This window comes from Brachyhypopomus gauderio, chromosome 15 (assembly GCF_052324685.1).
Source record: "Brachyhypopomus gauderio isolate BG-103 chromosome 15, BGAUD_0.2, whole genome shotgun sequence".
NCBI lineage: Eukaryota > Metazoa > Chordata > Actinopteri > Gymnotiformes > Hypopomidae > Brachyhypopomus > Brachyhypopomus gauderio.
In genome coordinates this window covers 2279373-2351461 of record NC_135225.1, presented here as the reverse complement: position 1 = coordinate 2351461, position 72089 = coordinate 2279373, and the positions used below count along the sequence as shown (strand labels likewise).

At 40.5% G+C, this 72089-nt stretch overlaps 2 protein-coding genes across 2 annotated transcripts; both read right to left on the bottom strand.

Annotated features, from left to right (window-relative positions):
- Positions 1 to 30688: 30688 nt before the first annotated feature.
- LOC143476965 (hydroxycarboxylic acid receptor 2-like) lies at positions 30689 to 40829 on the bottom strand. The gene is made up of 2 exons (XM_076975388.1): positions 40762 to 40829; positions 30689 to 32225 (listed from the first exon to the last, which is right to left on the bottom strand). The coding sequence occupies exon 2, from the start codon at positions 32144 to 32146 to the stop codon at positions 31133 to 31135; it is 1014 nt and encodes a 337-aa protein (XP_076831503.1). The 5' UTR covers positions 32147 to 32225; positions 40762 to 40829; the 3' UTR covers positions 30689 to 31132.
- A 686-nt stretch (positions 40830 to 41515) lies between these two features.
- On the bottom strand, positions 41516 to 52706 carry LOC143476516 (hydroxycarboxylic acid receptor 2-like). Its single transcript, XM_076974739.1, has 2 exons — positions 52495 to 52706; positions 41516 to 52045 (listed from the first exon to the last, which is right to left on the bottom strand). The coding sequence occupies exon 2, from the start codon at positions 51987 to 51989 to the stop codon at positions 50934 to 50936; it is 1056 nt and encodes a 351-aa protein (XP_076830854.1). The 5' UTR covers positions 51990 to 52045; positions 52495 to 52706; the 3' UTR covers positions 41516 to 50933.
- Positions 52707 to 72089: the final 19383 nt, after the last annotated feature.

The following is a 72089-nucleotide window of genomic DNA, read 5'->3' as shown; positions in this document are numbered from 1 at the left end:
GGAACTAGGAGAACCAGGCCATACCCTGAAAAGATTATACATCGCCACCAAACGTCACTGTTGGAACTACATATTCTGGTAGGTAGCAATTTTTCGGTATCCACCGAACACAGATTCATCCACGAGCCTGCCAGATAGTGAGGTGTGAATTTCCACTTCTCCAGAGTCCCGTCTTTATAGCACCTCAGCACACCACTCTACATGATCTTAGACTTGTGTGGAGCAACTTAGACATGGTGATTTCTTGATGCTCCCGACACATGGCTCTTGTGCTGATGATGCTTCTTGAGTCATTTTGGAGCTCTGGAGTGAGTGATGTCTCAGACAACAGGGCATTTATCTGAAATTGCGTGACCTACTGCTGGTCTAGTGTTGGTCTAGTGTTGGTCTACTGTTGGTCTAGTGCTGGTCTACTATTGTTCTAGTGCTGGTCTCCTGCTGGTCTCCTGGTTTGTGGCTGTGGTGTTGTGGCTTTCACTTCTATTCTTTCATTTCACAATAACAACAGTTCCAAATCTCACAGGCTGATTTGTTGCACACGTGTCCTCCTAGGACAGCGCTAGTCACTAAGCTAGTTCTACTGCCAGTGTTGGTCTATGGAGATTGTGTGCTTGATTTTATATCTAGCAATATAAATCTTCTAGCAATGATACTCTTGAACTCAATAATTAGATGTGTTGTGTGTTTTGTGTGCCCACATAATATTAGCCATGCATTATGTTTAAGGGCATTACCGATCTGTGCAGATTTATTAAAAGATCAAAACGATTTTTTCATAACCATCAAGAAAAATGTGTAACCCGTAACTTCACTGTTGGCTGAGGCCTGTTCAGAGTTCACCTGCATGTTTCGCCCCAGCCTACGCTGAGAGCATAGCTTATAAATAAAATGAATAAAAGATTCAGAAGGTACTCTGCATTGTGCTAGCCAAGGCCACCCAACACACAAACACATGCTAAAAATGTCACCACCAATGCATCTTTTAGCACACAGAGTTCTATCAAATTATCATGTGTATACAGTTGAATAACAAATCTTGTTCTCATCCATAAGTCACTTCTCTGATTAGAACATCTAAAGGTAAGGAAAAACTGAAATATAAATAAATAAATAAAAATACAAATATTTACTTAGAGTGATCAGTGTCACTCAAATCAGTGTGTCAGTCTGAGTTGCTTCACAGCGTAATGGTGATTCCTGTGTGTTCCTCCTGTCTGTTTGTGTGCGTGTCATTATCTTGGCTACATGTTCTCACCGTGGCCATATTTACATGTGCTTTTCTGGGAGGACTCAGATCATAAGTAGTCCCACAGACCAAAACCCACACAGTCCACACAGTGACTCATTTTGTTTCTCCTCATATTTAGCCCTGTGAGCAATAGTATTTCAGATACATTTTCTCCCATTTCCACAAACATTCCCCCTCTCCATGGCTTCCAGACTCTAGCTTCTGCATTTGTTTTGGTTTTTCTGCCTCAAGATAATTTCAGGTTCTTACAGAAGCAGCAACACCAGTACTATATCTCTATAGTTCTCTACAACTCTGTAAAAACCCATGATAAATAGATCCTTGATTTTGAACAGCCGTGGTTCAGGAAATGTAGAGACATCCCACACTGAAAAAATAGTTGAAAATGGGTTGAAAATTAGACAATATATCTGGCATATCCTAGCATGCTGCCATGTTGTTCTGTGCTGAAAGAAGTCTCTTTACACTGCTCATTGCTGCAATGTGCCAAAACAGACAGTTGTTTATGTAAACCGGGTGTGGTTTCAAAAGCATCCTCGAAACTGTCAGTGTACACTCACCCATCTCCGCAGAATTCCTCCACAAGTGTACTTCCGTGTCCCCAGAATCCTTTATCAGAGGTCCTGGGCGGAGCTGCAAAAATGCCTGAATCAATAATGAAGAAACGTTTTGAGAGTAGATTCGAGCTCTTCCACTTTCAGCGTCCAACCCCAGCTGCCTGGAGCGGTGCATGCCATTAGCAGAGAGAGAGATGAGTACCAGCTAACAGTGCCTACATTAGTCACACTCTAATGGGATAGCAAAATGCATAGCATAGTTTTTACCCACTTCACCCTCCGCAATGCTCCATTTAGAGAACGAAACATGAAGTGGTTCTGACTGACGTGTGCTTATGGGTTTTCCATGTTTGTGTTGTATTTTAGGCTAATAAAAAAAACCCATGTAAGTCCCTCTTCCTCTCATCAGACTTTATTGTATAAAGGTAATCGTTTAATTAATCATGTCACCTGCTTAATTCTTCTTGGCTCTCTTCACTGCCTCTTTTGCTCATGACGTATTGTATATACACAACATAATTTGAGTTTGTGCATTTCTAGGCATTTGTGCAGCATTTTCATAACGGCTGCGTGGAATGTTTTATTTATCAGTAAGGAACTGTAGCCTTGAACCAGAGCAGATGTCAGTATGCCCACTGTCTGTGTCATCTCACACTCTCCAGATCTCTCCAGGAGGGGATGATGTGTGTGCTCCTGGTCATTATCTGGGCTTCACAATGCTGTTCTTGTCAGGAGCCATCACTTAAGTTCTGCTCAAAGCTCTTTTCTGCACTTTAGCTGAGGACAGAGTAGCTGATAGCATCCTGAAGAGAAGGAATGAGAAGAATTAGCTGGTCGCCGTCTGCCTTACAAACCCACAACGTGCTCATTCAAAGCTGTGCTAAAACTGTTGAAATCGTATTGATATGGTGGTGTTTCTGATGTTACATGAGGAACACCTCAAGGCCCCTGCTCCTGTCAATGTGGAAAGCATATGTGTGACTATAGATGCCTTTTCCTCTCAGTCAAAGTGTTTCACTCAGAGAAGACCGAGGGATAAATATGGTTTTTGGTGGTCTGAGTTGTGTTCTGTGGAGCCAGGGTGAGGTGTTCATGCTTCAGTAATTCTGGCTGTGTGCTCAGTCATGGTGTCATTTGCTCTAATCAAGTGAAACTGTGCTGACCGCGTCTTTGGCTGTGTGAGTGGAACACCTCACATCCCTCATCTCATAATTATTTTTATTTTTACCCCTCAGTGCCCATGAGAGGGAGGATGGTGGTAATTGGTTACAGCACATCTGATTAGTACAGTGAGTCTAGAGCAGTGGATGAATGACATCACAGGGCCTGAACATGAGATGTATCTTAACATCCCAAAGCACAAACACACACACACACACACACACACACACACACACACACACACACACACACACACACACATGACAGACACACATCTCCCTAGTTATCACATCTGATTCTACATATCTATGAGCTTGTGAGCAATTAAGCAAAATCGAAGACACGTTTATCATTAACAGGCTGATGCAGCAGCTGATGTGACGATGGGAAACAGCACCTCCAGGAACATGAACCTGTTCTCTCTCTCTCTCTCTTCTAACCTTTATCAGCCTTCAGAGTTTGATCCCTGAAAAAAAGACAACTTCACCCTTTTAGTTGCCTGGCTAATCTAGGCCACATTGTTCTAGCAGTCAGATCTGTGTCAGAAATTGGCCGTATACTGGTATTCATTAGCCTGGCCTCTCCCGAGCTCGGCTGTTACATTAGCCACATATTCAGACTTCTAGGTGACTGCAAAAGCTCAGGGACACTGATTTAATGAGGCACTTCATCTTACGTTCACAACAAAGTCGATGAAATAGTAGCAGTGGTCTTGGGATTCAGTTTTTGGCCAAATGTGGTATGGGCAAGATCTTGGTAAGCCAAAATATCAAATATAATCGCCATATAAAATGTTTTGGTTAAAGATCTGCTCAGGATATTTTTATTGTAGTAAAAGGTATTATGGAGTATGAGTTGTTCTGTATCGATACACTAACGGCAAGTTTCTCTTCTTCCACACCATGGATCTGGTTTCCTCTTTAATCGCGTAGAATGCTTTTTAAAAATCTATTTTAAATTCTATTTTTATGACTATGTTATTGTGAAGTATTATGCTGACAATATTAAGAAAATAAATGCTACAATAACTTTATTGCTCAATGCGTCTGGGATGTATCAATGACTAATATGGCAGATTGTTGTAACATCTGAGCCTATTGTCAGATGCTAGATGCAGTGTGATATGGAAGAAAAAATTTTGTGAAAACAATTGTTTTACAAAATGACTGACTAGTGCTGTATAATTCCTACACTAATCCTCGACTTTATTACATACACAGCAGTGCTGTTGTGTGAAGACATCTTTGATGTACTGTGACGTTTCCTGCCAAACCACTCATTCTGTTTCTATAATCCTGTCCCCAACACCACTCACTCTGTCCCTGTGTCTCTATCATCCTGTCCCCAACACCACTCACTCTGTCCCTGCGTCTCTATCATCCTGTCCCCAAAACCACTCACTCTGTCCCTGTGTCTCTATCATCCTGTCCCCAACACCACTCACTCTGTCCCTGTGTCTCTATAATCCTGTCCCCAACACCACTCACTCTGTCCCTGCGTCTCTATAATCCTGTCCCCAACACCACTCACTCTGTCCCTGTGTCTCTATCATCCTGTCCCCAACACCACTCACTCTGTCCCTGTGTCTCTATCATCCTGTCCCCAACACCACTCACTCTGTCCCTGCGTCTCTATCATCCTGTCCCCAACACCACTCACTCTGTCCCTGCGTCTCTATCATCCTGTCCCCAACACCACTCACTCTGTCCCTGTGTCTCTATCATCCTGTCCCCAACACCACTCACTCTGTCCCTGCGTCTCTATAATCCTGTCCCCAATACCACTCACTCTGTCCCTGCGTCTCTATAATCCTGTCCCCAACACCACTCACTCTGTCCCTGTGTCTCTATCATCCTGTCCCCAACACCACTCACTCTGTCCCTGCGTCTCTATAATCCTGTCCCCAACACCACTCACTCTGTCCCTGTGTCTCTATCATCCTGTCCCCAACACCACTCACTCTGTCCCTGCGTCTCTATCATCCTGTCCCCAACACCACTCACTCTGTCCCTGCGTCTCTATCATCCTGTCCCCAACACCACTCACTCTGTCCCTGCGTCTCTATCATCCTGTCCCCAACACCACTCACTCTGTCCCTGCGTCTCTATCATCCTGTCCCCAACACCACTCACTCTGTCCCTGCGTCTCTATAATCCTGTCCCCAACACCACTCACTCTGTCCCCGTGTACTCATGTACTTCATTCATGCATCTCAGCTACATTCACCAGCATTTGGGGCAGTTTTGAATGGACTCGCTGTTTTGTTTGTGTGCTTTCAAGATGTAATGAACCGAAAGCTGTGAAATCCTAATTAAATCTTAACAGTAGACATCAGTTTCAAGATCAGTCTGTGTCGGGTAGCCGGACATAAAATAATATCATTAGCGTGCTTGGATGGATCCTTAGCTTTCTGTAATCTTATACTAATTGATGGTGTGTATTTTGAAAATTGCAATATGTAGGAATTGTATGTAAAAAAAATGAGTTAAGAGGAAGAATTATCTGCAAAAACACAGTGTCCTTGTTTTGCTGCTAGTCAACCCTGTAAAGCATGAAATTTTAATTCAAAAGTCCAAGCAATCGGGTTTGGATTTTCAGAAGGCAACGTGAATCCACTCAGGGAAAATGGAACGTGACCCACTTCACAAAGGTTTTCTTCTGCAATTGTCTTGCAAATTTTCACCAGAGAGGTCACCGATTCCTCACACGTACATAGTGCAGCTTTATATCTAGATCAGGAGTTTCAAATACAGCTCAGACACGCCTGCTAAATAATAAGTAATACAATTTTGTTAATGTAGCACTGTGGTGTCAAACCCTGGACTGGGAGGGCCCGAGTTCAAGATTTGTGTTGGACCTGTTTAAATGCAGACCTGATTGAAAGCATTGACTGATTTTCAGGTTTAGTAGGTGTGTCTGAAACAGAACAATCATCAAACTTTGCTGGACTCCCTCCAGGATCCAGGACCAGACTTTCACAGTTGACATGTAGATTCTGAAAAAATGCAAATTTTGTCAGGTTAAAGTAGAAGTTTGACTCAAATACTATCTGAGAATTTCTAAGGCCAAATTTGATCATATCCATGTTACATACACCCATGTTTTGGGTATTCTACATTGGGTTGTTCCAGTTATTGTCTATCTAATGAACCTGCTTTTTTGTTTATTGATTTATTATTGTGTAAATATTACACACGTGCATTGTTTTGTGACTACACTCCTTGAATCCTGCCTCAGCTTGTCCTCACTGAACTTCCGAAAACACAGTGATGAAGAGGAAGAGGAATCTAAGGCATGATTTGGTTATGTGCTTGTTTCAGTGTGATGATTCCCTGCTCTGACCCTGCAGTGCAGTACAGATCTCCAGCCTGCTGTGACATCACGGGACTTACTGATTAAGCATTTACATTACTCTTTCCTGGTATAGTGTAATCTTAGGAGTAACTAAATCTTGGCTAGAGACAGAGGAAATATGGGATATAGAAGAAATGTCTGTACGAATGCAGGCCTACCACAGGAGAGGAGAAAGGAGCCATTATGGACACCCCTAAAGCTGAGCTGATTCGGAACAATCATTCTACTGATCCTTAGGTCAGAGCTGAACTCCCCTACGGCAGCTAGCACAATCACAGTCTCACAGAGGTTCTGAGAGCCCCGGGTAGCTCCAGTCACTGTGTCTGGGGCGTCTCAGAGCCCCTGATCTCAGCTCCAGCCACTACCCAAACCTTCTGCCTTTTCACAATATGCCAACATAGGAGAGAAGTGAACAACTACAACTTTAAACACATTCAACTAATCAACTGGGAAATACAGCACTGCATTTGTAGACATGCAGACCAGTACCGTGACCCTGGGAACAGGTTGTTGGTGTTCACCTTAAATGCCATCTATAAAATGTTATTTAATTAGCAGCAATTAAAACATTATTGAAAGGGACAAAATGTTTATGAAAAGTCATTTAGGAGGCAAGCTTAGACATAGTTACACACCACTTCCCCTTCTTTTATTAAAAGAAAATAGCCTAAATTGAAATATAATGTATACTGACCAAAATATTCTAAAACTATTGAACCCTATTGAACACATTCAAAACAATGAATGGCGTTAGGCAGATCTGTGTGGATACTTAAAAGCTGCATGGCACATGTGCTTAATTAATGAGATAAAGAATTAACAAGAAAGATAATATAATTTAGTTATGAGGCCATATTTTGCCATATTTTATAGTTATTTGTTTTTTATTCACTTTAATGGCAGGTCTCCCTCTGCACTTTGATACTCTTCACTAGGGGTGCCCACACCTGTTCAGCTTGTGAGCTACTTATAAGATGACCAAGTCAAAATGATCTACCTACAATAAAAATGCAATTTTATTCTATATTATGAATATTTAAGTTGTTATTATTATTACTATTTAATATTGTGTATTCTTTAATTCCTTTTACTTTTTGTCCTTTTAGGATAAATAAAGTATTTTATTTATTTATATTTATAAAGTATTTTAAAGTATCACTAATTGTAGCGAGAAACACTCCCAGCCCGCAATATCCTTCCAAAATCTCAAATCCTCGGCCATGGTTTCAGAGTGCCGTGTGACTGTATTCCTCGATACCTGGAGAGCTTTGATTGAATATAATATTTCAGATTTGTTTTTAAAGTCTCCAAACAATGAATTTGTAGCTTCAACAAATGCCTCTTTTATCATTTCTCCGTCTTGGAAGGACTTCTTGTGCTTAACAATTAAGTGACTCACCCGAAATGATGCTTCTGTGACTGCCTTCGCTTTTGTGGTCAGATGTGAGAAAATGGGATTTTAGTTCTTTCACTTTTCTCCTTCTCAGCTCGCTTTTTTCGGAGGAAAGTCAATGTCGTAGTTTTTATGAACAGTCCGAAAATACCGCTCCACGTTTCCCTTGTTTGGAATAACAACGGCACACTGACAGATGAGGCAAACGCACTTATGACATAGTGAAATATAGTGAATATGACATAGTGAAATATAGTGAATATGACATAGTGAAATATAGTGAATACGACATAGTGAAATATAGTGAATACGACATAGTGAAATATAGTGAATACGACATAGTGAAATATAGTGAATACGACATAGTGAAATATAGTGAATACGACATAGTGAAATATAGTGAATACGACATAGTGAAATATAGTGAATACGACAGTGAAATATAGTGAATATGACATAGTGAAATATAGTGAATACGACATAGTGAAATATAGTGAATATGACATAGTGAAACACAAATCCTCCTCCCATTCTGTATGAAGTGGTTTTAGGCTTCTTACTCGGACCAGCTAGTAACACGGCACTCATTTTTATACCCTTTGTTGTATTTAGTTAAAATAAATTGGAAGCTAGCTACACAGCAAGGTAACTGAACAAGTTAGCGCAGTTTAACGCACACTGTCTGTTGTCAAAAGTTCAGACATCAGATTGGCTACCCTGTATGTCAATCAAAAGACAACCGTCAGTGCAGATGGACGATAGCCTGTCATTCATCTCCTACTTTTTAATGTCATGCGATCTACCCTCACTTCCTTCGCGATCGACCAGAAGATCGCGATCGACATATTGGGCACCCCTGCTCTTTACAGTTTGCCAAAGTATAACTGTACCATGTGTACCATTTGTACCATGTGTACCATTTGTACCATGTGTACCATGCTGTCTGTGTTCCGAGAGATGTGTGGGAGAAAATCACCTGCTCTCTGTTAATGCACTATTAATAAACAATAATAATAAACCTTATTTATACAGCACTTGCTTAAACACAATTTACAAAGTGCTTTACAGTGAAGTCAAGGTTAAAAGTTAAAGATCAATGAAAAGAGGACAGATATGACCCTCAAAAGCAGAGCTGTCCAGTCTAAGTGTGTGATCCCAGCCTGATTCATGAACATCAGTATTTTCCACATATACATTCTGATGGAAAGAAGCAGTGATATTTTGTGATCAGTTTGCTCGTTGCTCAAACGCTCCCTCAGCAAAGCAGGAGGGGGTTACAGCAGAAGAGCTAGAAGCCTGAGAGTGTGTGGGAGCATTTGAAGTGCAATCATCCCCAGTGGCAGGAGAAACCTTCTCCACTCTCCTGCTCTCCTGCTTTCTGCTCTTGCAGCCAGGACAGCGTGATTGGAGTCCAATTGTCTAGAGTCTCGGCTCATAACAGCTAGTGTGAAACCAAGAGTGTGTGTGTGAAGTGCGAGTCAAGCTGTGTACAGAACACCACGCTGCACAGGACATAAATATGTGTCAGTCTTCAAAATCAGATTATAAACTCCATTTCCATTACTAGATGCTGTGGTTCAGTTTTTTTTGTAAACTGTGCCTGGTTTCTGAGATCTCAGCTGTCATGTCTATTTCAATGGGTTTGTTTGAATCAAGACAGCATTTTTCTTCAGCAAATCAGTTATCATTTATCCTAAGTGATAAACATGTGCTCAAGATTTGGTCTGTTCAATGCACAGCTGCACAGCATAGCTATAATGTCACATGAGTATTTAAATTGTATCATATAATGAATTGCATTGTGTACCCCACCACAAATGTCCCCTTTGTTATATATATATATATATATATATATATATATATATATATATATATATATATATATATATATATATATTTACATAATTTGGCAGGCACTCATTCAGAAGGACAGAAGTGCTTTCTTAACACATAACTTTCTTGTAATTATTTATTCCCCTGAGAAGAAATATTTCTCAAGAAGAATAAAAGGCATCACTCTTGTTTTATTCATGTACATGGGTGCCAACCAAAAGACTCACTCATGTGAGTCGTGTAGGCAGATTGACATTAGAGGAACCATCCAAAGCTAAAGGGATGAACCTCAAATATCTATGTCTTCTGAGATTGCAATGGGTGTTTTGATGTTTGGTTCCTGCCAAATTACTGGCACGGGCTTAAAAACGATGTGTTAGTTATCCAGCCTCCCTGGACAGGGACCAGCTTTAGTCTGATGAGAGTCTTGGAGCATTTATTTTACCATTACCATACTTGTCTGTTTATTCTAACTCCTCATATTCCCTTTCAAGGGCCTCAAGATTGGCCAGCATAAGAATGTGTGAACTGATTGACTGGCAGGCTGGTAGAATATTATTTGGAGCAAATGGAGTAACTCTGTACAGAACTTTGTGATGGTCTTCAACTGCAGGTATGATACACGACCTTAACTTTTGTCACAGCACATGATGTTTTGATGGTACCAAGGACTTCTGGGAACTGCTGGTGTGTCAAACTGGAGTTCTTCATATTCTACACTGGAACCTAATTTCTCAGGAAACTTCACCCACATGTAGATGTAGAGCTTTAGTGCTGAAGCCCAACAACTTCAGTTGTTGTAGTAATTTTAGGAGTACCTTGCAATTCCATTGTTGAAAGAAGATGAAGATGCCACCATGATCTGGCTGGTACGGGACTTCTCATTAGAAGATCTATGGTATTACATGTGTCTCTAGCACCTGACCGACCTGGCCTTCATGTGCTTGGTCTGGCCAAGCCATCAGAGTGTCTGATATGCCATTGTCATACACTTAGTTATGGAGTCAGGTCCTGCCTATCTGTATGAGCCCTTTCATCAGTTGAATATGGTAGTTTTCTTGCACTTTCTACATTTGTACTTTATGTGGCTGACAGCTGCTCAGTGATGTAATTCATATGTGCCTGGAAATACTTCTCCAGAAGATCTTTCTTTGAAACTGGACCTTCTCCTAATGCTCATGACACTGTATTGTGGAGCAATCACGAGGCGGACGCGTTCACTGAGAAGAGAGACGTGTATCAGGGGTAAATCCATCCAGTGATGTCAGTAACGCGTTACTCTAATCTTACCACTTTTTTCGGTAACGAGTAATATAACGCGCTACTATTTCCAGTCCAGTAATCAGATTAAAGTTACTTACCCAAATAACTGTGCGTTACTATTTATATTTCCCTAGTAAAATATATATTTTGCTTTCTTCTTGGCTCAGTTCTACTTTTGCGTCTGACCGTAGCGCTCGACTCCGCACGCTGCGCGCGACCCTGTGAGAGCGCGAGCGCGTTTTACAAGTCATTTTTTGCAGTGTCCTCCCGTAACGATGTGTAGTAGTATAAAGAAACACCCCTCAAAAACAGGGGAAGGAACATTTACCTGAAGAATTTTAATGTTGCACTGTGTTCCACGTTTGAAAAGTGCTGGAATTTTGACTAACGTCGCCTACTTTAAAATGCTTGAAGTTGTAATGGTATTTCGTTTCACAAGCTGTCTGACTGAACAGGGGAGGGTTTCCCGAAACGTTTCTACGAACGTTTCGGGAAACCCACCCCAGTTCGCTTGTATTACGTTTACAAATAAATTTACAAATAATACCGCGCAGCTACACAAACGTAATGTCAGGAGATACTGTAGCGACACGGCGAGTCTCGCCCTTTACACGGGGGGGGGGGGGGGGGGGGGGGGGGGGGGGGGGTTGACTGCGCGCGCCAGGGTTGCGTTATCAATAAAGTTTCCCTCCTCGGGATTTTTGGATTAAGCAGTTTCTGCCTCGGTTACCGAACCTGCTTCAATACATTGTTACTGTTAATAATGCACTTCCAATAAAGTGAGTATTGGAAAAAAATTATTTTGCTGCTGAATGTAACTACTAAAGTAACTTGTAATCTAACGTAGTTACTTTTAAAATCAAGTAATATGTAACATAACTAAGTTACTTTTAAAAGGAAGTAATCAGTAATCAGTAATCGGATTACTTTCTCAAGGTAACTTAGCCATCACTGAATCCATCACAGTGATAAGAACGATCCAAGATAAAGTTACTGATACGTGGAGTCCAAGACAACATGATACAAGCAAACACAATGAAACCCAGGCTAGATAAAAACCAAAGAACACAAGCTACATAAACAAACCGAGCACGGGTAACAGGTGAATGCTAACACCAAAGCGAAGCTGAGAAACACACACGAGGATAGAAAATAACGACCAGCAAGGAAGAACTGAAAATGAGGGGTGTGCACACACAGGATGATGACAAAGTAACTAGAGACAGGTGCATCCATCAGGGTGGAGAACTAAACCAGGGGGAGTGAGGAACAAAACCAAAAACACATGGTGACCAAAACCAGGAAGCAAAACACAGTTATGCGTTTTCAGTGTTCTCAGTTCACCCTGCATATCTGAAGAATCTCTTCTATCTCCAAATCCGATCAGACTTCTACAGTCACAGAAATAAAGATTTGCTCTCAGTGACCTGTTTCCTCAATAAGCCCATTCAATCATTGCTTATCTTTAGCACACATACTTAAACTAAAACTGTTTTTATAGTACCATAATAAACATTACAATAAAAATTTTATAATTCTAACGTATAATAACTTATACTTGTTGTTAAGCCAAAAAGAGCTGAAGGTGACCCCTGAATAAATCAGTACAATGCGTATGTGTACATAGTGAGAGACAGTGTATTGCATCATGCTTCATTGCACCCCTAGTTCCTGCAACCTTTCCATCCTGATAGATGCCACTTTCACTAGCACCTTTGATTTGCTTTTAATAAACAGGAAAAAGTTATCATGAAATGTTTCCTGCAAGGAGGCCACCGTGTCCTGCTCACTTGTGGGTTGATAACACCTCTACCCCCCTGCAACACCCTAACAACATACAGTTGGGGCAGACATATGCTAGTTGCCATGGTAGCTACCCCCGACTCTTTCCTTGGGCTCGTATGTGTGTGTGTGTGTGTGTGTGTGTGTGTGCATTAGTCATTTCACTTATTCTATTTCTCATCTCGTTAGCATTATGCACTCGTTGGCTCTTGTTCCTCGTTAACATCTGTGTATTTATGCCGATTTTGCTCTTTATATTTTTGTTGTTACGTGTTTCTTTGTTTTGCTATTAAATAAAATACCATTAAACCTGCAGTTTGTGCTTCGCGTCCTGCGTCCTGCACGTGACCCTGGTCGCCGTATCCGCCAGGGGGAAGGAACGTCGTAAAGATAAAATGCTTAAGTGCGTTACCCTAGCCAAGGTAATCACCAAGCCAAGGTATATTGCAATCACTGTGCAAGAAACACCACATGTTGCAAACTTGTTTATCAAGTCCTATGACTGTTTTTTAGTCATTTATCTAAATTAAATCATTATATCCATTTTACAGATGACGACAATCTCATTAACTTGCCCAACTCTATTCCATGTTTACAGTTTGGCATTTATTGGCTTTCCTGTGCAGGAGAAGCAAAAAACTTAAATTTGTTTTGCAGACTCCTACTACATTCTATATATATATATATATATAATATATATATATATATATATATATATATATATATATATATATATATATATATATATATATATATATATATATCACAACACATTCAAATATTACACATACTACCACTATTTAGCATTTGAGCTAAAAAAAGTAATTTTCACAATTACAGCACAACACCCATAGTTACTGCACAGTGTTGCAACTACAACACTGTTGATCATTATTACACAGCCCCACAATTACTGCAATCATTTCACATTGCATTATTTTCCAAATGTCATGCCTATATTTACTTCAGCTTTTTATATCTCCAAAAGAAGATATACATGTATTGCCCGATACAATATACATAGGCTGGTAAAGCTACGATCCCTTCAGAACTTATATTGGTGTGACGCGCGGGTCGTGGCGAGGAACGAGACACGGAATCCCTCTTGCAACTGACGTCACTTTTATTTTCACACTTGTTTGCGCAATAGCGCACGATAAACATTCAAAACATACAACGCGACGTGCAGACTTTGGACAACGACGAGCACAGGACACTGCGCGAGCGCACATTAAATAGACGAACCACATCAGCCCCACGTGATGACGAGACGATTCACAGGTGAGACACATTATTCACTCAACATAGCCATCCCCACCCCACTGACGCAGACAAAGCACGTGGACTACGTATACACACGCCCAAAGGGGAGGGGCCGGGGTCCTCAACGTGACAATTGGTTTGGCTTTATATGGCTATTTATATGACATTATAGCTATATATTGTATTGAACAGGGCAAGTATACACTATATACACTACAGTATATACTATATATGTATACTACATAGATATATAGAGTAAATGATAAACAAATTTCACCGTTCAATCAAATCACCCTAGCAAAAAACTGAACCATAGCAGCACTGTATCCTCTGTCAGCATTTTTTTTTTTATGCTAAATGAACGACATCGTTAGCAACCTTGGAGCTCATGGGTGCCTTTTAGATTAAAGGTGTCAGAGATGAACGTGTCAGGCGAAGCCTATTTCATGCTTCTTTCCTTTTAGTAATGGAAAACCAATCACAGAGTAGTTGGGATGCACAAAAAGTCAATATAAACTATCCATATAATTACTGTAGCTACAATGTCTTCGATGTCTATGTCTTTGTCCAATAAACAAAACAAAAAACATTGATCCATCTTTAACACAAGGAATAAATGGAATGATGCCAAAGTGAGCAGAGCAACGTTAATCGTTTTGTTTTAATGTTTACTAAAGCACACAATATTAGACAACAAGGAATGAGGTACGTAGATACACTTAAATATACGAATATTAACAAGACACAAGTGCAAACGTAGACACATAGCCACGCCCAGAGGGAGGGGTCAGGAACTCTACCATGACGTAGACACATAGCCACGCCCAGAGGGAGGGGTCAGGGACTCTACCATGACGTAGACACATAGCCACGCCCAGAGGGAGGGGTCAGGGACTCTACCATGACGTAGACACACAGCCACGCCCAGAGGGAGGGGTCAGGGACTCTACCATGATGTAGACACAAAGCCACGCCCAGAGGGAGGGGGTCAGGGACTCTACCATGACGTAGACACATAGCCACACCCAGAGGGAGGGGTCAGGGACTCTACCATGACGTAGACACACAGCCACGCCCAGAGGGAGGGGCCAGGGACTCTACCATGATGTAGACACATAGTCACGCCCAGAGGGAGGGGCCAGGGGGGATAGAGGTGGAGGATGATTCATTCTTGCACTAATATCTCCCAAAATCTCTGTTAAGAACTACATTAACTGTTTTGAGTGAGTTCACCACCAGTGGTAGAAACATTGGGCCTTGGAGTACTGAAGCGTTCACCTCCAGCATTTAGAGCAAATAAAGAGCAATAGTTCAGGCATGCGGTACGTGGATACTGGAGACTGATTAGATGGAGGGCTTGTGTGCATTCAGCAGTGCACAAGGCACAAACACTCACCACCAAAAAGACAATTCAAGGCCTGGAGGAAAGAGAGTGTGTAGAATAGTAAGGTAGGAAAGTTATGATGTCAGGGGTGGCGATGATGGTGCTGGTTATACAGTGAAATGTCATTTTTGGGGACATTATGGCAGAAGTTATGGATGGGGGATGTATGAAAACATACAGTATATGAGAACATCTCAATACCTATGAAAACATCTCAATACCTATGACAGTGGTTCCCAAAGTGGGGGGCGCGCCCCCTAGGTGGGGCGCGGAGCTATTGCAGGGGGGGCGCGGAGCTTGAAAGTAAAACGTGCACATGTTTAGGGATGCACCGATTCCGATATTAATATCTGAAAAAATTCTAGATCGGGTATCGGGGACAATGTGACCGATCCATAAAAACAGATCTATTCACTCTAATTCTATGCTTGTATTGCTTGCTTTTCGGAGTTAGTTCAACCCTAATACTCGCGCTGGTGGTATTCCACTTAGTCCGTGTATTTGCTGGTTGACCAAAATAAACCTGGGCTCCAGCAATACTTCACTGTTCATACATGAACTGGTGAGTTGTCCAAAGCTCATTTAATGCGTTACTTACAGAAATAAATTAAAGAGTAGTGGTCTGACTCGGTCTACGGCGGAAAGCTAAAAAAACAATATTCCATACGCACGCTCAACTCGCTCCCTTAAAGAGACAGTACACATATTTCTGGCCGTTACATGCTTTGTGCTCTGCGTGAAAGTTTGGGAACCACTGACCTATGAGAACATCTCAGTAGCCGGGTTTCCATCCAAACCTTTCGAAAAAATAATGCGCAATTTCCAAGTTTCGGAAAAAAATGCGAATTAAGCCTTGTTTCCATTCATTACAGTTATGCGAATAAACTTTAGATCACGTGAGAGGGACGCCAAACAATAGTGGTTTTACGTCCATCTGGCAGTTACGCATGTTTGCACTTTGAGGTTTTGAAACATTTTTTCTTTTTCTTTTCTATACATGGAGAAGTTAAATTAAATTTTTGCTCTCTCCAGAACTGTTTTTGTATGCATTTGCCATCTTTACATCGTGATCATGTTTGCTCTTCGGCATGATACGTCATCGTTTATGCGAAAAACCCTTTTCCATCCAGTTTTTCCGAATTTTGGCGATGCGATAGTCTAACTTTTCCACCTCTTCCTAGCGTAAAAATCTTTTTGCGATATTTGGGGCTTTTTTTCGAATTTTGGACTTTTTCCATCCAGCTTTTTTCATGCGCATTTTCAAAATGCGCAAAAACTCGGTGGATGGAAAACCCTCTAATGTCTATGAGAACATCTCAATGCCTATGTCTCAATGACCTCTGTCTCACTCTTGGCTCTTTTATGGCTTGCCTGACGAGCTGCCAGTTATGACAATACTGTCAAGGCATAGCGCTTACATTTTTTAGAAACTATTTTAGAAACTAAACTCATTTTTGCAGAGATGTATGTATGTAACCTTTCTTTTCGGGCATAGATTTATAGATGGAGTTGGCCATTCTCAATGATTTATTGAGAGCTTTTCACTGAAGGGAATCATTGAAAAAACTTTTGGTCAGGTACACCAAATATCCATATCAATTGTACTTGATGTTTTCTGGTTAAGGTAGCCTGACCTTAGACTATGACATCTTACTAATGTTACCATAGCCCCTTCTTCTTCTTCTTCTTCTTCTTCTTTCTTCTTCAGAACACTGACAAGGCCAGACTTTTATATGCCTGACTCTGTACTGAAAATTGTAAATTTTATTATATTGGCCGGCTTCCTGTAATTTCATAAAAATAAAAAAAAACTTACAAAGCAAAAAAAATGACAAAGCAATATAATCAAAATATCACCAGAAGGCATGTAGGCATTTACAAAGCAGTGAGCATCTCCTTTGTGGTTCTGAGGCTTAGAAGGTCCTGACTGCACACCACTGCTAAATGGAACCTCACAGCAATGCTGGGACAATATCTAGGTGACGCTCCCATTCCCAAGAGCCTCGCTGTCACAGGTACACCTCCGCAAACACCATGCACACCCCCCCCCCCCCCCCCAAACCACCTTGACTCTATTCGCCTTTCCACAACATGCTACACCTGTAACCACTTACTTACACGCATGCCTGTAGATTAGTGTTGCGTTAGTCAGTATGTTAACTCTGCCACTCTTGCCTTCTCTCTATACGTTGTTTGTGTATTTTGAATGCAGCTAGAACATGCCAGATGGTGCAAGTGTGGCATTTATCATCAGCCATTTGACCGGTGGGACATATCCTTGGGAAACAGCTCTCATTACCACACTGTTACAAGCCAGAGGAGCAAGCAGGCCCTGGTGACGGTATTCATGGAGTGACTCCATGAACTTGGACCATCTGATCCATACTGTGCAACCAACTCTCGGATGAGAAGCAACAGGTCTTATGTTCTCCACCAGCTGTGAAGATCAGTGCGCAAGATTGGTGGTCTAGGTGCCGTCAGACCCAAGCAGCAGGCTGGGCTTGAACACATCTTTCAGTGAATAAATGTAAGCACAATCTCAAATATAACGTCAATCTGTATTGTGGTTTTGCAGACCACAGTCATCCCACCTGCCATCTGCATGAACCGTTAGCCTGGTCAACAGTGCACACATCATTCTATAGAGGTGCTGAATCTTGAGCAATGACACACACACTTCTCACCTTCTCACCTAAACGCAGATGTTGTACATTTGGAGAACTGATTTATTCTGGAGCAGCAGTCAACTCGATAAACCACATCCTGGATTGAGCTCTCTGGATCACGTGACCACACCTTCCATATCTGTGACATGCACACACCCCACAACCACACAGACACCATGCACCTTCCACTAATGCACTGCACCTGTGACCACTTTATAGATTTAAACCTCCCCAGCCCACAGATTCAGTGCTGTTTTAGGCTTGTGTCAGACATATAAATGCACCACTTTAATCTTCTCCTTCTACTCAGCATTCTTCTTAATATATATGCTTTTCAGGACATACCTGAAGCTTCTGTTAAGTTTGTGTGTTTGTGCCACTTGGTTGTAAATACTACACTGCAGAGTTCACGAAAACAACAAAATGAAAAGCAAGAATAAGATCTTAAACTCCAAACACACATTTATGTACAAAAAGAGCAGGAGGTGAAGTTAACCCTCGGTGAGTGACTTAGAGATCAGCCAGGCAATGCTCGTTGGAAGAGAAAGTTCATAAACATTTTTGAAAATAACAAAAAAAAAAAAAAGACTAACGTATGAGTTATAGTTGATTCATATTAATGCGGGACCACTGGGTTTATTTGCTAGTTCAAATCGGATAGCTCCACCACTGCTATGACGTAACCTATGTTTACACATAGTGCACATAGTGTTTGGTATGAAGATGAGGCTGTCTTACTAGTGAACTTGTACACAAATAAGGTGATGAACAGGAGAGCATGTGATTATTCTTTTATTTTCAGGTTTTAAACAGGCCACAGAACATGCACAGGCTGTGTTCTCACTTAAACGAGAAATATTATTTTTGCCATTTAAAGTAGCCAACAAATGCATGCTGCACAGAGTGAGTCCCCCACATGGAGGCAGCCATGTTTAAAATAGATTTAGCACATCACCTCTAAAACATCCAGGTCACTCTGTGTCAGTATAATGGATGTTTCATAATGTAATGAAGAATCATTGGAACTGTATCATTCCTTTAAAGGACGTGTGTCTCAGTTTGACTATAACTCTGGCCACACGTTAAAATAAAAAAAATCAGATTATCTATTTTTGATGTGAGCAATTCTCTGATTCTGACTGAACTCTCAATCTGAAAAATATCTTAAAAATCTACATCCCAGGCTGAAAAGGCAATTTGAATGTCTACTCTGGGTGTGTCCTTTTTAGAGATGTCCTGTTTAGGGGTGGAGATCTAGTTAATCAAGGAATTCGGTAGGTTCTGAATATTATATCCAAGTGTGTGAGATTAGGTTGTAATTAAAATGTGGAGTTTTTTTATGCTAATACTAAATTAGAGTCAGGGTGAAATCAGATTTGAATGAGATTTAATGTAATGTGTTCCACCTTATAAAACATGCAAAGTAGGATTACTGAGAGAAGCTGCTGTTTAAACAGAGGATGTCTACGCAAAAATCAATCACCTCCAATCACCAAAAGTTCTAGAACCATTTGTGAGTTCTAGAACCATTTGTGAGTTCTAGAGCATTTGGCAGCTCCAATAACACCAAATAAAGTAAATTCAGTGCGGGTGCTGCTCTAGGAATGGAGCTCGACTTCCTGTGAAGATGGAAACTCCAGCATGGAAACCATCACAGAGGAAAGTCCCACTGTCAGGATTACAATGCTTCACATTTCAAGACTGCAAACCTGCCTCAGGGTCTGGATAGCGCGCTATCACAGAAATCTTACAAGAAAATGTCAGAATAGCAATCCATCACCTAAACCCATTTTCAACAAGACAACATCTAAAACACAGAAATGAACAATAGAAGGAAATAAAAAAGCTCTATATTATAAGAACTAAAACTAAAACTAAAAGTGATTTGCAGGAATTAATGGTTTAATATTTCTTTTATTTCTTTTTTTATTTTGTGCAAATGCAGTGATGATTGAAGGTTTCTGAATATACTTGATCTAAAACTTCATCAGCTTATCACATAAGTCCTATATGTAGATCTATGGTGTCAAACTCAAGGACCGCGGGCCAAATGTGGCCCGCTGCATCATTTTATGTGGCCTACGAGAGCTTAAAAAGCCTAATTGTCCAAAAAAAAAAAAAAAAGTCAAGTACGTGCAGTGACCAAAAACTACATTTCCCACAATTATGTTACCGGCGAAGTGACAGCATCTCGACACTGCAGTGTTTCCACATCAATGCAATTTTCCCAATAGGCTAAGTGTAATTGATAATAATGATGATAATGATCCCAAAACATCCAGGAAGATAAAAATCTATGCAGATGGAAGGATGTTTCAAGATGGGACAGCGAATACATGTTTGTGCTTCAAGGAGAAAAACCGGTGTGTCTTTTGTGTTATGAAGCGGTGGCGGTTGTCAAAGAGTACAATCAGTGTTGGCATTTTGAGACCACAAACGGAGTTAACTATGCCAAAATTAGGCGTCTAAAAAACAACAAATTGCCAAAAGGATCAAAAGGCAAAGTGCGATAGCAACAGAAAGTGTTCGTGAAAGCCACAACCACATGTGACAGTAAAAGCTAGCTTTGTTGTGGCTGAAGAAATCGCCCGCGCTTCTAAGTCTTTTTCAGAGGGAGCTTTTTGAAGCAAAGACTCACATACTTTGACATTATCAGACGTCATATTGCATCATTTCCCTCATATTAATATTCTTGTCTCATTTGATTTGGTTCCCTTTAACTACTTTTATGACTTATGCAGAAACTTCTAAAGGGCTCACAAACTTTTAAGCACCATTATAGGTGATCAAACTTGTGAGAACTTCTTATCTTAGGCTATCGATCTTCTCTTATTGAAGAAGAGGTGCTGAAATCTTGAAATAAGTGAGCTGCCATTATGCTGAACTGAACATGTAGTCCAGGCTTCAGTAAGGATCACATTCTGATCTTAATCCTGCAGCAACTTGGAAATGAATGTTCTCAGACCTGGTTTGGACCAGTCCTTAACCACTTTACCAGCAAGGAAAGAAATCCACCTTGAGAACTGTCTCTCTAAAAATGATCTTCACCCGTTTTGAGTGAAATAAGATTGAGATTAAAATTGTTTTTTTGGGGGAGGTACTGCCTTATCAGTGTAACTTTAGATTCTATTTTTAAAATCCTCTGTAAGTGTGCAGTCGTAATTCTGGAAGAAGTCCATCTCACCCTTTTTACATCTCTTTGTCTTAATTGCTATCAATATGTTTTAGGTTGATGCTTATTAAGATAAATATAACAGTTCCTTCAAATATGGATCTAAAATCATCCTTGAATATTATTTCAAAGTTGTGTTCTGTGTTCATTTCTGAGATGATAATTTAGTTCAGGGTAGAGAGAGCAAAATTTGGCATTTGGACATTTTTAGTTATTAATGATAACAAGAACATTGTTTAAAAAAAGGCATAAGTTGAAGTTTAAGTATAATTACACACACTGACGGAGCAACCGACAGAGTTAGGCATACATCTCTGTCAACCTGGCGATCCTCTGACATTTGTCACTATTAACGACAGCGTCTAAAACGGGCCTTCTGAAGCGAGTCCCAGTTTGGCTATAGTGCCACCAGATCTGGGTGAAGCCCTGAGCCCTTTGTGCCGTCTTCCCCACTTTGAGAAACAGACCAAGTGGATGTGAAGGTGGTCGCTATAGCAACCGTGTTCACAGACTGCCGTGAGGGAAGAACACTATCGGAGGTGGGAGCTTTGAAGACCTCATGCTCAGGGGGGGACGGAGGCAGAGTGATCAGCGTCCTCAGCTCCGTCCCTCACACATTCCTCCAGTTCTTGTGTGAATAGCTGTTGCTGTTGTTGTTGTTTTGGCATTTTTTCTTTACAGTCCAGTATGGCTCACTTGTTGGAAAATGTACTAAAGTGTTACCAAAGGTGTGCAGGTGTACAGGTGTGCTGATGTGCAGGTGTGCTGATGTAGTTTCTATGGCTTGGATATTATTAAATGTTAAAGCCAATTTGCATTGTGATGGTTGTAGTGTTTTTGCGATCACTGAATCCCTCCACTAACATTTCACAACATCACTCTGACAGTTTAGAGGTTCATAAATATAAAGAATTCATTATAATAGATATTCAGAATCTTCTGTGAGTTCTTTGAGACTCTGCTGGAGTCTGGTTCACACGAACATCATAACTTGGGACTGACGTAACCTCCTGTATTTAGCATACAACAACTGCAGTTCAGAGCAGAGTATCTAGTTCAGTATGGTTTAATTGGTTCAGTGCAGTATGTAGTGTACCACAATTGCAGTTCAGAGTGGGATAACTAGTTCAGTATGGTCTGATTGGTTCTGTGCAGTACATTTGCTTTTTCATGTTGTATGTCAGAGAAATATAATTGCATATCTGTACCAGTTTATATTTTGGTTGAACTGGCACTTATGATATTTCCCTTTTTTATTGGACACCAAACCTTTCACCTAAATGTTGCATCATCAGACAGGTCTACTTGTAATAAAATAAATAATGGCTTTATTACAACTCATTTCTCCAATGTAAATTTAAGAAAAGCAGACAGAATATCAACTAAATGCATTTGAAATCTGAATGAAATAATTTTGACCTAACCCCAACACTTACCCTAACATTAACCCAAAGCCTAAACCTAATTCTAAACTTAACTCTAACCTTTTCCTTATTGCGACAGAGCTCAGACAGCCTCTAGAGAATGATCATAGCAGCCAAATGTGAGAGTACAGGAATAAAGTCGAGCTGCAATTCAACGTCAACACTCATGGCATGTGTCAGGGAATGAACGTCACAGCAGACTGTAAGAGGTGTGTTAGCACAGCTCACACCATGGTCTCTCTGCTGGAGCAACTCAACACATTTTGTGCTCATTTCATGACGGGCAACCACGAGACAACATGCACAGGACATGCTGACATCACCCTTCTCTTTGTCCAAATTGGAAGAAAATATGAGTTTTACGAAAGTGAACCCCCACAAAGCTTCTGGGCAACATGGCGTTCTGAGATGAGTTTCAGAAGCATGTGCCGATCAGCTGTCTGCAGCGCTCACTGGCATATTTAATCTGCCTCTCCTCCTGTTTGTAGACCCAACAGGCATCAAAAACTCAATTCATCCTGTATCCAAGTCCTCCACATTGTCACGCCTAAATTATTGGTGCCCTGTAGCCCTGACACCCATGGTGAGAAAATGCTTTGAAAGGATGGTAAAGTGTCTCATGTTGCACTTTCGTCTACTGTCAGAGTCGTTGTACAAAGCTTGTACACTGCACATTGCCCTCACACACCAGGACAAGAGGGAATTATACATGAGAATGTTCGTTACAGCTTACAGCTTTGCATTCACCTCTATAGATCCTTCCACACTGGACAGGAAACTATGCCAACTGGGTCTAAATTATTGTACGTGCAGCTGGGTACTGGGCTTCCGACGGGACTGGTGGTCAGTGTTGCCTTATCCTCTCACACTTAACACAAGGCTCCTTGGGAATATGTTCAGAGTCTCTCCCGCACTCCCTCTATATGCATGACTGTGTAGACAGTAGCAGCTCCAGCACTGTTGTGAAATATGCTGGTGAAACAACAGTGGTTGGTCTCTCCTCCAATGGCAAGAAGACAGCAGGTTGGGATGAAGTCAGTGCCCTGACACTCTGGTGCAAGGTGAGCTGCTTTTTCAACATAACCAAGACTTCGGGAGGCAGAAGGGAAATCACACACCCATCATTTTCAATAGAACTCCTGTGGAGGTGGTCAACTCCTACGTTTCTCCGAGATATTCATGTAGACAGTGTAGTCAGATAAAATAGTGAGGAAAAACACTCCTCTATTTCCTCAGACAGATAAAGATTTTCTCAGGATGCAGGGGCTCATTCTATACCCATGAAAGCATGCTGTCTGGATGCATCACAGCCAGGATCTGACCTGCCCTTGACCACAAAGCACTGTAGAGGCTACTATATAGTGCCCAGATAATCTCTGCTCCCATTGGGTAGACGGTATTACAGTGTCAAGGCTTTGACAGCTCAAAGACATGCCATCAGGCTGCTGAACTTTATCACATATACGTATCTCATACAATATCGCTGATCTATTCATGCACCTTTTCCCATACTGCCTATTAGAGGTGTGCCAAAAAATTGATTCATATATCAAAAATCGATTCTCATTTACTACGATTCAGAATCGATTTTAAATGTCCCAAAATGGATTCTAATTCGTGGTGAAGTCTAGCGTTACGTAATTACAAAATTCCGCGAGACTTTACACTGCATGTTCTGGGACACACTCATGCGCGGAAAAGGTTCAAAACACATGGAGGAAAGAGATATTCAACCTGTCCGGTCTTCATTTAAGGCAAAAATATGGGTTCATTTTGGTTTTTACCGAATAACGGGGAAGACCGAACTGGACTCAATGTAGCTCGTGTGCAAGGCGTGTGTAACGCGGTGAGCACGGGAGCGTTAATATAGAGAAGGGTGAGAAATAATATAGAGAAGGATGGACCCAAGTGCCGGCTCGCAAGAGCAAGACGTTTGACACTCGTCAAATGTATTAGCGAGAGGGAAACGCGCACAGCGACCCAGAACGAACAAACAAAACAACACGGAAGACTCAACGCACAAGAGAATAGAAAGCAGAACCGTGAGGGCACGGAGTAAATAGAAACAAAAAAACAACGCGGAAAATACAACGCGTGAAAAATAACACTCAACCGTAGTGAGACGGGAGGAAGAAACAAAACAACAACAGTAACTAAAAAACAGCGCGGATAAATGCAACGCGAAAACGAAACCAAGGACACCAGCAGAAGTAACTGGCAAAAAACGCTGCAGCAAAATAAAACCCTTCCCAAAAATAAAGGCAAAACGGATAGGAAGACATACAGGATTGGGAAAACTTGAGATGGGTCAGGAAGCGACGCATGAGATACTCGAATAAGTAAAGAGAAAGCATAACAGAGAGAGGTGGCGAGACACCATTAAACGATAAGCAATCACAGACTGGCTGAGAACGTACGTTAATCTGAGACTGACTCTGGTGCCCCTAGCGACGGCTGGGGGAACTGCATCCGAGCCAGCCCTGACAGCTCGCAAAATGAAGCTCAAGAATTTTGGTAACAACAAAAACCATTTTATTTTACCAAAGCACTTAATATTTGTTAATTAAATGTGAAAGACACTTAATTTTCTGTATTTGTCGTTCTGTCTTGCAAAGCAGACTGTAGTAGATCATGCAGATTTTATAGACTGAAGCAGACATTTTTATAAATCAAATCATTTTTTGAATCGAAAATCGATTTTTGAATTGAATTGTGGCCCCCAAAATCGGAATCGAATCGAATCGTGAGATAGTAAACAATTCCCACCCCTACTGCCTATGTACAGTCTAGATGACTTATTGCTATGACCATTACACTTTCATATACAGGGTGAATATTGAAGCAATAATACACAAGAGGGAGTGCTATAGCGTGTAATTTTGGCACTGCTGTGCTGCGGTCGTAGGCACGAGGCCGCAGGCTGAGTGCCGTAGATTCAATGGCTCGCTGCTAAACTTACACAACACTGGAACAGCCTTACCCAATAAATATTATAGCGGTAAATATACACAAAAACAACTGTTGATAAAGTTGTATTTATTAAAAATAAAGTACAACAATTATTGACCATCCACGACTGATTGGAGGTTTGTTCAGGTATCTGTTCAGTCCAGCTCTTAAACCAACGAACCTGCTGATGCCATATAACTCTCCCTTCACGTTTCTGAAATCGACTGCAATGTCGTTGCTCTTTAACCAGGATGTAAATACATTAAGAGCCCAGGACATTTGATTTATGGTATTAACTTTGTTCCTCTGCATTTCCAGCTCATCCAAATCATTGTTTGTAAGCGTGACAAACCTTGGCTCATTGGAGGAATCAGGCTGGTCATTTTAGCTTCATCCTCCAGTTTCAGATCGAAACAAATGTTTTTGAAGCCAATAGATTTAACGAACTCTCCGTAATTCATTTTGATGTTGCTGCTTGTTTGTAGTTGCGCTGTTTGGCTTGTAAACGCTGCTTCGTTGCTAGGTTACCTGTATGTGGCGGAGTAATACATGGAGAGCTTCGGTTACAGTGCTATAACGTAATATTGGCACTCCTAGATCGCCTCTCAGCCAATCACATTGTAGGATTGGAACTAACTGTGGTATAATGCACAGTACATTTACATTTACATTTATGGCATTTGGCAGACGCCCTTATCCAGAGCGACTTACATTTTTAGCAACTAACAAACGCAACTAACGCGTATCCCGTCAGGAGCTGCTAGTGGTAGTCGCAGGCAGGGCCGGAGTGGGCCCCTTTTTCAGGCCGGGAGTTTCATGCCCAAATCCGACCCAAATTTTTTTTCTCTCCCAACCGGCCCAAACTAGAGACTGACATGAGCCGGCCCATCGGGAATACTCCCGAATCTCCCGATTAGCCACTCCGGCTCTGGTCGCAGGGGTGAGGAACTTCAGGCTCAGTCGCCTTCGTACTACGTACAGATCTCGTCTCCCTTGCCTGGCTCATGACTTTAAGGAGCTGGAAGGCCAAGTGACCCGCTGGATTTCTGCCCTACAGGAGTACCAGTGCATAATAAATAAAAATAATGTAAAAGCAGTAAGATACCCGAGACATCTTATTTCATGGCTTTCCCCAGGGTTCATATTTTCCAGTATATAGCAGATATAAAGTATTTGTAATGCCGAAGGTGCAGAGTGATTTGAGGGTGGTGTAGCAGATACATGTGTGTAAGATCGATTTGTACGGCATTTTGTACATGTGGCCAAAGGATGTCTTACCCGCCAAAGCAATGCAGTGAGCTGGGGAATAGTTATGGATTATGAAAGGGGCACCATCCTGATTGCTCAGGAACCAATATTGTGATAACTGAGATAGGACTCATTACCAAAGGGTTAAGTTCTGGTTCCGTGCAGTGACCTAATACCATCGACCAAAATATGTATTTACCACTGTGACCAGATTAATGAATAAATGTCCAAATTTATTAAATAGTTAATATTACAGTTGATATAAAGAATAGCATATGGAATGATTTGGCTCAAAATAAAACTAAACCTATATGTAAATCTACTAATCTAACCAGAGGTATAACAGTAACAACAAAGAATAGAAAATTTAACAACAACAGCGAATGATAAACAACTGTCGGTGATCATGAGATTTAAATTGATTATATGACTACCCTAAGACATTCCTAACTAGCGTAGGACCCAGGGACGGACACGAGGTCTTTAGAAAGAAAATAGAAAAGGAGAAAGAGAAGGTTTGGGCAGGCTAATGATAACAGTATTTACTAGATCGGACTCTGGGAGAGATAGAAGTTGGGAGGCAAGTTGGCAACCCCAAAGCAGAATATAATCTCTGTGTCTGTGTGACGGCTAAAGTCTTGTGAGACGGCTCAAATCGCGAAGACTTAGCGGTGACGTCACAGTCGCAGCTGGAGGGCGCAGACAAATTGTGGAGAACTTAACTGAGAAAGAAAATGAGCTTGACTTGAAAGACTAGACGAAATAAAAGTAAGTCTGACGACGACACGTAAAATAAAGAAAATATAATATAATAAAGAAGAATCGTCTGTTGGACTCCGTGAGAGCTTTAGTTGCAGTCTTTTGGCATCGCTCCAGTGAACTCTGTGGTGTTCCTCTTGAGTCCAGCAACAGGGTTGCCAACTCTCACGCAATGAGCGTGAGTCACACGCATTTGATTGTCTTCACACACTCACACGCCACACTTCCGATATCTCACGTTGAAAAAAAATCGAGTTTATTTATCTCTGATCTACAGGGCCGGAGTGGGCCAATTTTTCAGCACCGGGAAGTTTCATACCCAAATCCAGCCCAAAATTATTTTTCCCTCCCAATCGGCCCAAACTAGAGATTGACATGAGCCGGCCCATCAGGAATCCTCCCGAATCTCCTGATTAGCCACTCCGGCTCTGCTGATCTACATCTATGATTCAATGAGTTAGTATTTCGCCAACCACTGGCGATAGATCGATCGCAATATAATACTTTGTCCATTTTACACCCCCCCCCCCCAACAATGTACTCTCACCACCCCATCAACAATATACACTCGCCACCCCCCCCTCCTCAACAATATACACTCGCCACCCCCCCCCCCCCCACCCCCTCAACAATATACACTTGCCACCCCTCCCCCCGTCAACAATTTACATTCGCAACCCCCCCCCCCCCCCCCCCCCCCACAACCCCCAAAGATCAAATCTTACTCCAAGTGATCTTGGATAGTTGGCGACCCTGCAGCAAACTGTTGATCGCGATGGTTTGGCGTGTTTCCAACGAGTTCGAGTCTCTGAGCCTCGGCGAGTCTGGAGAAAGTTTCAAGTCCTTCCAAGTCTGCCAGGCTGCTCTCCTTGAGCAAAGGATTTAAACCAACTTTTAGGGGCGTCATCGTAAGGCACTTTCTTGGTCATCATGTCATTGACCATTGGGCCTGAATTACTGAATATTCATTACCTCTGCCCGGACAGGGGAGAGATAGAGAAAGAGAGAGAGAGAGAGAGAGAGAGAGAGAGAGAGAGAGAGAGAGAGAGAGAGAGAGAGAGAGAGAGCGAGGGGGGCCTGTCTTTCCAGGTCCAATTAATGACTTAACCGAAGAAGGCAAATTAGCACAATTTGAGGACAAAGGGAATTCCCTATTCCTAAATAAATTGACTTACATACTCTGCCTAACTAAGTATTAGTTTGGTTCTATTAGTCTACACATTGAGCAATTCTTAATTTTCCACTTTTGGACAATAAATGACACATAATGCACAGACAGGCATGAATGTGAGGTCACATAAGCGCACATGAAAATGATTACATTTGATGAGTAACATACAAACTAATACATAAATATACATATGCCTAATATAGCGCATTACGTGGATACTTGGTGGATACTTGGTTATATATAAATCTAACAAGTGGATACTTGGTTATATATAAATCTAAATTATTATTACACCAGAATACAAGTGTATTGATATGTCTAAAATAATGCAGCACAGGAATATGTGAGTATGCAGGTCTCTGTGACTCTAACACACAGAATTAATGAGCATGCATGTCTAAACAGCAGAACACACAGTAATATATATATGCATGCCTGCAATCATTATACAGTTTAAGACTACAAGAACAGGTATATCTAACTACTGAAACACAAAGTAATACATGGATATGCATCAATGTGGTGTGTTTATACAATAACAGTTATTCTGATAAGATCACTTAATATTGATGTACATGAAAGATCACAAGTTGTATCTTTATATCAGCCACATATCACAATGTTCAAATTCACATGATCCTTTGTTCCTGTGGTCATTTGTCCTTAAGGGCTGGAAAACTGAATAATGGTTTCAAGAATAATTACCCTTTCATTGGTTGAAATGTTGTCAAGATTGGTGTCTCTAGACTGAGTTCGCCGAGCTGGTTCCAGTAGGCTAGGTCCCAATTCCATGTACAGTTCGAATTTGGAGTTACAAGGATCTCTGAAATATTTGCATCTTCTATTCTGGATTTTAACACAGGACTCCCAAGGTGTTGTAAATTGGGTTTAAACTTTGGTCAATCAGATAAGATTGGAATTTAGAGTTTTATGAGTTCCTTCCTACCTGTGGTCCCAGTGTCCTACAAAGAAGGTTGATTTTGACCCGAACTCTAAGCCTGGTTTATACTTGACGTGTCGTGAGCGGCGCGAGGGTCCGCGCGGCGAAAATAACATAATCGCAGTGGCTCTGCCCGTGCGCGAGGGCCTCGCGAGCTGTTGATTTACGAGCTCGTGCACCTCTCGAATTTTGTAACTTCGTGCACACCGTGCTTCAGCGCAATGAACAAAGTCATGTTTGCAGGGTTCATACACCTTTACAAGGTGGAATTCAAGCACTTCTACATCACTTTAAAGGTCCATTTCAATATTTCCCAGCACGTTAAATTTAATAAAGTTTAATATTTATACATATACTCAAAATGATTCGAAATAATTCGCTTTTTTATCACATTATTTAATGGTTGTTTATTTTCAAAACGCCCAATCTTAACGTCTTCATGTTCTCTCATGTTTCGCCCTGGAATAACAAGAGGCTCGTATTTGTTAACGTAATACAAGAGAACTGTTCAGTCAGACAGCTATTTGTTGTGAAAGTAGTTACAATTTCAAGCTCAGGTACTTTAGCCTAAATTCCAGCACTTTTCAAACCTGAAACCACACTAAAACACAAAGCAACATTAAAATTCGTCAGGTAAATGTTAATTCCCCTGTTTTTGAGGAGTGTTTCTTTATACTACCACATATCATTTCGAACAACACTGCAAAGAATGTGACGCGGAAAGTATAAACGCCTCCACCATTCACGGAGGTTCGTGCGAGGTGGGCGGAGTCGAGCGCTATGGTCACTCGCGAAAGTATAAATAAGGCTTCAGATGGCCTCTCTCCCAAGCTCAGGAGATCAGATAAGGTCAGAATTCTAAGCTTTGGGAGAAAAACACCATTGTGAATGTGGATCCTTTGGAGCCTGTTGCTGGGTAAAGAATCAGTGTTTATCTTTACATACAATCAAAGAGATTTGGGTGAGTCAGTCTCTCACGTTCAGTGGGGAAAGGAATCCATTCTGGGTGTCATACAAAAGAAATGCTTTTGGGCTGTCTCGACTACAGTGGACACAAACGTGAAGAGGAGCGAGATTTCTAGATTTATTAGATGCAAATCCAGAATCATAGTCAGTCGAACAGTCCAAAGTAAAGCCACGTATTCCAGACAAATAATTATCACGAACAGGTTTAGACATGATAAACACCAGAAGATAAATAACTAGAGAATAGAGGATAACCACACTTACTACAGGGCAGTGCATATAAAACATTCTGAAAACAGTATACACACAGATTAAAAAGGGCAATAAACCAGACACACATGAAACAAATAACGAGGTGTGGGGTTACAAATGATGAGGTGACACCTGTTAGGGTAACAAAAGCTCATGGACATGACTGACAGGTAGGGGAGTGGCGCCAGACATGACAATCTTAGAAAAGTGTCATTGTTAAGTATGCCAAAGATGATTTAACAAAATTTGAGAAAATTCTCAATTACTCAAGTATTTGAGAAGTAATAATTATTAGTAAAAATAATTATTAGTTATCAGAAAGAATTCTAATTCAGTATTACTAGATTCAGCTCTCAATTTGTCTTGATGTTTTACAGATACTCAGAGAATGCCTGACAAGTTCAAGCCGATGCTTTAATGCATCGCGGAATTTGGAACTGGAAAAACAATAGATTACAGGGTCCAACACACTGTTCAAATACGTGAAGCTAACAAAGAAAACAAAAACCTCACCATTTAGTTTAAAAGCTTCACAGTACTCTTTCCCCAGAGACTTCAGATAGAGTGCAGACAGTCCTGTTACAGCACCAGGGCAAAAACATATGATGAAGACCACAACAATGACCAACACAATCCTCATTGCCTGTGTGTTACTCTTCTTGTTGTTCTGACGGTGATATAAGGTACAGTAGATTTGGACAGAGCAATAGAGCAGGACTATTAGAGGGAAGAAGAACTCGGAGATGTACACAATGTAGTGAAGCTGGATGCCCAGTGGTGGATCCTTATAGGGGTGGAAACTCCGACACAAATAAATATTCTCAACAGTCGTATTTGTTGAGGAGGCATTTTCACGAAAATTATTTTCCAGTTTTATCATTACATCATTATTTATTAACAGTGGGAGGCGCAGAAGGATCACCACAATCCAGATGGAGCAAGCAATCCCAGCAGCTTGGCATGAGCTGATGAAGTTCACTTTATAAAGCGGATGGACAACCTTAAAGTACCGATCCACAGCCACAGCGGTCATGAAGCCAATGCTGGCTGATCGGTTCACTGCAATCATGAAGAGGTTGATCCGACACCAAGCGTCACCAAACATCCAGTTCTCACCACGACGCAGGTTGTCAATGCGGAAAGGCAAGCTCACCAGCAGCAAGAAATCAGCCACGACCAGGTTGAAGAGAAAGAGGATTGTGGGTTTCCAGTGCACAGTGCGGTGGCAGAAGACGTACAGGGCCATCAGATTTCCTGGCAGACCCAACAGGAGCTCGATGATGAGGATAGGAGGAAGAACTGTGTCTACAAACATCTGAATCCCTGTTCCACAGTGAATTTCATGATGACTGGATGACATGGCACCTTTGTCCAACAATTGCGCTGTTTCGTATTTTGCATTTGAGAGTGGTGATACTATTCCTTTGCTTTTCTTTGTTCTGTCAAAAGACAAATGGGACAAATATTGATTCTTTCATTTTATTGTGAAAAACATTTACTGAAATATATAAAGCAAAATAAACACGACAAGTAGACATGTCAACATCAACATTCCATATGTTAGATTATACAGCTGTCACGACCCTGAGTGGTCATTTGGGGTTTGTGTGTGTGGTGTTTTGCAGGTTTGGCTCCGCCCCTTGGTCATCCTTCAAGTCGATCCACCTGTGTCGTACAGATAGGCTGCACATTGTTTCCGATTGGCTATTGACGTGTATAAAGGCACCGGAGCCCTGGATGGTGGTTGCGCTTATACAGCCCCCTTGCTAGATCTTTGGTGCATTTCCTAAAACGTCCGTTACTCCAAGTACTTCTTAACCTAGTACTTACGAATATTCTTAAATTTACATGTGTTTCCCTAAACTCTTCGTAACTTACGTCATACTTATAGTTCGTAACTTAAGAATATCCGGACCCATTCGTAATTCACTAAGTACTTAACTTTTAAGCACGGCATTACATTCGCGTTTATGTGTATAATTAGCCTAGTATTTTCTTTTGAAGTAATTACATCACATCACATATACCACATTAAGTGTCAACAAAAATCAACTCTACTACTGTAACTCGGTGAGTTATACAGGAGTACACACCGCTTATAGAAACAGAGAGAAGCGTGGACCCAAGTGCCAGTTTGCTACAGAAATGCGTAAGGCAGAGCCGAGCGCAAGAGCAAGGAGTAAACACACAAACAGCCCACAAACAAACAACGCGGAAAACACGACACGCAAAATGAAAAGAAAACCAAACCATGAGAGCACGGTAAAACTATAAACAGAAAACAACGTGGAAACCTCAACACATAAAAAACAAAAGAAGACTCAACCGAACAAGAAAACAACTAATAAAAATATAAGGGGAGAAAAAAATAAAAGCAACACAAAGAAACTTAACAAAATTAAGGACGCCAGGGTAAGTGACTGGCAGCAGGTGAACGCCGCAACAAAATAAAACCTTTCCCAAAAACAAAATGAGTAACGGATAGGAAGAGAAAAAGCTTGGGGAAAACTTGAGAGGCCAGATAGCGGCGCAGGAGATAGATACTCGAATAAGTGAAAGTACAAGGCAGAGAAGAGGGAGAGAACAAGACGAGACACCTTTAAGAAGCCAAGATAACAGCTGAGACGAATCATTGCTGATTATGCCAATTAAGTCTAGGACTGACTCGGATGCCTCAAGTGGCAGCTGGAGAAACGACATCCGAGCCAGTCCTGACAACTACTTTGAATTATTTAGCATTAGTTGATATGTTCTTAATATTTAATTCAATCTCTCCGTTCATCATCGTGCAGTTAATAGTGTTTCAGACTTTCACAATTAATGTATTCTTTGCAAAGAAATGGCTACAAGTTGGCCTATTAAGCTTGTTTTAACTTAACCAATAAAATTGATTGATTAATCGGTAGCACATATAAGTAACTTGGATGAAGACTAGCAAGTGTGATTGTGTAATGAACATGGCAGCTCTTCAAAGAGTATTGGCTTTGAATAGAAGACATAATTTAAGAAGACGATGTAATCCACGAAGCCATGTAGTTCGCCTGAATGCAGAATTTTGCCCTTAGCCCCATGATGCAGTTACTGGCTGCCCTCCGATTTTATGCCACAGGTGGGTTTCTGCAGACTGTTGGTGATGCCCACGGACTGAGCAAAGCTCACGTATTTAAAGTGTGCATGCTGTTACTAAAGCATTGCTTCGCCATGCAGCAATATACAGTGGGGAAAATAAGTATTTAGTCACCAATTGTGCAAGTTCTCCCACTTAAAAAGACGAGAGAGGCCGGTAATTGACATCATAGGCAGACCTCAACTATGAGAGACAAAATGTGAAAAAAATTGAGAAAATCATTTTGTCTGACTTTTAAAGAATTTATTTGCAAATAATGGTGGAAAATAAGTATTTGGTCAATAACAAAAGTTCATCTCAATACTTTGTTGTATATCCTCTTTTGGCAATGACAGAGGTCAAACGTTTTCTGTAAGTCTTCACAATGTTGGCAAACACTGTTGCTGGTATGTTGGCCCATTCCTCCATGCAGATCTCCTCACGTTTCATCTTCATTGCCCTTGCTGATGGAAGGAGGTTTGCACCCAAAATCTCACAATACATGGGCCCATTCATTCTTTCATGTACACGGACCAGTCATCCTGGTCCCTTTGCAGAGAAACAGCCCCAAAGCATGATGTTGCCACCCCCATGCTTGACAGTTGGTATGATGTTCTTTGGATGCAACTCAGCATTCACTGTCCTCCAAACACGATGAGTTGTGTTTTTACCAAATAGTTCTACTTTGGTTTCATCTGACCATATGACATTCTCCCAATACTCTTCTGGAACATCCAAATGCTCTCTAGCAAACTTCAGACGTGCCTGGCTTAAGCAGGGGGACACGTCTGGCACTGCAAGATCCGAGTCCCTGGCGTCGTAGTGTGTTGCTGATGGTAGCCTTTGTAATGTTGGTCCCAGCTTTCTGCAGGTCATTCACTAGATCCCCCCTTGTGGTTCTGAGATTTTTCCTCACTGTTCTTGTGATCATTTTGACCCCACAGGCTGAGATCTTGCGTGGAGCCCCAGATCGAGGGAGATTAGTAGTGGTCTTGTAGGTCTTCCATTTTCTGATTGTTGCTCCCACAGTAGATTTCTTCACACCAAGCTGCTTGCCTATTGCAGATTCAGTCTTCCCAGCCTACAATTCGGTTTCTGGTGTCCTCCGACAGCTCTTTCGTCTTCACTATAGTGGAGTTTGGAGTGTGACTGTTTGAGGTTGTGGGCAGGTGTCTTTTATACTGTTAACGAATTCAAATAGGTGCCATTAATACAGGTAATGAGTGGGGGAAAGAGGAGCCTACAGGTCTGTGACAGCCAGAAATCTTGCTTGTTTGTAGGTGACCAAATACTTATTTTCCACTATTATTTGCAAATAAATTCTTTAAAAGTCAGACAAAATGATTTTCTCAATTTTTTTTCACATTTTGTCTCTCATAGTTGAGGTCTACCTATGATGTCAATTACAGGGCTCTCATCTTTTTAAGTGGGAGAACTTGCACAATTGGTGACTGACTAAATACTTATTTTCCCCACTGTATATAACATTTCCAAGGACTAGGGATGCATTACATGAAACCAAAGTTGGTTTTCATGCAATTGTAAACAATTGGAGTTGTTGGTGCAGTGGACGGCACTCTGATCCCCATACACACTCCCAGCCTCTTGAGCCCAATTTACATCTGCCGTAAATGCTTATCTGCATTGTATATTTGAATATACAAGTAATATACAACCACCAAGGCCTCTTTACGGACATTGTGGCCAAGTGGCCTGGGAGTATTCATGACTCCTTCATCTGGGCCAATTCTGGAGTGTGTCAGATGGCTAGGGACAGTGCATTAAATGGTGGACATGTACTAGCTGACAGTGGGTATCCACGCTGAAGCTATATACTCCTGTATCAAATCCCCGTGTGTCCCTTCAGCTGTGGGGCCCAGTATCCCCGGTGCCTTCTCCAGAGGTGGGTAGAGTATTCAACAATTTTACTCAAGTAAAAGTACAGTTACTTGAACCAAATGTTACTCAAGTAAAAGTAAAAGTATGCATTCCAAAAATGTACTTGAGTAAAAGTAAAAAAGTACTTTGATTAAAAGTTACTCAAGTAGTGAGTAAATGCATGAGTACCGTCTCGTGTCAGTAAATTACATCATGGGAAATTGAATTACGGGAAACAATGACTTTTAATGATAAAAATAATTTATTATAAATAAATATTATATATATAAATTATTTATTATAAATAATATGTATTTTTGTTTGTTCCTAATTATTAGGCCTGTGTAACTTTAATGTGTTCCACAAAGGCACTAACTGATGAGACTGTCAGCCAATATGTGTAGCTACAACCTGACACCAACTGAATCAATTTGTAGCAGACTTAATCATCCTATATTGCTAGTGTGTACAATCAGTGTGAGAACTGGTTTTTAGTATTGCACTGCGTTACGTTTAATAATTACATCATACAAACGTTATGCCTCAGTGATATAGCATTACACAAAATTATACATACAGCAAACTTATCGCATCGTGTTTCCTCATATTTGATGTTGAGTTCTTGTAGGCTGAAATGTCCACACATTTGCAGACACAATTGGCAGTGCCAAGGTTGCAAACTCTCACACATTGAGCGTGAGACACACGCATTTGACTGTCTTCATACGCTTACACGCCACACATCCAATTTCTCACGCCGAAAAAAAACTAGTTTATTTACCTCTGATCCACATCTATGATTCAATGACTTACTAGTTTGCTCTGGCGCTAACCACCTGCGATCGATCGATCGCGATATAACACTTAATTTGTGTCCATTTTACACCCCCTCCCCGTCAACAATTTACGTTCACCCAAACCCCCATCCCCCACCCGGTTTAAATCTCACTAAAAGTGATCTTGAAAACTTGGCAACCCTGCAGCGCATTAGCTGTCCTTTTACACGTTTGTAATGTAAACATTGGCTGTATGAGGTCAGGGATGCTCTGTAGGTTTTTCTGTCACTTTCTTGCTACGGTGGAGAAAGTTTGCGTATGTGATCACATGATTGACCGACTTCATTTGATTGGTCACTCATACTCGGGTGACGAAACGTTGGTCAGTCTTCTCATTGAAAAGACTAATTATTTACAAAACGAAAGTAACGGTAGCGCACGGCGCAAATCCGATTGTAACGGAGTAAAAGTCGCGTTTTTTCTCACCACATATTTACTCAAGTAAAAGTAGAAGTCTTTCATATTAAAACTACTCCTACAAGTACATTTTTGTCCAAAAAGCTACTTGAGTAAATGTAACGGAGTAAATGTAACGCGTTCCTACCCACCTCTGGCCTTCTCCTCTTCAACAGTAAGGGAACTTGTGGACATTTGACCTCCATCAGTCTTAACTCTTTTCCTTTGTGAGTTCCCCTTATTTTTGGCTTGACTACAGAAGTCATGCCACATGCCATGCCTGATCTCGTAATTTCACTACATGCACTGATATTCTTGGCAATATCGATCTGTTTTTGTTTTTTATTAGAGGAACTTCTTCAAGCTTTTGAAAACAGTATACTTCTGTTTTTGGCTCAGTTCACTCGACAGAAAGTTTCATGTAATCTCGAACGTAATTTGCTGATGGGGGTGGGGTTGGTGTCGACTGTAATTTGTTCGGTACAAATTCATTAAAGGGCCGAATCTAGCCCTGGTTCACACTGTTTCGCATACATTTTAAACATCTGGGGCTTATGAAAACCGAACAGGCATTAAAACGACAGGCTTAAAAAGGTTCATTTCTTCCAATTGCTTGCGCCCCACCTGCAATACCCATGTGCCCCACTAGTGCGCCCATATGGCGTTATTTCTCTGCCAATAGTCGAGAGCACATTTTTTAAGTGCGAGAGCGTGATTCACGCAGCTCGCACGGATTTTCTTTGTTCTCGCGCAAAATATTAATGTGCTCTCTCATATTTACTCTGCTCTCGCTCAGATTCGCTTTGCTCCACTACAGAACCGCTCGCGCGTGCTCAGATTTATCCTGCGTACGCTCAGATTTATCCTGCTCTCGCACGAACATACTCTTCTGTTTACTGGAGCGTGCGTACGCACTCAAACCCCTCCCGCGCGCTCGCGAATCTTTTTATGCTCTCGTGCTCGGAATTCACAGAAAACAGCCAATCAGAAAGCAGTAACGGATTTTGACCAATGACATTGTTCCTGCTGCTCCGGTACTGCGATTAATTGCTTAAATATACATTATATTTACATTATATCCTGTGTTAGATGACTATAGAAAGGATATGGATTTCTGGTCAATATCCTGTGTAAACAATGTTCTGTGTTTTTTTTACTTGTACAGGTAATAATTATACTCCTTTAACCCTACAGGTCTTGCTTAGACAGCAAGTTTTGGAGGGGTTGTTGAATAAACTGCAGAATGTTGTCAGCAATTCTGCATCTGGTCTTGACCTTGACTATCACAACTTTATTTGTACACACGAGCTGATTATTCTACTGATTATACTACTGTATACTACTGTATCTAGCTCCTGGTCACTCATTGTGCTGAATGACTCTAACACAGAGAAACTAAAATCCTTCATCTTGCGAAAAACTGTTCTCTCACTAACTCCTAGTAATTTTGCTATGCATGAGACAGGCAGCTGGATGTCCCAGCAAGGACTTAAGCCTTTGCCTTGTGATGTTAAATTTAGGACGCCCCATTACTCCTTGAACTGCCTCCAACTCAACCGAAGGTACTTCGTTTTGTACCTGCCCTCTTACCAAGGTTCACAGCTCTCGGAGAGCATTCACTATCACTTCAGGTATATCAATTTGTTCTGCCAGGGCATCAATAATAATCAGCTCGTGTGTACAAATAAAGTTGTGATAGTCAAGGTCAAGACCAGATGCAGAATTGCTGACAACATTCTGCAGTTTATTCAACAACCCCTCCAAAACTTGCTGTCTAAGCAAGACCTGTAGGGTTAAAGGAGTATAATTATTACCTGTACAAGTAAAAAAAACACAGAACATTGTTTACACAGGATATTGACCAGAAATCCATATCCTTTCTATAGTCATCTAACACAGGATATAATGTAAATATAATGTATATTTAAGCAATTAATCGCAGTACCGGAGCAGCAGGAACAATGTCATTGGTCAAAATCCGTTACTGCTTTCTGATTGGCTGTTTTTTGTGAATTCCGAGCGCGAGAGCATAAAAAGATTCGCGAGCGCGCGGCAGGGGTTTGAGTGCGCACGCACGCTCCAGTAAACGGAAGAAGAGTATGTTCGTGCGAGAGCAGGATAAATCTGAGCGCGCGCAGGATAAATCTGAGCACGCGCGAGCGGTTCTGTAGTGGAGCAAAGCGAATCTGAGCGAGAGCAGAGTAAATATGAGAGAGCACATTAATATTTTGCGCGAGAACAAAGAAAATCCGTGCGAGCTGCGTGAATCACGCTCTCGCACTTAAAAAAATGTGCTCTCGACTATTGGCAGAGAAATAACGCCATACGCCCACACTTTGAGAAACGCTGGTGTAGGGAAAAGTAGTTTGCGTTGACGGGGAATGTTTTGTTCTTTTGGAGCTGTTGATCTCCAACGTCACAACCCCAGTTGCTGTATGTGTTGCAAATAAATCTCACTCTTTTTATTCATTTCGCTATCCTCTTTCTTTTACTGTTTTATGATTTATTATCATGTTTCTCCCTCATTGTCTAGACTGAGGGACGTAACAACAGCATTTAGACTATCTCAACTGAATGTGTCCAACATGTGTTAAACCATGGAATCAGGTTCATCATTGTATGTGTAACTATATTACAACCCTATATTCTAATTCTTACATGCCAAAACCTGACATGCTCTAATGGCATGTGACTACAATATCAAGTCAGCAGTTTGTAATGCTGATATTAATAGTTGTTGAAGTAATATCCTCCTTCAATAGACACCAGGAAGCACTTTCCAAGAAACGCTGCATTGCACAACGTGTACAACAGTACAAAGCCATGATCAAAAGTGCAATAGTCTAAACTAATTGTTTAGTTTAGCTACATTTCTGAAAAACCTAAAAAGCACATGTACAGAGACTATGTCGTATCCCCCCTCTTTAAATTCATGATTTATGGAAAGACATATAGACATATTTATAGACATATATATATATATTAGTGCTGTCAATTCCAGGTGCCGCGATTAAAAGTCCTCACCAGGATTTTGCTCAGGCTTCCTGGATTGTGTTGATTCCACTAATTTTACCTGGATTGCTAATTAGAAAATATAGCAAGCTTGAGCAAAATCCTGGTGAGGATATAATATATATAATAATAATAATATATAATTACCATCTGTAATATGCAATATATATTATATGAAGTATATATGTTATGTTGTTGTGAATGCTTTTATGTGAATTAAGTATATGAATGTTTCTAAGAGTACTCATTTGTATGAAACAAATATAAATGCTGAGATATTGGCATGCAGTAAGGAATGCAACACAAAGACACATTGTTCTTGAACTTTCCAGAAACTTTGAAGTTTTCAAAGAAGCTCAGATTTTGACTGTTCCAAACCAGTACACAACCAGTCATTGTGAATATGTATTCCTTAAATGTTTGGCTATTTAGCTTATGCAACTGACCTGAAACCAGCTCTCTAATCCATAGTCTTCATCTCAATTGTTATGTACCACCACTAGCCAATACCAGCTTAATATGCATCTTTCTACAATTCTGGAATCCACAAAAGATGGATTTTTTGTCATAGGGCGTATGAAAATATTTGCTTTGTAATTATTTGCTTTATAATATATTTGGATATTTGCTTTATAAAACATAAATGAAAAAACACAGTAAAAAAAATGTATACACCATTATTGCTTTGCTCGAAATATTCACATGAAGTGAAAAAGATTCTCTTAAGTGGAATATGCAAAGTCTTACCTGAGATGAACAGTTGATTGATGTTGACAGCTGGCAGACTTGATGTAAGAGTCTCAATTGCAAGAGACTGTCAGCATATTTGTGTGAACAGCAGCTAAAAGCTCTAATGACTTGATGACATCACGTCAGAGCAAAGTGACCACTTCCACAGCAACAGTGGGTCGTTAGTTTGAGTTTGCATGATGGTCTGATGGAAAAACCTCCCAATGGAACAATATAGATTTCCTGTAAAGACCTTCACTACACTTTCTTTATTTCTCTTTGAATCAGAGTCAGCTTTCTTGACTCTGAATAAAAAATGGTGTCATACATACGTCCTCATTTTAATTATTTCTTAAATAGACGGTGAGTAGTGAAGACAGCGATAATCAAACATGGGAGCTTGGCACGAGCAGGTGAAGGGTTTAGAGAGGAGCAAAGCTTCTCCACTGCTGTGTATATTGTGTTCCCGAAGGCAAGCTGAAGGTAAAGAATTCAGGACTATTCTCATGCCTTATCAAAAATATTGAAAAGTCACCAGATATAATTTCCGACGCCAAGACCATGCTTTGATGGATGTTGTCCTTATACCTTATAATAATTAAAAAAAATAAACAGGTATGTCCCCTCGGTAATAAAATAAATCTATATAAATAAACAGGTAATAAAATAAATCTGTGAGGTTCTTTTCAATGACTGACTTAGCAAGTGCATTACAAAGATTACCATAAGACAACATTTTCAACACAGTTTAGTTTATTTGAATATTGATAGATCCTCTTTTGTCTACAAGCAACCAGAGCAATCTGATTTTATACATTATCACCACATCTAGGTTTACGTGGATGGCATTTTGATCTTCCTCTTAGTTCTGAGACTGTACTTTAGCCAGACTTGAGTGTACTAAGGCAACTTACACATAATAATTATAATGTGTAAATATACACATAATATGTTAATTTTATACACATAACCATAAATGTCCTGTGGCAACCATTAGATATTCATAAAAGGCCCATCCCACTCACTTCACAATACACACCACAAACTTACAAGAACTTTTTTAATCTTTTCGAAAATGTTTTACACTTGAAAATCAAACTAAAGAAGTGTCATTTCTTGCAGCAGGAGTTTCAGTTCCTCGGTCATCAGATATTAGTGCATACCATAGGAACAGAGTCAAGTAAAATTAACTGTAACTGTCCAGCAATGTAAAGTGCCAAATTCAGTCAAAGATCTGAGGTTAGTTCTGGCTCAGGTTTATAAAGGGGTTTTCACAGATTGCTAGACCCCATGATCTTGTGCATTAAAGTCTCTATGAGAGAAGACCTGCACGATATATTCTCTGGAATGCTCTGTGAACCCACATGACTCCTTTCAACTGTTGCGGGGAAAGTTGACCTCTGCTCTAATCTTGAGGTTTTCACATGCACACTGTTCAGTGTAAAACCATTGCCAGCATTCAAAATTTTGGTTCTATTCTGTCCTTAGAGGAAGGCCAAACATTTAGAAATGTAATGAATTATTGCACCATGTCATTGATGTTGCCAAACAAAAGTCATGTCATCAACTCCTCTGACTCAAAGTGCTTCAAAGTGTTCATGACATAAGGCACAGAGTAGTAGAGCACTCTATGAATTAGTTAAGGCAGACATGTTTTTTGGTTATGACATATTAGAAAGTGGTAAACTGTGTCAAGAGTTGCCACAGATGTATTATGATCAAGATGACACAAAGTAAGTAAGTAAAACTTTTATTTATATAGCACAAACCAAAATGCACCTGCTAATGAAAGCTTTTATTGCTTCATGACTTATTTAAGAGGTTTCAGTGGACTTTGCCATCCTGGAACCAGCATCAGATAGTGATGTCCAAGGTGCTTGCCAAGTCCACCCACACATTTCCTCTACTCAAGAACCGAAGGCCAACACCACTGCCAAAATCCCGCTGAATGAACAGTCCCTGAAGTACGAAGGCCTAAAGAGATTGTACGCTGATCAAAGGACACAGGGAGGTGATGGCACTGTGGAACTGTGAGGTGAAGAGAACAGACACCCTAACTGACAGAGAGAAACGCTCTGTGTGAGCAATTTAATAGAAAACATGTTGGGTGTAAATGGGCAAATGGGGCTAAGCCCTCCATGATTTTCAACTAATAAAGCCATCAAAATATCACAATTATATTTCTGCCATCACACTTTTAATTGCTGTTAAGTAATGCCTTGAAGCAGATTACTTTGAACTTCTGTGGACATATAAACAATTTCACCAACTAAAGGTAATAAGAAAAATCTAAACTGCATAGACATTTCACCCATTTTATTTCACCCATAGAAACACGGGAGTGATTTTATTGTCATGGACGTGGACATATAATCATACGCCTTACGCTCAAGAAAAAGAACACACACGTTGCGCAAGTACTACCAAGAAGGTCCAATTCTCCTCTCCAAGTTCTAGTGTTGATGGTGTTGAATCTGTGTTTCAGCCATTTATTTTTGAAGGGTCTTTATCAGAGGGGGAAATACAGCCAGTTCGGGGGATATGTGACACTGGGGAGACTGTTTCCCTGATGCTGTAGTCTGTGTGGCCTTTTTCAGAAAGCACATATTGTAGCAGTGATGTATTGGTTGAGGGGGTCTAACAGCAATGGCTGCTGCTAAACACTGATAAGTGTAACATATGAACTCTTCCTGAGATAGATAGTAAGGACAGCACACACGTTGACTTCACAAGGAGAGGATTGTTCTTCCTAACATGACTTCACACTTTCAATGTCTAGTGATTATCTAAATGTCCATTATAACTAGATGGCTTCAGTTCATTTCAATAAAATCATGACCACAGCTCCTATAAGCTATGAGTCATTGCACTCACAATAACCCAAAACGAAACAAATTACTTCTCTAATCATTCACTTCTTCTAATCATACTATCATCTAATCTGTTCACTCTCTGACTCGTGTTGAATTTCCCATGTTTTAGTTTGATTTATGTTTAACATTTTTAAGATTAAATCAATTACAGTACTTATAACATTTCTCTTGTTCTTAACCTACAAAACATTTAGGCTATATTTTCTAAACCCCAAAATACGTCTGTTTAGTGATGAACAACCAGTGAATGTTATGTTGAATGAAAACACTTCACATATTCATAGTTTAATACTCAGAAGGTTCCTGATCCATTAGCTGGTTCAGACTAACTCGTCTCACATGGTATTGTGCACTGCTGCCAACATTAACAGATTAGCTCAATCGCTCGTTCCCTAAATACGCCAATTTCGCTTACATCGTTTCACATTTACCACTTTCATAATCAGCAACATCTTGTAGTTGGACTATGTACACTTGATTATTGTTTTAACTAATGTGAGATAAAGAAGACGACCACAGGCGTTGAGCTGATGCAAATTTAAGGATTCCTCGTGGTGACCCTCCTTCACTTATGCATTGTGTGCCCCCTTTGGCTGACATAGGTAATAGATTTTACTCATTTTGAGTTAAATGAAACCAACTGAGAAGTTACAATGAAAAGAAGGCTATGTCCCTCAGATCTCAGAATTAAAAAAAAGCACAATTAAAGCATTGCTGAATTTTTGCACATTTGGGATATTGAAGTTCATTCAGTCCAAGCAGAGCAGGTGCTGTACTCAGTCAGGAGGACGCCCAGGGTCTGGACCACCTCCAGGGTCTGGACCACCTCCAGGGTCTGGACCACCCTGTTTATTATTATTCTAGGAAATGTATTTTCATCAACTTGCATATAGTACTCTGGACAAGGAAGTGCTAGGCCTTTTTCTCACCCAACAACACTGCATATTCTGGCAGATGGCCTGTCCTGGTGTTAATTGTCTATGTGTGTTCCATGTGGGTCCCCATTTTAAGGGGGGGGGGGGGGTTAGTGTTATGTCCCTAAGCCATACATTTTTGTGTATGCAATCTCAGTCCTTACTCGCAGCCTGAAAAGCAAGGGTGGTCAAACTAAACACAGATAGAAAGGCAACAGGAAAAACCCAAACTAGGAAGAACCAGCAACAGTGTAAGCATAAAATAAAGTTAACAGAACAAACTGGTGAACTAATGAACAGGAGGAAAACCTGAGAAACCAGTAAAACCAGTCAGCACCATAAGCAAACAGAACACAAGGCAAACTAAGAACATACAGAATAATAACAAACCAGCCAATCAGGAGCAAACAGAAGACAAAAGAAACCAGCCAGAACAGGTCCAGCGGAGCACAGAGTGAGAGGAAACACACGCTTAACATCAACACATGAACACGGGCTAAACAAGAGACAGGTGGTAGACATCAGACATGAGAAAGGAAACCATGGAAACAAAATAAGGACAGGACAGAAGAAATTGAATAGAGACAGGTAGTCAGGGAGACAAGGACACTAGTGGGGCAGAGGTGTGACAAACACCCAACCAAAATAAAACACCTGAAATATAATCAAACCAAAACAAAACACCTGAAATACAATCAACCCTTTCTGAGACCAACAGATACTCAGTCTCTAGGCCTACTAATGACCCACTAGGCCTGCTAAAAACAGAAAATCACACAAATGCACAAATAATTTACACACAGAATCCTAAAACAGCAAAATACACTATTTTACATAGCATAGATAGCTGCACAGACACTATATTCAGCAAACTGTAGGAGTCTACGCCTGGTGTCATACTACAAAGCTCAGTCATTTCTCACGCTCTAGAAATTGCGACGTGCTTGGAGGTTCACAAAATGGAAAGTTGTTTTGATCTGTCTGAGACGTCTTTGTATTCGCTGTCTGTGATGTCACCTCGACTTGTTAGGGTGGCTCCAGTGTCAGAGGCAATGCCACCACTTCCGGTGTCACAGTGAAACGCTGAAACACAGAGGAAACAAAACAGCTCCACACTACAAGTGCTTCCTGTCCTATGCGATTCCCTCCTATTTCAAGTTAATGCAATAATTGTTCTCCATTAAATAAATTCCACGCCTGTCATCCAGCACACACACACACACACAGCTCTCTAGAGGGACAAAACATCTCCTTAATGTATGCAAGCAGCCTTGTGTCACTTTCAGTTCTGAGCAGTGTGGTGGCTTGATGGTTAGCACGTTTGCCTCTCATCTCTGGGGTCTTAAGATTTGTGTCCCAATTGGCTGGAGTTTCTGTGTTCTTCCTCTGACTGTGTTGGTGTCCTCGGCAGTCTTCAGTATTCTCCCACAGCCCAAAAACATGGAGGCTGGCTCAACTGTACTTTGTCCTGGTATGAGTGAATATGTGTCAGTATGGCCAGTGATAGATGGAGCTCTGTCTTGGGTGTTCTCGTTCCCCCATTGCACCCAATGCGATCCCCCTAGGGCCAGTGGCCTTGGCTGACAGGACGCTGGGTCTGACTGGCTGCTGCTTCTCAACAGTGTGTTTGGCTTGGATGTAAACACAGTGTTGATTGTAAAGTGTCTTTATGTATCAGTTGTATTGTAAAGGTTCTCACTTTGGTTGTGCACTTGGTCTATAATAAAGCATGAACCTTGCACTAATCACAATATTTGTGTGTTACATTTGCTAACTGGTAACTTTACAGGATAACATTAACTTGAAAAAAAACTTTTACTGTGTCTGTCTTTTTCCATTCTAGCCAGGCAGGACTTTAGCCTGATACTTTTCTGAACACTGATATATCTGTTCTCACATGAGGATTTCTATTTGATGGACAAGGGCATCTCTCAAACACTGTAAATGATCATATGAGAGATTAGTGGGTATTGGCCAGTGAGGCTGGTGAAATTGTTCTCAGATAGTTTGTCTGAGAACATTGTCAAGGGGAGCATGGTAGTCAGTATGGTGGAATCTTTGTTTTAAAAAATGAAATAAATTTTTTATTTCTAGGGAAAAGGAGTTCCTTTCCAGAGTTTTTCAAAACATTCATCCAACAAGAAGAATTTTTCTATAATCACTGAAACGTATTTCAGTCAAAAGATTAATAAAAATATATATAAAACATCTGTTTTTAAAGGACGTGCAATACATTTGTCTCTGTATCATCTCCGCTAATAATATGTTTTCAGTATGCTACCTCCCAAAAGAAATGTAAACATGAAAGCTGAAGTCTAAACAAGAGTTTGAGCATGATAACACCTCATGTTTTCCTCATGATAACACCTCACGTTTTCTTCATGATAATTTAACACCTCGTCTTCCACATGATAATAAAACACCTCACACACTTAATCGTGTTAAGCTAACTTCTTTTCTCAAGTTGTAACAGCTAATCGTGCTTCTGCATGGTATTAAGTAGAGGTACAGATGTCAGACTTGTTTACAAAATGATACAATGTAATATTTTAAATACAATTATTCAGTGATATTACTGAACCTACTATGCTGTCATATTAAACTGCATTGTCAGTGACCAATTTTGAGCATTTATCTTGTATCTTCTACCTAATGGATGCTTAAGCCAAAATGGTCATATCATCTTTTTTCCAGGATATGTTTAATTAGAAATGTGAATCTTAAGAACTTTTCATATTGAGGTCAATATTGTGCCTAGTTACCATGACCTCAAAATAGTCTGTATTCTGTGCAATTAATCATACCTTAATCATACATTAATACCTTAATTTTCTATTACAGAAAAGCCCATTATTTGCATTGGAATTCAATTTTGAACTCGTATGAAATGACACTGCATTTTGTCCTCATTTGCATTTGATGTTGGTGATTCATAATACAACACTGCTCTAAAAATACACCACCAGAACATCTACAGGAGTTAATATCTTTTGCCTTAAGAAATGTAAATGTATGTGTTTCAGAGAAAGAGAACCTGAGCTATACACAGTAGAGATGTGATACTGCTGTTCTGTTATGATGTGGAGTAACTTAAGTCACATGGCTTGGGACTTTAATATGTATAGGATTTGTGACGGGTAGGACCCGTCTAATTGCGTGCAGTTCCCCTCCAGAACGTTTAGTGGTAACACAAGAGTGTCGGGGGTTGATGTTCGTCATGCGCAGTACTGCAGTAGTGATGTAATTCCCTGTTTGGTCGTGCCTTTAAATTCTACCGGCCCTGTTACAGGTAACGGATACATTTTATTATTAATAAAAATGTATAAATATTTATATTATTGGTTTATCTTTTATACATTTCCAGTGACTTTATTTAATTGTTTGTTAGCAAAACACACTAAAATCCAGTATGAGTTTACTTTTCCCAAAGAATTTTTCCATTTACTCAGGACTGATTGTGACAGGCAGGGAGTGCGAAATAAAATGGAAGCGATCTCAAAAACCAAAAACCCGTGACGCGATCCAAATCAAGGATAAAATGACCAGCGGTCAACTGGTACAAAGACAACACATATACAGACAAACAAACGACCCTCAGGTGAGACGGATCACGGGTCCCGCCCACGTGAAGGACAAACACAACACAACAACAACAAGACAACTGTAGACGGAGGCGACCAGTAGGGGGCCTGCCCTACCGTGACACTGATATTACTCCCATGAGCATTATAAAAGTGAGTGAAGGTTTTCTTGCCTATATTCAACCAAAGTTTCAAATACAGCAAGTTGTAAAAAAAGATTGTGATTTTATTCAGATTTACAACTTTTGTCATGGCATCAGAAATAGCAAATAGTGTTGTAGATGATATAAAATAAATAAACCCGTGAGACTAGTGGCATTTTAGCCACTGGGACTGTTGAACATTTCTCTTAGCAGAAACTAATGCAAACCATTCTGTCACACGATCTATTTAACTAATTAAAGGAATTGTGGGTTTGCTCAGTTTTCCAACTTTACCACAGCCATTTTCAGTGATGGACAGTAACGAAGTAAATGTAATTCGTTACTGTACTTAAGTAACATTTCCATGTATCTGTACTTTACTCAAGTACTTTTATTTGGTAAGACTTTATACTTTTACTTCACTACATTTCAAAGCGAAACTTTTTACTTTTCACTTCGTTACATTTACAGAAACATCTCGTTCCTTTTCTATTTTTAAATCAACGCTTAATAAAAGACTATAACCAATCAGCGCTCAGTAAGAGATTAAGATTTGTACGCTAATTGGCTGAGGATCTGACACGGCTGCAACAGATGGCTTTCCCCAACACCCCTGGACTTATTTAGCCGAATTGTTTTAATTCCTCGAAAAGAAAAATGATTCGTATTCCTTCAAGTGTCTCCTCTGCATTCCGAAGAACACATCACGGTCATCATTTATGAACTCGCCGTCAAACTTGAAAAAACACATCGAGGTAAGTTCGCCATTAGATGAGTACTACCAACAGGGTGGTTTATGGTTTATATACCCTGGTTAATTATATCACATTGAAATACACAACTTTTAACAGATGCTTTTATTCAAAGCAATGTGCTAGTACCCAAATTGCAATCTGTGGAGATGCTAAGCACCAGTTTAACACAGGAGACTCCCACATCAAACGTTAAAGCCGGGGACACATACACGCGAATTTGGCCAAGCGAAGCGAACTTCGCAATTCATTCCTATGAGGGAGGCGAAGGCAAGCAAATATGAGCGAAGCGAAGCAAAATTATTAAAATTATTATTATTATATTAATTATTTACGCAATAATACACTCGAGGTTCGTGCTATAACGTGTAATATTGGCGCTGCGGTCGTAGGCCGAGTGCCGTAGATCAGCACAGTGCCAATATTACCCGTTATAGCACGAACCTCGAGTGTATTATTGTGATTATACCACAGTTCAAGTATCGCTGTTTATTGAAAGATTTTGAGTTAAAGAGGACGAGAAAATACGACCCGTTTGGTTAAAAACACTCCGCCAGTTAAAATAGTTCCATTCAATGGCTTGCTGCTAAACTTATACAACACTGGAACAGCCTTACCCAATAAATATTATAGAGGTAAATATACACAAAAACAACTGTTGATTAAGTTGTATTTATTAAAAATAAAGTACAACAATTATTGTCCATCCACTGCTGATTGGAGGTTCGTTCAGGTATCTGTTCAGTCCAGCTCTTAAACCAACGACGCTGCTGATGCTATATAAGTCTCCCTTCACGTTTCTGACGGATCCATAAAAACGTCGTAAAAGCTGATTCATTTCATTTTTGTTGATAATACTAAAATCGACTGCAATGTCGTTGCTCTTTAACCAGGATTTAAATACATTAAGAGCCCAGGACGTTTGTTTTACGGTATTAACTTCGTTTCTCTGCATTTCCAGCCCATCCAAATCATTGTTTGTAAGCGTGACAAACCTTGGCTCATTGGAGGAATGAGGCTGGTCATTTATAGCTTCATCCTCCAGTTTCAGATCGAAACAAATGCTTTCGAAGCCAATAGATTTAACGAACTCCCTGTAATTCATTTTGATAATGTTGCTGCTTGTTTGTAGTTGCGCTGTTTGGCCCGTAAACGCTGCTGCGTTGCTAGGTTACCTGTATGTGGCGGAGTAATACATGGAGAGCTTCGGTTACAGTGCTATAACGTGTAATATTGGCACTCCTAGATCGCCTCTCAGCCAATCACATTGTAGGGTCGGAACAAACTGTGGTATAATAATAATTATTAATTATTTGGCCAAGTTTAATATTATGAGTTCGGTTGGTTGGGCTGCACACAGTTCTAGTTCTATGTGCTAAGCTTCCCTATCCCGCCATGTGATGGACAACGTATAACCTCTTCATATAGCCTACTGTATCGCCTCTTCAAAACTTAGGTAATGCTTCATCAAATGTAATGTTTATAGTGAATGATTTATCAGTTGTTTTTATTGATTTTCATCAGTTGTGATGGTGTTTATTAGTTTTATGACAAGCGAAATGAATGAAAAATAAAATAATGAAATTTGAATGAATGCTTTTTGTGTTGTTGCTTCAAAAGCACTTGGTCTTACTTAAATATAATATACTTTGGGTATTTTGTGTTTGCTAGGCAAATGTAAGGCACTGTTTCGTTGTTCACTTGTTGATCGAGTAGGCCTAGGGGTTTTGATATGACGCTAAGAAAAAAAAGTTTTTACTTTTACTTTTAATACTTAAGTATTTTTGAAGGCAGATACTTTTGTACTTCTACTCAAGTAAAAAATTGAGGTGAATACTTTTACTTTTACTTGAGTAATATTCAATGCAAGGTAACTGTACTTTTACTCAAGTACATAATTGCTGTACTTCGTCCACCACTGGCCATTTTAATATGGTGGATTGTGTTTTACAGAAGCGGAGCAAAGTGAGCCTTGCCTTTTTTGGCTGCTCATTTCACTTTTGCGATTACTCAGTGATGCCGTCAGAAGTCCCAATCGATTGATTGAACCTTTAAAAGTTTGACGGAAGAGGGAGCCGGAAAAACAATAGATTACAGGGTCCAACACACTGTTCAGATACGTGAAGCTAATAAAGCAAACAAAAACCTCACCATTTACTTTAAAAGCTTCACAGTACTCTTTCCCCAGAGACTTCAGATAGAGTGCAGACAGTCCTGTTACAGCACCAGGGCAAAAACATATGATGAAGACCACAACAATGACCAACACAATCCTCATTGCCTGTGTGTTACTCTTCTTGTTGTTCTGACGGTGGTGTAAGGTACAGTAGATTTGGACAGAGCAATAGAGCAGGACTATTAGAGGGAAGAAGAACTCAGAGATGTACACAATGTAGTGGAGCTGGATGCCCAGTGGTGGATCCTTATAGGGGTGGAAACTCCGACACAAATAAACAGATGTATTTGTAATAATTTGAGAATTATTTTCCAGCTTTCTCAGGAGATCATTGCTCACTAACAGTGGAAGTCGCAGAAGGATCACCACAGTCCAGATGAAGCAAACAATTTTAGTAACTTGCCGTGAGGTGATGAGGTTCACTTTATGAAGCGGATGGACAACCTTAAAGTACCGATCCACAGCCACAGCGGTCATGAAGCCAATGCTGGCTGATCGGTTCACTGCAAGCATGAAGAGGTTGATCCGACACCAAGCGTCACCAAATGTCCAGTTCTCATCATTATACAGGTTGTCAATACGGAAAGGCAAGCTCACCAGCAGCAAGAAATCAGCCACGACCATGTTGAAGAGAAAGAGGATTGTGGGTCTCCACAATCGAAAACGGTGGCAGAAGACGTACAGGGCCATCAGATTCCCTGGCAGACCCAGCAGGAGTTCGATGATGAGGATAGGAAGAAGGACATGAGCTGCTGTTTTCTGCTGGAACTCACCACAGTGAATAGTTTCATTGTCTGACATGTTCATTTCTTCTGTAAACGGTTCTCTTTTTTTATATTTTCACCAGTGACTGTATTCTTCTTCTTTTTGATTAAAAAAACACCAGAAAAATCATTAAGCACAATAGGCATGACAATTTACACGTTTAAATGTCAAATTACTGTTTATGAAATGAACGTTTGCTCTTTTGATATATTCAGAATGTATCTACAAAATATTCATAAGATGTTCCTCCATATCTTAACATTAATATATCACGTCTATATGTGAACTATGAACCATGTGCATGCTGCTACTTTATGCACCACAAAAATACTACCATAATCATAATGGTACCATAACTACTGAAAAACAGCTTATGATATCTGTATATAATGTCCTTAATAATATATTAAGGTGTAGGTGTAAATGCATATGCCGAAACTAATATAAATATTTTTAAGGTTCCAAAGTGTCAAAGTAACTCAACTCATGCTAATAAAATGAATTATTTCTGAATCAGTGATTAGCTAAGTCGGGTTAAAGAACTTACCAGTTTTCCAGTCTGGGCTCCTCTCCTATAACAAGATTACTGACACAGAAATGCCATCCGTTGATCAGTCACTTGATATCAAGTGTGAACACAGGATCTCCCATGATCTCTAACATTTCCAAAAGAAGTTCATAGATTATTATTATTTAAAAAACCCTGTGGCATATTTTAGAAGCACGATCAGCACATATGTCAATAATGAGTTACTATCACTTCACAGATGAACATGTACCAGTTTAAGGTGTGGTATAACTAGGGCATGTTAGAACTAATCTTCTTGGCAAGAGTGACCTCAGCACCCCACACCTGAATTCTAGAGAATTTTAAGGTAAAATTTTAGGGTAAAAAATATTAAAAAGAATTTAAAGGGTGATTTACTGTTGCTACTGCAGGGGAGGATATCATGTATGTTGGGGAAACTGACACACGTGAAAAAATACTGCTCAGGTTAAACAAACACCATGTCCTGAAAGAACCAGATAACATCACAGCAGTGGTGCAAAAAGGGGGTATGCAGCGTATGCGACGCATAGGGGCACTGCACTAGAGGGGGCACCAAATCAATGCCAGAAAATTATTTGCCGAGTTGGTGGGGGTGGGGGTTGGAGTGCAGGGGGCGCCGATAGTATGTTTGCATACACCTCAGAAAGTATGTAGTTGCAACCCTGCATCACAGGTTGTTCCCAACGAATCTGATAATATAAACATAGTTCTGTAGAACTTGCTTTATAAATTGACAATATTTATCTAAAAAAAAAAAAATTTAAATAAAATTATGAGATAAATAATTAAATTTATATTAGGGGTGGGACGTGATTAAAAAATTAATCGAATTAATCGGAAGCTTTGTAATTAATTAATCGAAATTAATTGCATTTTAATCGCATTTCAGTATTTAACATGAGAAATATTAATTTAAGTATGAATGAATCAATGAACATAATCATAAACTTAGTCATCTTGTTTATTTTTCCACCAGTAAATTCTGACCAAAAATGTTGTTTAATTTTGGGAGTTTTGCTCAGGATATTGGAAGGATTGAAGTAAATCAGATGTTTTTTAATACCATTTTAGATGGTATATTTTTCTTTAATTTCCCAGGCCTCTGCCACAGACATCTCCATAGTGCCTAAAAGTGGTCTTCTGCATGCTCAAAGCAAATTACTGGATCTTCATCATCTATAGATTCATCATCTATAATATGAGCTGTCACACCAAGATAATTCTTGTTGCTAACAGAGGTGCAGTGATCCCCAGTCAGAGCCACATTTGTGGCGCTCTTCACAATAACCTGTTTTACTTCCCTTTCCTCATCATCATACAGCTGCTGGATTTTCTTCGACATTGTCATTGTCTTTCTGGGGTGAGTTTCCCAAAAGGTTCGTAGCGCTAAGTACTTTCGGACGGTAGTTCGTAACTTGCATCAGTTGACGCAATGTGCAGCGCTTCTTGTAAGCCTTTATCTTCGACCACAGAGAGCGAACAACACAAATAATATGACGCGTCATGTTTAAACGCGTGCGGAGTCGCGCGCTACGGTCACTCGCGAAAGTTTAATCCAGTCTTAATGATCCAACGAAGGTAATTTAAAAACCAGGACATTTCCTCACTTTAAAAAAACCCGGGACGCCCTGGACAGGATGTGAAATACGGACATGTCCCGGGAAATACGGACGTTTGGTCAACCTATCGTACTAGGAATACATTTATCAGCTAAGTTACTGACCTGCGCGTTAGCCCCAACATGTTTTGCGTTGAGGTGGTAACGAAGGGTGGAAGTGCTCCTGTCATAAGCGAACTCCTTCCTACATAAAGTGTAAATAACACTTATTTGTGTTTGTACTTCCATCTGGAAGTTTCTTATATTTAAATGTCCCATCCACCAGCGTAGCCTCTTCAGTAATCTCCATCATGATCTTACTGTGCGTCAGGGCTCTCAAGTCTCACGCATTGAGCGTGTGACACACGCATTTGACCGTCTTCACACGCTCACACGCCACACCTCTGATTTCACACGGCGAGAAAAAAAATCTAGTTTATTTACCTCCGATCCATATCTATGTCTCATGCGGTAAAATGCGTAAATTTTTTTAGTGCGTTAATTTTCCTGTAATTAATTAATTGAAATTAACGCGTTAAAGTCCCACCACTAATTTATATATATACAAATATACACGAGTTGGACAATGAAACTGAATTCTCGCAACGCATGGTACTCCGCATGGTAGATGGCGCGATGTGAACTTTGCCGAATCTAGCGCTAGGACCATGCAGAAAATAACCGCTCCAGGGTCCTAGCGCTACATACTTAGCGCTGGAGTATACGGCGCTGGAGTATTACTAAATCGTGACCACGAGTTAGTTTAATTAAAACGTGCGCACGATTAAAACAAAACGTGCGCACAAATTGTTAATCAGAAAACGTGCGCTCGAATGGTAAAACGTTCCCTCGTTTAATTTTTATTTTTTACCCATGTCCCCTCCCGGGCTTGGTAGGCCTCCGCCCCCCCGGTCAACAATTTTCGTTCGACGCCGACAGTCACCAGATCTAAATATTGAGCCACTTGGGGTGTTTTGGAGGAGCGAGTCAGGAAACGTTTTCCTCCACCAGCATGACGTAATGACCTGGCAACTATCCTGTGAGAAGAATGGCTTAAAATCCCTTTGATCACTGTGTAGAACTTGTGTATGTCATTCCCAAGACGAATTGACGCTGTATTTGCCGCAAAAGGAGGCCCCTACACCATACTAATAAATTATTGTGGTCTAAAACCAGGTGTTTCAGTTTCATTGTCGAACCCCTGTATATGTTTAGGGCTTAGTGATTTGGTGGCAAGGGTTTCATATTTGTGTCCCTTTCTGGGTGGAGTGTCCATGTTCTTGCCATGTTTTTCTTGTGGGGTTGTTTTCCTCCAACAGGTAAAAACTGGCTACCTATAAAAAGTGCTTTGGTGTGAGTGTGTGTGAATGACTGTATGCTCAGTGATGAATGATGCTGTGTTTTGGGTGTTGTCCTCACTCCCATCCCTGCTCCTGATGCAGTCCCCCAGGGGGCTATGGTTTCTGCATGAGAGTACACTGTGTGCAAATGGCTGCCACTTCTCATTGAAACACCCACCATTAAAGCACCAGATCTAATGGCCCAATAGAATCATCGTTGGAGGAACATCAGATGGTTGTTCTTTAGGAATCCACATCAAGAGGAGCATGTAAGAAGGTTTTGGTCGAATTATGAGAGGCCTAGCAAGCTGATATTTGTACATTGCACATTTTGCACACACTGCAAGATGAGTGTCGTTTGGTTGTCTTGAGGAAGCTTTTGTTTTGTTCCGTAGCATATTTTAATAGGCAGTGTGTGATGTTGATCTTTTACTGCTGTTAGTGTGAGTTCCTGAAAGCACCGGTGGTGATTGGAGAAAGGAGATAACTGCCCTGACGGGCCTGGATCGACTTTCTACTGGTTCTACCTTTAGACTGGTCTAGATTTATTAACCTTCTCAAGTTCTCAATAACCACTCATCAGTGTTTCACAATGAATAGTGTGAGCTGAAGGGAATTTGCACCGTCATTCAGGAGTATCCTGCTGTTCAACATAGTTTTTGCTACACATGGCTCATACCCACAGAGGTGGACATTCCAGGTTCAGAAAGTAAAAGTCCTCACCAAGATTTTACTCAACCTTGCAGGATTTTCTAATTAGTGCAAGCCAGATATCATCAGTGGAATCAACGCAATCCAAGAAACCTGAGCAAAATCTTGGTGAAAAATCTGTATACCCGTGGAATTACAAAAGAAAGATGATTAGGAACCGCAGTACCTACAAACTTTGTTGATTGTTCACCTGGTTACTTAGTCTAAAAACTGACATTTGGTGTCTTGTGTGCTTGTGCTATTTTTCAAAGGACAAGGGAGGGGCTCCTGGGAAGAGTGCATGGCATTACAGTTTATCTGCACGATGTCGTTGTCACCAGTGTCAGCAAGCAGCAGCTTCTGTGCTCCTTGAATAAGGTCCTCTCTTGATTTATGGAGACTGGTCAGAACCTCTGGAGAACTGGGGGGCTTCGAGCCTATCTAGATATTTTGAATGATTTTGCCACCACCCTGACCTCTCTACATAATCTACTGAAGTCTTACATGAAGTAGGAGTAGGTTCTACCTCAAAAGGCTGCTGGTTCCTCACAGTTGATTGCTGTAGATGCTTCGCTATTCCACCGGGAAGCTGTACTATCACTCAAAATGTAAGATGGCACAGGATATACACCAAAGTGGAAAAATAGGCCTTTGCAGTAACCTTTGCAACGAAGAAATTCCACCAGTATGTATACACCACAACCTTCTCATAGTACTGCTTGGGCATCTGAAAAACATCCATCCAACAACCAGTCAGCTTTAGCAAACTTGCATAGATGGGATATCCTTTTGATTCATGGACCAGTACTTTCTTGTGTATAAGCCAGATTCCATTATCTATGTGAGTAAGCTACCCTTGCCTCGTGCTTCACCCGACCGACTAGCTGCCTTGAAGCTTGCCTGCTTGCAAAAGAACAGAAGATAAGAAAGTCGAACTCCCACAAAAGCTGCATCTCAACTCCTACAGGTTGCACCATAGAGTCCATCACCACGTATTGTATTACATAGTACGTTGAGAACAAAAAGGCCCTATTCAACATGCCAGTGTAGGGGTGGCAGGATTTGATGCTCCTGTTGTATTTGCAGGATTTGATGTCCATGTGTGAAACCATGGCAACAGAGGGTGGTATTTTTGCTGGAGGTCACAGATAGGCACAGTAGGGGAAACATGTCTTGAGCAGCTCGCAAAAAATGGGCGAGAAGTCTCACGGGTTATGGGTCACATCACTCAGTAGTAAAGGATGAAGACTTCACGCCAAAGATGGAGATTCTGTGTGTAGATGTACTCTGTATGTAACTGTACTTTGTATGTAATTGAAATCTGCTGCCCAAACCATCAATCCAATTCCCATTGGTTAACCTGGTTTTGATAACTGCTGTTCCTTTGATATGCTGAGTTTAACAGGTACATGTGCGAGGGGTCTTCTGTTTCTGACCTTCAGCCATCCTGCACTGCTGTACATTAGTTTGTTTCCATAGGGTATGTTATCTTCTGTTACTTTGATTTAGAATAGTTGTTCTATTGTTTAATTATTTTATTGTTGGCAAATTCATATATCTATTTATGTTTAACCACACAATCTCTATATATGAACTCATAAGGTTAGGTATACAGGTATGTTATGACTACTCTAGGCCATAGCCGTAATAAGGAGAAGGAAATAAGAGACTGAAATATGGATAATGATCTTGTATTTTACAAACGCTCAGGGATTTCTCTTTGGGTATCGACTATGTAGTGAAGAATGCCCTTTACCTCCACTCCTGTTACACCTCCCCTGGTAATTCTCGTAATTGAGATGAAACAGAAATACGTCAATACACCAGAATTTCAAAATAAAGGTTAACACAAACATAAACCAAACATTAAGCCATATGTAAAATGGAGATATCTGGTATCTTTATGGTAAAGCAGACTAATGTTTATAGCAAGGAAATCTACACAGTTGTGTTGGTATATTTCATAAGCTACACTGATCTACTGGATAATTGAGTTCCCTTAACCTCTTACCAACTATATTTTGGAGGCAGGTGATCTATTAAGCCCATTAGCCCTTAATGTGCAACTGTTTTCTGCCTTGGTTGTAGGCAAGCAGGGTGTGGTAGATTTAATAAATAAACACCCGTAGTGATGCTAGAAAGTGTGTGTGTGTGTGTGTGTGTGTGTGTGTGTGTGTGTGTGTGTGTGTGTGTGTGTGTGTGTGTGTGTGTGAGAGAGAGAGAGAGAGACTGTCTGTCTGTGTGTGCATGTGTGACTGTGTGTCTCTCCTTGGCCAGTAAACAGTTGTCGGAGTGTGTGTGCATGAATGTATGTCTGTATGTCCGGTGGTGGATGGTGCTCTGTCCTGGGTGTTGTTCTTTCTCTCCCCTTCAGTCCCCCAGGGGGCGCTGTTTTCCAGTGGAAAGTACGCTGTGCACAACTGACTTCCACCTCTCACTGGTGTGTGAATGGTTGTAAAAGCTTGTTCCTGTGCCAATTGTAAAGTGACCTTGGGTTTTTAAAAGGCGCTATATAAATCGAAGTTTCATTCATTCATGGCGCACTGTAAGATGGAACTACCCCAGGAAGGGGAAATCAAATCTGCATGTTTTTATATTAGATTAAATTAAATGTTATTGTCATTACACATGTAGAGTCACAAGGCAATGGAATGCAATTTGCTATCAATAAGTGCAATAAGCAGCAAGTGCAGTATGTACAGAATCTACATTATGAAGTATCTACAGAATCTACATTATGAAGTATGTACACAATATACATTATGAAGTATGTACAGAACATACTGTCACCTATTGATCTTCTGACCCTACTGAGCCACGGATCTTCTCTCGTATTTGGATCTAATCTGTCTCTGGATTTTTAAAAATAATCTGCCTTAAATTCAGGACTTAATGATGGAACTGAATGAGTCACAAACAGTTCAGGAGTATGGGCAGGATCGGGTTGGGCTCGACGGTCTGGTCTGGTAAGGCAGGTCGGGACACGGGGAGGTTATGAGCAGACAGGAACACTCAGTGATCCACATACAGGCATCACTTCACAAAGATAGAGACACTGGAAGTGCTATAAATAGGGAGGGAGAGGACGGTAATCAGCGAAACAGGGAACAGGTGAGCAGGTTCAATATTCTGGAGAGAGTTCTTGTGACTGTCGTGGAAATTCTCCATCACAATAACCAGGGTCTCTCTGCAAGAAGAGTTACGAGTGTCAGTGAAAGCAACACACACACGTGAATTGGTTACATCACCAAAGCTCTCTAGTTTATTGGTTATGTACACAAAGTCATACAATTTACAAACACAAGATTACACAGATGAGATATACGTTAATATCAGTAATGTCTGCAAACTCTATAATACATAACATGAACTGACCTTTAATATTGATACTTATAATTTGTTTATGTAAAAGGTGAAAAGGTGATTAACACACACACACACACACACACACACACGTGCATGTGTATTTTTTTCTGAGCCTTAAATATCTGTTGAATAAAATGTTATATTAAAACTAACAATATAAAATTGATTATATAACTCACATAAAAACCCTGAACATGATTAATACAGTTGTCCATCAGAAATGCATGATTGAATATTTTCTTAAGTCTGAATACAAAAAAAAAAGTTTTTTTGATTATTTGTTTTTTTCTTATCAATAGAACAATATCGATGCACATCAATCACGTGGGGAGAGAAAAGGCCTGAAACTGCAATTCAGCTCACAGGCAGCAGAGGGCTCCAAATCCTACAAACAGCGGTGGACCTGGGTATGGGCGACTTCACACAAGAACAGAATGGTGTCATCATGTCACCATGAGATCAGTTAACCTTGTTGAAGAGTATGTGCTGTGGGCCGTTCTCTGTAGCTTCTCCATTTTCTTAGTTTCCCTGTCACTCCCTCCATGTGCTTCCGTAAATACCTAACCTAGAAAAACCCTAACCCTCCTCGGTTCAGTTCCACACACACACACACACACACACACACACACACACACACACACACACACACTGTCTATAGCAGTGTGTCTTCCTGTGAAATATTGGACACTGAACACTGTTCTCTGTTTCTTGACCCATCGCATCATCCTTGATTTTTATTATAAGTTTGCTACTGCGATCACTGAAACTTATAAAACAAAACTGTTAAACACTTTCCCACCAATAATCAAGGATTATTGATCCCCAGTCTGTCAATCATACAACCCCCTGTCTTCTTTACACTGGCACTATCACCATCTCAGAAATAACAACCGCAGAGCAGAGAGATCAGTTTAAACTCAGCAGCCTGTCCACAAACAGCGTAGTGATGTCAATGTGAGCCTGTCAATTAAGTTGGAGGAAGTTTAGAGACATTCAGCATTTAATATCTTTTGCACAGGCCTCAATTTTTCTTAAACTGAGTTTGTCATCAGGTTTGGCTGATATGTAAAGTTGAGTGTCATCTGCATAGCAGTGAAAATTGACACCATGTTTGTTTATAACTGTGCCCAATGGTAGCATATATAATGTAAATAATAGTGGTCCTAGAATGGAGCCTTGCGGGATCCCATATTTAACTTTTGTACGTTTGGATGGAATATTATTGAGCTCTACAAACTGATAGCGATTTGTTAAGTAAGAATGAAACCATGAAAGGGCTGTGCCAGAGACTCCAACCCAGCGTTCTAACCTTTCTAGCAAGATCCTATGATCAATTGTGTCGAAAGCTGCACTAAGATCAAGAAGCACTAACAGCGATACATAACCTTGATCTGAAGCAAGGAGGAGGTCATTTGTTACTTTAACTAATGCTGTTTCAGTACTGTGATGGGGCCTAAAACCAGATTGGAACTTTTCAAATATGTGATGCCTATGCAGATATAGGCATAATTGCTGGGCAACAGCTTTTTCTATGATCTTAGATATAAATGATGTGTTTGAAATGGGTCTATAATTAGATAGTACAGTAGGATCAAGATTTGGTTTCTTAATCAGAGGTTTAATAACTGTTAATTTACATGATTTGGGCATGTGACCTATTGTAATGGATGAGTTAACTATAGTTAGAAGAGGTTCAGTTACCGCTGGTAATACCTCTTTTAATAACTTTGATGGAACAGAGTCTAGTGTGCAGGTAGCACAATTTAAGGAAGAAATTATTTTCTCTAATTCTGATTGTGGGAGTGGATGAAAAGCATCAAGTTTTTCTCCCAGTATGCGATTTAAATCGATGTCAACCAAACCAGATGACATACCAGTTGTATTGCTAATAAAAGGTTTTATATTTTGTCTAATATTCTCTATTTTATTATCAAAAAAATCTATAAATACATTACTAGTGAGGTTTACTGGAATCTGAGGTTCTGCGCCTGCTTGATTTTTTGTAAGTTTGGAAATAGTATTAAAAAGAAATCTAGGATTGTTTTTATTTTTCTCTATCAGTGAGGCTAGGTATGCTGAGCGTGCTTTAGCGAGTGCCCGTTTGTAGTCAATAATGCTATCCTTCCAGGCACAGTAGAATACTTCCAACTTAGTAGATCGCCATTTACGCTCTAATTTACGTGCTATTTGTTTTAAGTTTCTAGTTTGGTCAGTGTACCACGGAGCGAGTTTTTTAGATCTAGTCTTTTTATATTTGAGTGGAGCTACTACTATTTGAGAACACCGCGGCCCGTTTTTTAACTGGTACAAGAAGGCGAGAGCACATCACGCCAATTTTAGCTGCTCTTCACTGGCTCCCAATTCACTTAAGAATCCATTTTAAAATACTGGTATTTGCTTTTAAATCTCTTAATGGACTTGCCCCATGCTACCTATCTGAACTATTACATCCATATGTTCCATCTCGGTCCCTTAGATCAGCTGACCAGATGCTTTTAACTGTTCCAAAGACGCATCGCAAACTTAGAGGGGATAGAGCGTTTGCATGCATAGCTCCAAAGCTTTGGAATGAGTTACCGCAGTACATCAGGCACGCTCCCTCACTCAGTGTTTTTAAAACCCATCTAAAAACATATTTTTATGACTTGGCTTTTAAATCAGCATAATTGACTCAGACTGTTTAACTGTTTGTGTTTGTTTTATATCCTTGTGTCATTTTAATTACTTTCCCTGTTCTCTGCTTTGTATTGTGTACAGCACTTTGGTCAGCTTTATTGTTGTTTTTAAAGTGCTTTTATAAATAAAGTGGTATGGTATGGTACTATATCTAGAGCTGATCTGCAGGTATTCTCTATGCAGTTGGTTAGACTGTCTAACTCTCCTGGATAGGATGGCGAGTGTGCTAGAGCAGTTAAGTCAGGGAGGGCTTCAATAAACTGTGTTGATGTTAATGAATTTATCGAGCGCTTTATACACTGCCGAGGAGACGGGCGGGTATTTATGTTAAGATGAATCTCAAATTTGACTAAATAGTGATCAGAGATAGCTACGGTTTGCGGGAGTATATTTATATTATCTACGTCAATACCCAACGTTAAGATTAAATCTAGGGTATGATTTTGATAGTGTGTGGGTCCTACAACGTTTTGTGTAATGCCAACAGAGTTCAATATAGAAGTAAAAGCCCTTGTCAGTGGATCCTCCGCATTATCAAAATGTATGTTAAAGTCTCCTACCATTATTATTTTGTCACTGCTAACTGCTAAATTTGCTGTAAAATCTGTGAAATCTTTTAAGAAATCTGAGTAAGGCCCTGGTGGTCTATATACATTTGTTAGGGAAAATGAACTTTTATTTTCAGATGGACTAGTTACATTAATAGACAGCATCTCAAATGAATTAAAGATATCCAAGTATTTCTGATGAATTTCTAAACAATCACGATATATTATACATATTCCTCCTCCTCTGCCTGACAATCTAGGTTTATGTATATAACTATATCCCACAGGAGTGGCTTCGTTTAGAGATAAATAGTCACCAGATTGAATCCACGTTTCAGTTAGACATAAAATATCAATTTTCTGGTCAGTTATAAGTTCATTCATAAAAACTGCTTTAGAGTTGAGTGATCGAATATTAATTAATCCAATTTTCAGATCGGTCATATAGGTAATAATTGGATGTGGAGTTTGAATATTAGTTAAAAACTTAGGACGGACTATTTTCTTATGATTTAATTTAACCCGGGGCACAGACACAGTCTCAATCCTATGGGATCTTGGTGATGCCTCTAAGCGGCTCGCAGACAGACGGTTTAGCCCATTAGTCTGCGGCCTGGTCGCGACTCTGGTTAGTCAGCAGCTCCTAGTACTACACTGCCCACTAACTAAAAGACTACGGGCTATGCTGCAAGATAACAGGGCAGCGCCATCCCGGGTGGGGTGGACACCGTCCCTGCCTAAAAGACCAGGCTTGCCCTCGAACTCTTTCCAATTATCAATAAAGCCCACTTGATTTTCTGAACACCACTTGGACATCCAGCGGTTTAGCGACGTGAGCCTGCTGTACTGCTCATCACCGCGCCGCATTGGGATGGGGCCAGAGCAGATTACGGCATCGGACATCGTCTGGGCCAGTTTAACCACCTCTTTAACATTAGCCTTAGTCACCTCTGACTTCCGCAGACGTATATCGTTGGCCCCTACATGTATAACTATCCTAGAGAATCATTTATGGGCTAACAGTCTAAGGTTGCCACTAATGTCCGGCGCTCTGGCTCCCGGTAAACAACTAACTGTAACCGCTGGTGCCCCTACAGGAATAGCGACTTTCACGTGTCGGACTATAGAGTCTCCTATCACCAGAGTCTCCTCAGCGGGTGTAGCACTGAGCGGGGCAAACCTGTTGGACACGTGAACCGGGGAGTGGTGCTCTGGTGGGCTAGCGCTGGCGTTAGCGGTAGCTGCAGCCCTCGCTCTCCGACTACGCCGCAGAGACGTCACCCATTCGCCCCGCTGTGAGGGCTCTATCGCCGGAGTCGCGGAGGCGCTAGTTCTCCCTGGCGCGTCCACACCTACTACAGACCCTGTCCCTGTCTCTCTATCCCTCAATAATGAGTGGACGCGGCGCTCTAAACTTTCCACTTTCGCCACAAGAGAAGTAACTAACTGGCACCTCATTTACACATGTGATGAGTTACTTGATCTTAGAATTCAGTACAGCTGGTGTCAGTTAAAGCCGTCAGGGAACCTCTGAGAGAAATCATACTTTAAAAGGTATCACAGTAAATTATGAATCCAGTTCTGAGAAACTTTTAAAAATACCCATAAAACAGACTTCACGGCAAGACCCCCATTTTAACCTTTATGAAAATACCTGCTGCATGACTGTAGCCATACAATAAATTCAGCGTTTAATATCCATTCAACCACATAAACAAAATGGGATGAGCAACTTAATGTAACGTTGTGGAACAGCCGGAGTGACGCAAGCGCAGATTAGGAAGATTTATTGTAAATAGAGTAACAAATACTAGACTATGATACAGAAGGTAAAGGGAAGCTATGCTAAACACTAGGGAGAAGACACAAACAAACGGGTAAGCTAAATAACTGGGAAACGTTAATGTATTAGAACATAAACTAACAAACCATATACACTTTACGGGGCGAACATAACACAAGAGAAGCAATGATTACAAGGGGCAACTAGGTAGGAGCAACACAACAGTAAACTAACTAAACAGACAACGAGATAACAAACCACAAAAGACTACCAATGACGGGGAACATACACAATGAAACACAAGCGCTAGACACGGGGAAACATAACCCACAAGCGGAGACTAGGAGCGAAACCAAGAGTGAGAATACGAGTAATGAAAAGAACAGATCCAGCAGCAAAACAGAGAAGCGAGGGACTCACATACAGGGAACGACCGACACGCGAGTGAAACACTACGGGGGTTATATACACAGAAAACAAGACGGTGAAACGAGACTCAGGTGTGTGCACTAACGACGAGGGCGTGATAGACAGAGGGAGGAACAAATGGGAACGGGGAAGCTAGGCGGGACCAGGGAGGAGGGAGGGGCTGGACGTGACACTTAAAAACCACAAATAACACCATTTAAACATCTCATGAAATAACTCCTAGTATTTACATACTTTAACAAATCAAAATTAATTTAGGTTTTATAGCAAATACAGGAGACTGCTACAAGCACTAGAATTACTGGTTACTAGTGTAACCCTTAGATCATGGGTTAAAGCAAGAAATTTTCATTTGACTGAAAATTTTTCCTGGCAAAAGACAATGCCAGCAATTACTGAAAATGTGGTGTAGTTGGGACGCGGCCTCTTTTGCCTAATTCCACATATTAAACACATTTACAAAGTATACTTATCTATCTGGGGGTCCTCTTCCAGAAAATTATTTAAAGATCAAGTCAAATTTAGTGAATCCTGGTGAGTTTTAAAAGGTATGACGGAGATAAAAAAAAAAAAAACTATGAGAAACTATGTTCACAACTGTTCACACTGTCTTCTAACTGCTTCCAAGTAAACTAACTTGACTTCTATACTGTTTTGGTGATCTCATGCTCAATAAGGTACTTCATTAGACTGTAAAAGATAACAGTTCTGTATCAGTAACAATTTACTGTCTCATTTGGGCATGTTGCTCATTCTTTTTATAAAGACTTCAGAACTGGGGAGTTTTCAGGATTACGCGAATAATGTCCTGTACGCAGTTATCCTATCCTGACGCTGTCCTCCTCGGTCCCAAGCCGCATAACCGTGTATTCTTCCGCCGCGCACACCAAACACCAAGTTCCGTTTAGACGCACGGATCAACGTTAAACTTAATTAAGTTAAATATTTATACATATACTCGAAATGATTCGAAATAATTCGCTTTTAATCACATTATTTAATGGTGGTTTATTTCCAAAACGCCCAATCTTAACGTCTTCACGTTCTCTCATGTTTCGTCCTGGAATTACAAGAGGCTCGTATTTGTTAACGTAAAGAGAACTGTTCAGTCAGACAGATATTTGTTGTGAAACTAAGTAGTTACAATTTCAAGCATTTCAAGTAGGCTACTTAGCCTAAATTCCAGCACTTTTCACACGTGAAACACAAAGCAACATTAAAATTCATCAGGTAAATGTTCATTCCCCTGTTTTGCGGGGTATTTCTTTATACTACCAAAGAATGACGCGCCAAATAGCCTCCAGAGTTCGCGCAGGTTTGCGGGAGGTTAATGGAGTCGCGCGCTACGGTCAGGCAGGAGGGGGAGGTCACTTTTCTAGTTATGTCCGAAAATCAGAAGGTGCACCCGCAAGTCAATCAAACGACACCGCCGTCATCCATCCAGCGCTGATGAGCGCCAGTAAGAATCATATTTCGACCACAAAACAGATAGCACACGCGTGTGTGGTTTATTATTATTTGACGGATTTTTCCCCCCCAAAAATCAAATGACGGAAATCCGTCGTAGTGACGGAGAACTTTAACCCATGCCTTAGATTATAGTGTTTTGCCAATAGGTTACCTCTGTATAATGATCGAATGGTAGTTTGCTTTTATAACGTGCCTTTATTAAACCGAACAAACTGGTAACAAGGCAGGTATGGCACGACTATAACATAACATGTACTGAGCGTGTTTACATCTACAGTAGTTTACAGTCTAGTGCTCTAAAGCGATACTATTGAGTTTGTAGTACGCAGTAGCAGCTCAGTGCGCTTCCGCCCAAACCTACACATGACAACCTCTAGATCCAAACAGTAGTAGACACAAGCTGATGAACTAATAATAGTCACATCATGAAACAGGTTTAAATTATTAATGCATTTTCTCATGAAAGTGCGGTTCCAATATACCCACAGGTCCTTGGGGAAACCAACTTCAGTAGGTTAGTTCTATTAAGCTCTTATCTAGTACTACCTATGAGTTAGTAGGAGAGACAAAAACAGGATAACTCACATAGAGGTAACTGGGTTACATTAACATGGTTGGTTAAAGTACCGTAATGTAATTAGTACAGTGCCAAGCCTTTTTAACAGCTATGTGTAGCATCGATAACGACCAAGATGGTTGACGGGGTCTGGGTTAACCTTTTTGAACGTGAACGTGCCATATTTGTCAATTGTGATTTTTCACCGCAATCAAAATTTGTCATCCGCATTTACCCATCTGTGCAATTAGAACACACACACACAAACACACACTAGTGATTAATAGGGGACTGTGCTGCACACATGCCCAGAGCAGTGGGCAGCCAACTGGCGCCTGGGGAGCAGTTGGGGTTAGGTGCCTTGCTCAAGGGCACCTCAGTCATGGCCTCAGGTCTGGAAATCGAACCCACGACCCTCCGGTCACAAGACCTACCACAGGACCATGACTGCCCCAATATTTTGGCAAATATATTATTTGTTGCAAGATAATACCCATTTACAAATGTTCATTTTAACATATCAGCACACAAAAAGGAAGATTTTTGCAAATGCCTTTTTTGTTTAGTTCATCATATGCAAATGTCCTTAAGTAGGATGTATATACAGCGCGTGAAATAAGTAATGATCATGTCACACACAAAACAAAAAACACAGACACAACATACAACATATACGCACCTGAGATGCCCTCCGTGCCACATCCAGTGGCACGGGACCTCTAATGGGCCCCTCCCCACACACAGTGAAGAGGGGTGCAAGAGAGGAATTACATAAAACAAAGCACGCTACACTCTAGGACAAAACGAACATGCAAAGACAGAACACAAACAAACGGACAAGACCCACCGATTTTCACCACGGGATCCGTAGATCTTTGGAGAGAGAGCTATGCGCGAGTGGCTTGCGCGCCACACCAACAGCGACGCATCCCTCTGGCTCGCAGTCGCTCACCCCCGTCACCGCGGGATATCGGGTGAGCGAGGCGAAAGGAGCAGATAGATTCGCGTCTCACGCGTTCTAGCGCGCAGCACGCATCAGTGGACCCGTCTACATACACACACAAACACCACCAGCGAAACACACACCACGGCACACTCACACACTCGCTCACGTCCGCGTCGTTATTAAAACAAAACACAACGTACATACACACACACACACACACATACAGACGATAACGAACAACGGACGTGCGCAATGTGAGGCACCGGTAGCTTCGCTGGGCGAGAGCGGAGTCTACTGGTCCCCAGCTCTAGTCACCGCCGTGTGCCTTACGGGTTTTAACACAAACAACATTTAAACACGGCGGGACGAGTGGGGACAGACTCAACACACTCTCAGACAATACACGACAAACACACAGCACGTAGACAAACACTTACCACGAGACATGACCACGAATGAAGGAGAAAGTAAAGGAGACTGGCGGCTTCCGAAAGGTGGCTGGTTATTCTGTGACGGGCAGGGTGAGCAACTTAAAAAGGAAGCGATCACGCCAAGTCTCAGGGAAATAGGATGGTTTAATAGAAAGTGTGCAAACCAAAAACCCGTGCATTGTTCCGAATGAAGGAAATAATAACCAGCAGTCAACTGGTACAAAGACAAGACATATATAGACGAACAAACGACCCTCAGGTGAGACGGATCACGGGTCCCGCCCACCTGAGAGACGAGCATCACGTGACCAAAAACAGGACCGCTACCGCTGTAACCGGGGGCGACCGGCAGGGGGCCCCCCACAACGTGACATCATCTCAGTAAATATATTTCTAGATGTGCTATTGACATGAAATTTTCACCAGATGTTGGTAACAGCCCAAGTAATCCATACATACAAATCAAACCATAGATGTCCAGAAAATAAGTTGTGTGTAATAATGTGGACTGGCACAGGAAAAAAGTATCGAAGAAGTGAAGAGAGGTGCAAGAAGGCATGAAGAGCTCTGAACTCTCAGTAATTAGAGAGCAATCCTGCCCCTTTCAGTGCAAATATCAGCTGGTTCAGTCCCAAATGATGGCCAGGTATCACACAAGAAACAAACATCTCATGATGGGTAAAAGTAAAAGATCTCTCAAGACCTTCGCAACCTTATTTTTGGAAACCATAATGATGACATTGGTTACAGAAGGATTTCTAAACTTCTGAATGTTTCAGTCAGCACTGTTGGGGCCATAATCTGGAAGTGGAGAGAACATAATTTCATCATAAACTGACCACGACCAGGTGCTCCTTGCAAGATTTCTGACAGAGGAGTGAAAATAATTATCAGAAGAGATGTCCAAGAGCCAAGGACCAGTTGTGCAGAGCTTCAGAAAGACCTGGAATTAGTAGGTACAATTGTTTAAAAGAAACAATAAGTAATGCACTGAACCGCCATGGCCTGTATGCACGCTCACCAAGCATGAAAAAGCATGTTGAAGCTTGTTTAAAGTTTGCTGCACAACATTTAGACAAGCATGTGAAATACTGGGATAATATAGTCTGGTCAGATGAGTCCAAAATTGAACTCTTTTGAAGCCATAATACACATCATGTTTGGAGGTCAAATGGCACTGCACATCACCCCAAAAACACCACACCAACAGTGAAGTTTGGAGGAGGGAGCATCATGGCGTGGGGAAGTTTTTCAGCATATGGTACTGGCAAACTTCAAATAATTGAATGTAAAAATGTACAGGATGATGAAGATGAAATGTGGGTGGACATTTCAGCAAGACAATGACCCTAAACACACAGCCAAGGAAACGCTCAATTGGTTCCAGAAAAAGAAAATAAAGCTGCTAGAATGGCCCACCCAATCACCAGACTTGAATCCCAATAGAAAATCTCTGGAAAGAAGATCAGAGTTCATAGAAGAGGCCCTTGAAACCTTCAAGATTTGAAGACTTTGTGTGGAAGAATGGGCCAAATTCACACCGGAGCACTGCATACGACTAGCTTCTCCACACAGGAGGCGTCTTGAAGCTGTCATTGCCGACATTGCTTTTGCACAAAGTATTAAATAAATTATAGTAAACATGTTCAATACTTTTTCCCTGTGCCATTCTACATTATTACACATAACTTAATTTCTGGACATCCATGTTTGGTTTATTTGTATGTACTGTATGTATGTACTTGGGTTGTTAGACATCTGGTGAAAAGTTCATGTCAATAGCACCTCTAGAAATATATTTACTGAGAAAAAAGGTGCCGTGTTCAATACTTATTTCACTCGCTATATGATAGGTGCTTATTAAAGCAGTGTGCATTATCAGGGCAAATTTGTTCTCTCTTCAGTCTATCAACAATCCCGACCACATTCGTCTGCAGTACCGCCACGATGACTGAGGTTTAATTGCACCAGTCCAATTCGATTCACGGACTTCCTTATTGCATTCCGGAAAATGGAGCTGGAGAAAAGGTAGATGACAGGATCCAACGCACATGTGCACATACTGCCACTGTTTACAATTTGTGTTAGCGAACTATATTAATGATTTAAATCATTTTTAATAAAAGAAGTCATATTTTCAAGCCTTCTTAGAAGACAATGTCAAAATAAATATTAAACAACGGTTTACAGACACAAAAACACAATTATTTCTAATATCAAACATAACTGGGAATAAACCTAAATTAAGCTACACTGTATGTTGATAGCATACATTCCAATTTTTGCTCTAGTTTCACAATGAAACTATGCCATCTAAATTGTATGTCCCTAATGTCTTACAGTCATTTCTGTCACAGCATGTTTGAAGAGATAATGCAATGTGTAAACACAAAATGTCTTGAAGTGAAATGATGCTTGAAGCAAAATGTTTCAAGCCCATATACCAGTTTTAATTTGAACCTTGAAGACTAATTTATTGAGAGGACTCATTTAGTATGCATATTATGCACATGTTGACTTACCATCTTAAATGCTAGCTGCTAGGTCTGTTGTTCTCCTCTGGCAGAATGCACTAATGTCTTCTGGAGGAAATACTGCAGAGACAACTTTTGGTTTTTCCCTTCTTCTTGATGACATCACATCACATGGGGGTTTCTCCAACACCATCCATATACCATCTATATATGTGGACTGGTCAACGACAGGTGAAAAGTGAAACCTCCATCTGTCAGCTGCCCTCTAGTGGCTGGCTGCAGTACTACTTTCAACCTCGCCCAAAGTGAATGGCTCAGACTGCAACCTTGAATTTATATTTCACATCAAAAATGTTTTTTGGGCAGTTATGTTCTGTCAATTCTATAAGAGCGCTTTACATTTTTTTTAATACCTCTCTTCCAATGTTTTTGTTACATTAAACAGGTTTTATAATTATTTAAAATTGTGTGGCGATTAGGTGACAACTAATGTCAGAGTTGATTGACATCAAAAGGATCAAAGGTCGCTTAACTTCACTTGACGGCTGTATTAAACTTCGTTTTACCTTTTAAGTGTGTGTTAACAACAGTTTTTTATATTTTAAATAAAAATGTAATGTTTAGCAGTAAATTGTTCTAACAGGCCCGTGTGATGAAGTTCTTTGCACGTCTTTGTGTAAGTGGCTCAGTTTGATATTTGACTAGCTAGCTAGCTAACTTTAAATCCTCTCAGGTTAGCAACCTATGCTAGCTAATTTAACGAATCGGACAAAATGGAATTTTTTTCGAAATGGAGTCCTTCACATTAAATTTCATCAAATAATAATTCCTTTGACTTTTTAAACTGTTTTATATTATTTTATTTTTGACTCTGTTGGCTAATAGCTTCATTCACTTTTACCATTTTTTAAGTGAAACAATATCTTGTTCAGCATAGTTCTAACAGATCCTCTAAGTTCGCGCGGTCCCAGCAGTGACTGTATATATAAGTGGACTGGACGACGCGAGTGAAAAGTGAAGCCTCCATTAGCTGCCCTCTAGAGGTGTGCCAAAAAATCGATTCATATATCAATGAATGAATGAATGAATGAATGAATGTTCCATTTATATAGCGCCTTTCCTTTTTTATCAAAAATCGATTCTCATTTACTACGATTCAGAATCGATTTTAAATGTCCCAAAATCGATTCTAAGTCGTGGTGAAGTCTTGCGTTACGTAATTACAAAATTACGCGAGACTTTACGCAGCATGTTCTGGGACACACTCATGCACGGAAAAGGTTCAA

Bases quoted from the DNA above. Each gene is read 5' to 3' on its own strand.
- LOC143476965 (XM_076975388.1), bottom strand. From the start codon at position 32,146: ATGTCATCCAGTCATCATGAAATTCACTGTGGAACAGGGATTCAGATG.
- LOC143476516 (XM_076974739.1), bottom strand. From the start codon at position 51,989: ATGAACATGTCAGACAATGAAACTATTCACTGTGGTGAGTTCCAGCAG.